General features: G+C 62.5%; 2 protein-coding genes across 2 annotated transcripts; one reads left to right on the top strand and one right to left on the bottom strand.

Annotated features, from left to right (window-relative positions):
- Positions 1-1,778: 1,778 nt before the first annotated feature.
- On the bottom strand, positions 1,779-40,241 carry LOC125687692 (salivary glue protein Sgs-3-like; the record flags this gene model as incomplete). Its single annotated transcript, XM_048932939.1, has 12 exons — positions 1,779-1,837; positions 4,884-4,999; positions 10,454-10,561; positions 11,873-11,951; positions 17,685-17,759; positions 20,175-20,222; positions 23,550-23,756; positions 25,104-25,163; positions 35,973-36,017; positions 38,745-38,795; positions 39,153-39,209; positions 40,155-40,241. Coding segments are annotated over 12 exons (992 nt in total), but the record flags the coding sequence as incomplete, so codon positions are not given.
- A 4,874-nt stretch (positions 40,242-45,115) lies between these two features.
- LOC125687691 (putative keratin-associated protein 4-16) lies at positions 45,116-46,270 on the top strand (the record flags this gene model as incomplete). The annotated part of the gene is made up of 2 exons (XM_048932938.1): positions 45,116-45,166; positions 46,202-46,270. Coding segments are annotated over 2 exons (120 nt in total), but the record flags the coding sequence as incomplete, so codon positions are not given.
- Positions 46,271-54,783: the final 8,513 nt, after the last annotated feature.

The following is a 54,783-nucleotide window of genomic DNA, read 5'->3' as shown; positions in this document are numbered from 1 at the left end:
AACGGGGGGGGGTGTCACGTGAGGGGGGGAGCAGGGGAGGGGGGGAAGGGTCACGTGAGGGGAGGAGCAGGGGAGGGGGGGGAGCGTGGGAGGGGGGAGAGGGGTCACGTGAGGGGGGGGAGAAGGGGCGGGTCACGTGAGGGGGGGAACGGGGGGGGGGTGTCACGTGAGGGGGGGAGCAGGGGAGGGGGGGAGGGGTCACGTGAGGGGGGGAGAAGGGGGGGAGGGGTCACGTGAGGGGGGGAGCAGGGGAGGGGGGGAGAGGGGTCACGTGAGGGGGGAACGGGGGGGGGTGTCACGTGAGGGGAGAAGGGGAGGGGGGGAGGGTCACGTGAGGGGGGGAGAAGGGGAGGGGGGGGTCACGTGAGGGGGGAGCGGGGGGGGGAGGGGTTACGTGAGAGGGGGAGCAGGGTAGGGGGGTCACGTGAGGGGGGAGCAGGGGAGGCGGGGGGGGGAGGGGTCACGTGAGGGGAGGAGTAGGGGAGGGGGGGGAGGGATCACGTGAGGGAGGGAGCAGGGAGGGGGGGAGGGGTCACGTGAGGGGGGAGCAGGGGGGGAGGGGTCACGTGAGGGGGGGAGAAGGGGAGGGGGGGAGGGGTCACGTGAGGGGGGGGAACGGGGGGGGGGGTGTCCCGTGAGGGGAGAAGTGGAGGGGGGGAGGGGTCACGTGAGGGGGGGAGCAGGGAGAGGGGGAGGGGTCACGTGAGGGGGGGAGCAGGGGGGGGTCACGTGAGGGGGAGAAGGGGAGGGGGGGAGGGGTCACGTGAGGGGGGGAGCAGGAGGGGGGTCACGTGAGGGGGAGCAGGGGAGGGGGGGAGAGGGGTCATGTGAGGGGGGGAACGGGGGGGGGGGATGTCACGTGAGGGGAGAAGGGGAGGGGGGTAGGGGTCACGTGAGGGGGGGAGAAGGGGAGGGGGGGCTCACGTGAGGGGGGGAATGGGGGGGTCACTTGAGGGGAGAAGGGAGGTGGGGAGGGGTCACGTGAGGGAGGGAGCAGGGGAGGCGGGGGGGGGGAGGGGTCACGTGAGGGGAGGAGTAGGGGAGGGGGGGGAGGGATCACGTGAGGGGGGGGAGCAGGGAGGGGGGGAGGGGTCACGTGAGGGGGGAGCAGGGGGGGAGGGGTCACGTGAGGGGGGGAGCAGGGTGGGGGGGGCGGGTCACGTGAGGGGGGGAGAAGGGGAGGGGTGGAGGGTCACGTGAGGGGGGGAACGGGGGGGGTGTCACGTGAGGGGAGAAGGGGAGGGGGGAGGGGTCACGTGAGGGGGGGGAACAGGGAGGGGGGGAGGGGTCACGTGAGGGGGGGAGCAGGGGGGGGGTCACGTGAGGGGAGAAGGGGAGGGGGGGAGGGGTCACGTGAGAGGGGGAGCAGGGGAGGGGGGAGCAGGGGAGAGGGGGGTCACGTGAGGGGGGGAGAAGGGGGGGAGGGGTCACGTGAGGGGAGAAGGGGAGGGGGGGTCACGTGAGGGGGGGAGCAGGGAGGGGGGGAGGGGTCACGTGAGGGGGGGAGCAGGAAAGGTGGGAGGGGGGGGGAGTGGTCACGTGAGGAGGGGAAGCAGGGGAGGGGGGGGTCACGTGAGGGGGGGGAGCAGGGGGAGGAGGGGGAGGGGTCACGTGGGGGGGGAGCAGGGAAGGGGGGGGCGGGGACCCCAAAACCTTCACCCTATTGACCATAAATGGGTTTGGGATGGGGGACCCCAATATCTCCTCCAATTTTGGGGGGGTGGGGGTGGGGGTGGGGGGGAGGTTTGGGGACCCCCCCCCCCCCCAGCCCCCCTTACCTCAGCTGTAGGACCTGGATGCCGCGGTAGCCCTCGATGTTCTGATAGACCTCATCCATCTGCAGGAGAAACAGTTTGGGAGACCCCCCTCCCCATTTTGGGGACCCCCTCCCCATTTTTCAGGTCCCCATCCCCATTTTGGGATCCCCTTCCCCATTTTTGGGGTCCCCCCATCCCGATTTTTGGGGGTCCCCTCCCCATTTTGGTGCCCCCCCCATCCCGATTTTTGGTTCCCCATCCCCCCTTCACCCCCTCCCCATTTCGGGACCCCCATTTCCCCCCTTTTTGGGGTCTTCCCCCCCTTTTTTGGCGTCCCCCCATCCCGATTTTTGGGGTCCTCTCCCCATTTTTGGGTCCCACATCCCCCCTCCACCCAGCCTCTTCCTTTTAGGGTCTCCGTTCCCCATTTTTGGGGTCCCCCCTCCCCACTTTGGGGTCCCACATCCCCCCTCCAAAGACCCTTCTTCCTTTTAGGGGTCCCCCATCCCCATTTTTGGGTCCCCTGCCCCATTTTTGGGGTCCCCCATCCCCATTTTTGGGTCCACATCCCCCCTTCACCCCCTCCCCATTTCGGGACCCCCATTGCCCCCATTTTAAAGCACTCTACCCCCATTTTTTGGGGTCCCCTCCCCCATTTTTGGGTGCCCCCCCATCCCGATTTTTGGGGTCCCCTCCCCCTTTTTGGGGTCTCCTTCCCCCATATTTGGGGTCCCCCATCCCGATTTTTGGGTCCCCATCCCCCTTCACCCCCCTCCCCATTTTGGGACCCCCATTTCCCCCCTTTTTTGGGTCCCCCTCCCCCATTTTTGGTGCCCCCCATCCCGATTTTTGGGGGTCCCCTCCAATTTTTTGGTCTCCTTCCCCCCATTTTTGGGGTCCCCTCCCCATTTTTGGGGTCCCCTCCCCCATTTTTGGGGTCCTCTTCCCCCCTTTTTGGGATCCCCCTTCCCCATTTTTAGGCACCCTTCCCCATTTTGGGGTCCCCCATCTCGATTTTTGGGGTCCCCTCCCCCTTTTGGGGTCTCCTTCCCCCCTTTTTGGGGTCCCACATCCCACCTCCACCCAGCCTCTTTCCTTTTAGGGCCCCCTTCCCCATTTTGGGGGTCCCCATCCCGATTTTTTGGGGTCTCCTTCCCATTTTTGGGGTCTCCTTCCCCCCATTTTGGGGTCCCACATCCCACCTTCCACCCAGCCTCTTTCCTTTTAGGGCCCCCTTCCCCATTTTTGGGGTCCCCCATCCCCATTTTTGGGGTCCCCTCCCCATTTTTGGTGCCCCCCCATCCCATTTTTGGGGTCCCCTCCCCACTTTCGGGTCCCCTCCCCTTTTTGGGGTCCCCCATCCCCATTTTTGGGGTCTTCCCCCCCTTTTTGTTGTCCCCCATCCCATTTTTGGGGTCCCCATCCCCCCTTCACCCCCTCCCCATTTCGGGACCCCCCATTTCCCCCATTTTTGGGGTCCCCTTCCCCCCTTTTTGGGGTCTCCTTCCCCCATTTTTGGTGTCCCCCATCCTGATTTTTGGGGTCCCCCTCCCCCTTTTAGGGTCCCCCTTCCCCATTTTTGGGGTCCCCCCTCCCCATTTTTGGGGTCCCCTCCCCATTTTGGGGTCCCCCATCCCGATTTTTGGGGTCCCCATCCCCGACTTTTGGGGTCCCCTCCCCATTTTTTGGTGTCCCCTCCCCATTTTTGGTCCCCCATTCCGATTTTTGGGGTCCCCCACCCCCTTTTTGGGGTCTCCTTCCCCCTTTTTGGGGTCTCCTTCCCCCCATATTTGGGGGTCCCCTATCCCCATTTTTGGGGTCTTCCCCCAATTTTTGGGGTCCCCCATCCCCATTTTTGGTTCCCCATCCCCCCTTCACCCCCTCCCCATTTCGGGACCCCCCCATTGCCCCCATTTTAAAGCACCCTCCCCCCATTTTTGGGGTCCCCTCCCCATTTTTGGTGCCCCCCATCCGATTTTTGGGGTCCCCATCCCCCTTTTTGGGGTCTCCTTCCCCCCTTTTTGGGGTCTCCTTCCCCCCTTTTTGGGATCCCCCTTCCCCATTTTTAGGCATCCTTCCCCATTTTTGGGGTCCCCCTCCCCACTTTCGGGGTCCCCCTCCCCATTTCGGACCCCCATTGCCCCCCTTTTTGGGGTCCCCTCCCCATTTTTGGTGCCCCCCATCCCGATTTTTGGGGTCCCCTCCCCCTTTTTGGGGTCCCCTTCCCCCCCTTTTTAGGGTCCACTTCCCCATTTCAGGCACCCTTCCCCATTTTTGGGGTCCCCCCTCCCCACTTTGGGGTCCCACATCCCCCCCTCCACCGACCCTTCTTCCTTTTATGGTACCCCTTCCCCATTTTGGGGTCCCCTGCCCCATTTTAAGGCTGCCTTCCCCCATTTTGGGGTCTTCCCTCCATTTTTGGGGTCCCCCATCCCCAATTTTGGTTCCCCATCCCCCCTTCACCCCCCTCCCCCATTTCGGGACCCCCATTTCCCCCCTTTTTGGGGTCCCCCTCCCCATTTTTGGTGCCCCCCATCCCGATTTTTGGGGTCCCCTCCCCCTTTTGGGGTCCCCCTTCCCATTTTTAGGGTCCCCCCTTCCCCCCCTTTTTTGGAATCCCCCTCCCATTTTTGGCGCCCCCCATCCCGATTTTTGGGGGTCCCCTCCCCCATTTTGGGGTCCCCTCCCCCTTTTGGTGCCCCCCCCCTCCCCATTTTAGGGTCCCCCATCCCCATTTTTGGTGCCCCCCATCCCGATTTTTGGTGCCCCCCTCCCCCTTTTGGTGCCCCCTCCCCCATTTTTGGTGCCCCCCATCCCGATTTTTGGGGTCCCCTCCCCCTTTTGGGGTCCCCATCCCCATTTTTGGTGCCCCCCCTCCCCCATTTTTGGTGCCCCCCCTCCCCATTTTTGGGGTCCCCTCCCCTTTTGGGGTCTCTTCCCCCCTTTTTAGGGGTCCACTTCCCCATTTTACGGCACCCTTCCCCATTTTGGGGGGGTTCTCCCCCATTTTTTGGTGTCCCCTCCCCATTTTGGTGCCCCCCCCTCCCCATATTTGGTGCCCCCCATCCCCATTTTTGATGCCCCCTCCCCCTTTTGGGGTCCCCTTCACCCTTTTTGGGCTCTCACCCTCTTGCTGAAGTCCAGCACAAATTCTCTGTAGGCCGTGGACGAGTTGTCCAGGAAATCCTCCTCGAAAACCCGATTGGTGACCCTGAGCTCCACCATCACGGAGCCGTTCGTCTCTTCAGTTTTTGGGGTGAAAAAAGGGCAAAAATGGGGAAAAAAAGACCCAAAAAATACAAAGGAGAATAAAATCCTAAAAGACCCCACCCCAAAAAAGGGGAGGAAGGGGAGGAAACCCCAAAAAAGGGGGCCCAAAGGAGACCCTGACCCTAAAAATGCCCCCTGACCCCAAAAGGGACCCTGACCCCAAAAGGGACCCTGACCCCCCAAAAAACCCTGACCCCAAAGAGCCCCTGACCCCAAAAGGGGACCCTGACCCCAAAAGAGCCCCTGATCCTAAAAGAGCACAGACCCCAAAAGGGACCCTGACCCCAAAAGAGCCCCTGACCCTAAAAGGGACCCTGACCCTAAATGAGCCCTTGACCCTAAAAGGGACCCTGACCCCAAAAGAGCCCCTGATCCCAAAAGGGGACCCCTGACCCCAAAAGAGCCCCTGATCCCAAAAGGGGACCCTGACCCCCAAAAGAGCCCCTGATCCTAAAAGAGCACAGACCCCAAAAGGGACCTGACCCCCAAATGAGCCCCTGAACCCAAACAAACCCCCTGACCCTATAAAACCCCCCTGACCCCAAAAGGGACCCTGACCCCAAAAGAGCCCCGGACCCTAAAAAACCCCCCTGACCCCAAAAGAGCCCCGGACCCCCACCCAAAACCCCCCTGACCCCCAAAAGGGACCCTGACCCCAAATGAACCCCTGAACCCAAAAACCCCCAGACCCTAAAAAACCCCCCCTGACCCCAAAAGAGACCCTGACCCTAAAATGCCCCCTGACCCTAAAAAAACCACCTGACCCCAAAAGAGCCCCGGACCCCAAAAGGGACCCTGACCCTAAAAGAGCCCCTGACCCCCCCAAAAAACCCCCTGACCCTAAAAAAAACCCCTGACCCCAAAAGGGACCCTGACCCTAAAAAATGCCCCCTGACCCTAAAAAACCACCTGACCCCAAAAGACCCTTCTGACCCCAAAAGAACCCCTGACCTCAGAAGAGCGCCCTGACCCCAAAAGTGTGTAGACCCCAAAAGACCCCCCCTGACCCCAAAAGGGACTCTGACCCCAAAAGAGTCCCTGACCCCAAAAGAGCCCCGGACCCTAAAAAACCCCGTGACCCCAAAGAGCCACAGACCCCAAATGAGCCCTGACCCCAAAAAAGCCCCTGAGCTTAAAAAACCCCGTGCCCCCAAAGAGCCCCTGACCCCCCCAAAACCCCCCCCTGACCCCAAAAGAGCCCTGGACCCTAAAAAAACCCCGTGACCCCAAAGAGCCCCTGACCCCAAAAAAGAGGACCCTGACCCTAAAAGAGCCCCTGACCCTAAAAGACCCCCCTGACCCCCAAAAGGGACCCTGACCCCAAAAGAGCCCCTGACCCCCCCCCAAAACCCCCTGACCCTAAAAAACCACCTGACCCCAAAAGGGGACCCTGACCCTAAAAGACCCCCCTGACCCCAAAAGGGACCCTGACCCCAAAAGAGTCCTGACACTAAATGAGACCCTGACCCCAAGAGAGTCCCTGAACCCAAAAGGGACCCCCTGACCCTAAAAGAGACCCTGACCCCAAAAGGGACCCTGACCCCAAAAGGGACCCTTGACCCCAAAAGAGTCCTGACCCTAAATGAGCCCCTGACCCTAAAAGGGACCCTGACCCCAAAAGGGACCCTGACCCCAAAAGAGTCCTGACACTAAATGAGCCCTGAACCCAAAAGGGACCCTCTGACCGTAAAGAGCCCCTGACCCCCCAAAAGGGACCCTGACCCAAAAACCCCCCCTGACCCCAAAAGGGGACCCTTGACCCCAAAAGAGTCCTGACACTAAATGAGCCCCTGACCCCAAAAGACACCCTGACCCCCCCCAAAACCCCCTGACCCTAAAAAACCCCCCTGACCCCAAAAGAGACCCTGACCCTAAATGAGCCCCTGACCCTAAAAGGGACCCTTGACCCCAAAAGAGCCCCTGACCCCCCAAAAAAAACCCTGACCCCCAAAACCCCCTGACCCTAAAAGAGCCCCTGACCCCAAAAGAGCCCCTGACCCCAAAAGGACCCTTGACCCCAAATGAGCCCCTGACCCTAAAAGAGCCCCTGACCCCCCCCACAAAAAACCCCCCATACCCCAAAAACCCCCTGACCCCAAAAGAGCCCCTGACCCTAAAAAAAAACCCTGACCTTACAAGAGCCCGTGACCCCAAAAGTGCCCTCTGACCCCAAAAACCCCCTGACCTCCCCCAAAAAACTCCCCCTGACCCCAAAAGAGCCCCTGACCCCCCCCCCAAAACCCCCTGACCCTAAAAAACCACCTGACCCCAAAAGGGACCCTGACCCTAAAAGACCCCCCTGACCCCAAAAGGGACTCTGACCCCAAAAGGGACCCTTGACCCCAAAAGAGTCCTGACACTAAATGAGCCCCTGACCCCAAGAGAGTCCCCTGAACCCAAAAGGGACCCCCTGACCCTAAAAGAGACCCTGACCCCAAAAGGGACCCTGACCTCAGAAGAGCCCCCTGACCCCAAAAGAGCCCCAGACCCCAAAAGACCCCAGACCCCAAAAGAGTGTAGACCCCAAAAGAAACCCCTGATCTCAAAAGAGCCCCTGACCCCCCCAAAACCCCCCCTGACCCCAAAAACCCCCTGACCCTAAAAGAGCCCCTGACCCCAAAAGGGACCCTGTCCCTAAAAATTGCCCCCTGACCCTAAAAAACCCCGTGACCCCAAAAGAGTCCCAGACCCCAAAAGAGCCCCTGACCCAAAAGACCCTCCTGACCCCAAAAGAGCCCCCAGACCCCAGAAGACCCCCGTGGCCCCATAAGAGCCCCCTGACCCCCCAAAAGAGCCCCGACCCCAAAAGAGCCCCTGACACCAAAAGAGCCCTGACCCCAAAAGGGACCCTGACCCCAAAAAGGACCCTGACCCCAAAAGAGCCGCTGACCCCAAAAGGGACCCTGACCCCCCCAAAAACCCCTGACCCCAAAAACCCCTGACCCCAAAGAGCCCCTGACCCCAAAAGGGACCCTGACCCTAAAAGAGCCCCTGACCCCCCCCCAAAACCCCCTGACCCTAAAAAACCCCCCGGACCCCAAAAGCGACCCTGACCCTAAATGAGCCCTTGACCCTAAAAGGGACCCTGACCCCAAAAGGGACCCTGACCCTAAAAGAGCCCCGGATCCTAAAAAACCCCCCTGACCATCTGGGTCCTATGGGGCCAGGCCCACATTGGTGACCCCATAACCCCACATCTGGGTCCTATGGGGCCAGGCCCACATGGGAAACCCTACAACCCCACATCTGGGTCCTATGGGGCTGGATGCACATTGGTGGCCCCATAACCCCACATCTGGGTCCTATAGGGCCAGATGCACATGGGAAACCCTACAACCCCAAATCTGGGGTCCTATGGGGCCAGGCGCACATTGATGACCCCATAACACCAAATCTGGGTCCTATAGGGCCGGGTGCACATGGGAAACCCTACAACCCCACATCTGAGTGCTATAGGGCCAGGCCCACATTGGTGACCCCATAACCCCACATCTGGGTCCTATAGGGCCAGACGCACATGGGAAACCCTACAACCCCACATCTGGGTTCTATAGGGGCCAGTTGCAGTTTAGTGACCCCATAACCCCAAATCTGGGTCCTATAGGGCCAGGCCCACATTGGTGACCCCCATAACCCCAAATGTGGGTCCTATAGGGCCAGGCGCACATGGGAAACCCTACAACCCCAAATCTGGATCCTATAGGGCTGGATGCACATTGGTGACCCCATAACCCCACATCTGGGTCCTATGGGGCCAGACACACATGGGAAACCCTACAACCCCACATCTGGGTCCTATGGGGCCAGTTGCAGTTTAGTGACCCCATAACCCCAAATTTGGGACCTATGGGTCCAGGCCCACATTGGTGACCCCATAACCCCAAATCTGGGTCCTATGGGGCCAGATGCACATGGGAAACCCTACAACCCCACATCTGGGTCCTATGGGGCCAGGCGCTCATTGGTGACCCCATAACCCCACATCTGGGTCCTATGGGGCCAGACGCACATTGGTGACCCCATAACCCCACATCTGGGTCCTATGGGGCCAGGCGCACATTGATGACCCCATAACCCCACATACAGTTCCTATGGGGCCAGGCCCACATTGGTGACCCCATAACCCCACATCTGGGTCCTACAGGGCCAGTTGCAGTTTAGTGACCCCATAACCCCACATCTGGGTCCTATAGGGCCAGACGCACATTGGTGACCCCATAACCCCAAATCTGGGTCCTATAGGGCTGGATGCACATGGGAAACCCTACAACCCCACATCTGGGTCCTATGGGGCCAGGCCCACATTGGTGACCCCATAACCCCACATCTTGGTCCTATGGGTCCAGGCCCACATTGGTGACCCCATAACCCCACATCTTGGTCCTATGGGTCCAGGCCCACATTGGTGACCCCATAACCCCAAATCTGGGTCCTATGGGGCCGGATGCACATTGGTGACCCCATAACCCCAAATCTGGGTCCTATAGGGCTGGATGCACATTGGTGACCCCATAACCCCACATCTGGGTCCTATAGGGCCAGTTTGCACATTGGTGACCCTACAACCCCAAATGTGGGTCCTATAGGGCCAGGCCCACATTGGTGACCCCATAACCCCACATCCGGGTCCTATAGGGCCGGGTGCACATGGGAAACCCTACAACCCCACATCTGGGTCCTATGGGGCCAGGCGCTCATTGGTGACCCCATAACCCCACATCTGGGTCCTATGGGTCCAGGCCCACGTTGGTGACCCCATAACCCCACATCTGGGTCCTATGGGGCCAGTTGCAGTTTAGTGACCCCATAATCCCAAATGTGGGTCCTATAGGGCCACACACACATGGGAAACCCTACAACCCCACATCTGGGTCCTATAGGGCTGGATGCACGTTGGTGACCCCATAACCCCAAATATAGGTCCTATAGGGCCAGTTGCAGTTTAGTGACCCATAACCCCACATCTGGGTCCTATGGGTCCAGGCCCACATTGGTGACCCCATAACCCCAAATCTGGGTCCTATAGGGCTGGGTGCACATGGGAAACCCTACAACCCCACATCTGGGTCCTATGGGGCCAGGCCCACGTTGGTGACCCCATATCCCCAAATCTGGGTCCTATGGGTCCAGGCCCACGTTGGTGACCCCATAACCCCACATCTGGGTCCTATGGGGCCAGTTGCAGTTTAGTGACCCCATAACCCCACATCTGGGTCCTATGGGTCCAGGCCCACATTGGTGACCCCATAACCCCACATCTGGGTCCTATGGGTCCAGGCGCTCATTGGTGACCCCATAACCCCCCAAACAGTTCCTATAGGGCCAGTTGCACATTGGTGCCCCCATATCCCCCCCCCTCCGGCTCCTATGGGGCCCCGTTTCCCTCCCAGCCCCACAGATTTGGGGTGACCCCAATGTTTCCCTACCCGGCGTGGCGTCGATTTGCTCGGCGACGAAGCTGCAGGTTTCACCCGTGAATCCGACATCGCAGACGCAGCGGCCGTCGACCAACGTCCCACCATTCTCACATCGAACTGTGGGGGGAAAGAGGGGGGGGTTCAAGGGGTCAGAAATGGGGGAATATGGGGGGGGTTCATGGGGTCAAAATGGGGGAAATATGGGGGGATTCATGTGGGTGGACAAATGGGGGGAAATATGGGGGGGTTCAAGGGGTCACAAATGGGGAGAAGGGGGGGATTGAAGGGGTGACAAATGGGGGAAATAGGGGGGGGATTCATGGGGTGACAATGGGGGAAATATGGGGGGGGTTCAAGGGGTCATAAATGGGGGAAATAGGGGGGGGATTCAAGGGGTGACAAATGGGGGAAATATGGGGGATTCATGGGGTCAGAAATGGGGAGAAGGGGGGGGATTCATGGGGTCAGAAATGGGGGGAATATGGGGGGATTCATGGGGTCACAAATGGGGGAAATATGGGGGGATTCATGGGGTCAGAAATGGGGAGAAGGGGGGGAAATATGGGGTCACAAATGGGGGAAATATGGGGGGATTCAAGGGGTCAGAAATGGGGAGAAGGGGGGAGAAGGGGGGGGATTCAAGGGGTCAAAATGGGGGAAATATGGGGGGATTCATGGGGTCATAAATGGGGGAAATGTGGGGGGGTTCAAGGGGTCAGAAATGGGGAAATATGGGGGGATTCATGGGGTGACAAATGGGGAGAAGGGGGGGATTCATGGGGTGAGAAATGGGGGAAAAATGGGGGGGTTCAAGGGGGAAATATGGGGGAAATATGGGGGGGTTCATGGGGTCAGAAATGGGGGAAATGTGGGGGGGTTCAAGGGGTCACAAATGGGGAGAAGGGGGGAGAAGGGGGGGATTCATGGGGTCACAAATGGGGAGAAGGGGGGGGAAATATGGGGGGATTCAAGGGGTCACAAATGGGGGAAATATGGGGGGGTTCATGGGGTCAGAAATGGGGAGAAGGGGGGGATTCATGGGGTGACAATGGGGGAAATATGGGGGGGGTTCAAGGGATCAGAAATGGGGGAAATAGGGGGGGGATTCAAGGGGTGACAAATGGGGGAAATATGGGGGGATTCATGGGGTCAGAAATGGGGGAAATATGGGGGGGATTCATGGGGTCAGAAATGGGGGAAATATGGGGGGATTCAAGGGGTCAGAAATGGGGGAAAATATGGGGGGATTCAAGGGGTCAGAAATAGGGAGAAGGGGGAGAAGGGGGGGAAAAGAGTGGGGTAAAATGGGGGAAATATGGGGGGATTCAAGGGGTCAAAATGGGGGAAATATGGGGGGATTCATGGGGTGACAAATGGGGAGAAGGGGGGGGGAAGGGGGGGAAAAGAGTGGGGAGGAATGGGGGGTACCTGATGAGCCGGCTGTTGTGGTTGTGCTGGTGGTTGTGGGGCTGGAGGTGGTTGTGGGGCTGGTGGTTGTGGGGCTGGTGGTGGTTGTGGGGCTGGAGGTGGTTGTGGGGCTGGTGGTTGTGGGGCTGGTTGTGGGGCTGGAGGTTGAGGGGCTACTGGTGGTTGTGGGGCTGGTGGTGGTTGTGGGGCTGGTGGTGGTTGTGGGGCTGGAGGTGGTTGTGGGGCTGGAGGTGGTTGTGGGGCTGCTGGTGGTTGTGGGGCTGCTGGTGGTTGTGGGGCTGGAGGTGGTTGTGGGGCTGGTGGTTGTGGGGCTGGAGGTTGTGGGGCTGGAGGTTGTGGGGCTGGAGGTGGTTGTGGGGCTGGTGGTTGTGGGGCTGGAGGTGGTTGTGGGGCTGGAGGTGGTTGTGGGGCTGGAGGTGGTTGTGGGTTTGAAGGTGGTTGTGGGGCTGGTGGTGGTTGTGGGGCTGGAGGTGGTTGTGGGGCTGGAGGTGGTTGTGGGGCTGGTGGTGGTTGTGGGGCTGGAGGTGGTTGTGGGGCTGGAGGTGGTTGTGGGGCTGGAGGTGGTTGTGGGGCTGGTGCTGGTTGTGGGGCTGGACGTAGTTGTGGGGCTGGAGGTGGTTGTGGGGCTGGTGGTGGTTGTGGGGCTGGAGGTGGTTGTGGGGCTGGAGGTGGTTGTGGGGCTGGTTGTGGGGCTGGAGGTGGTTGTGGGGCTGCTGGTGGTTGTGGGGCTGGTTGTGCGGCTGCTGGTGGTTGTGGGGCTGGAGGTGGTTGTGGGGCTGGAGGTGGTTGTGGGGCTGGTTGTGGGGCTGGAGGTGGTTGTGGGGCTGGAGGTGGTTGTGGGGCTGGTGGTGGTTGTGGGGCTGGAGGTGGTTGTGGGGCTGGAGGTGGTTGTGGGGCTGGAGGTTGTGGGGCTGGAGGTGGTTGTGGGGCTGGAGGTGGTTGTGGGGCTGGTTGTGGGGCTGGAGGTGGTTGTGGGGCTGGAGGTTGTGGGGCTGGAGGTGGTTGTGGGGCTGGTTGTGGTTGTGGGGCTGGAGGTGGTTGTGGGGCTGGTTGTGGGGCTGGTGGTGGTTGTGGGGCTGGAGGTGGTTGTGGGGCTGGAGGTTGTGGGGCTGGAGGTGGTTGTGGGGCTGGAGGTGGTTGTGGGGCTGGTTGTGGGGCTGGAGGTGGTTGTGGGGCTGGAGGTTGTGGGGCTGGAGGTGGTTGTGGGGCTGGTTGTGGTTGTGGGGCTGGAGGTGGTTGTGGGGCTGGTTGTGGGGCTGGTGGTGGTTGTGGGGCTGGAGGTGGTTGTGGGGCTGGAGGTGGTTGTGGGGCTGGAGGTGGTTGTGGGGCTGCTGGTGGTTGTGGGGCTGGAGGTGGTTGTGGGGCTGGAGGTGGTTGTGGGGCTGGTGGTTGTGGGGCTGGAGGTGGTTGTGGGGCTGGAGGTTGTGGGGCTTGAGGTGGTTGTGGGGCTGGAGGTGGTTGTGGGGCTGGTGGTTGTGGGGCTGGAGGTGGTTGTGGGGCTGGAGGTTGTGGGGCTGGAGGTGGTTGTGGGGCTGCTGGTGGTTGTGGGGCTGGTGGTTGTGGGGCTGGAGGTGGTTGTGGGGCTGGTGGTTGTGGGGCTGGAGGTGGTTGTGGGGCTGGTGGTGGTTGTGGGGCTGGTGGTGGTTGTGGGGCTGGAGGTGGTTGTGGGGCTGGTGGTTGTGGGGCTGGAGGTGGTTGTGGGGCTGGAGGTGGTTGTGGGGCTGGAGGTGGTTGTGGGGCTGGTGGTGGTTGTGGGGCTGGAGGTGGTTGTGGGGCTGGTGGTGGTTGTGGGGCTGATGCTGGTTGTGGGGCTGGTTGTGGTTGTGGGGCTGGAGGTGGTTGTGGGGCTGGTGGTGGTTGTGGGGCTGGAGGTGGTTGTGGGGCTGGTGCTGGTTGTGGGGCTACTGGTGGTTGTGGGGCTGGAGGTGGTTGTGGGGCTGGTTGTGGTTGTGGGGCTGGAGGTGGTTGTGGGGCTGGAGGTGGTTGTGGGGCTGGTGGTGGTTGTGGGGCTGGAGGTGGTTGTGGGGCTGGAGGTGGTTGTGGGGCTGGTGGTGGTTGTGGGGCTGGAGGTGGTTGTGGGGCTGGAGGTGGTTGTGGGGCTGATGCTGGTTGTGGGGCTGGAGGTGGTTGTGGGGCTGGTGGTGGTTGTGGGGCTGGAGGTGGTTGTGGGGCTGGTGGTGGTTGTGGGGCTGGATGTGGTTGTGGGGCTGGAGGTTGTGGGGCTGGAGGTGGTTGTGGGGCTGGAGGTGGTTGTGGGGCTGGTAGTTGTGGGGCTGGAGGTGGTTGTGGGGCTGGAGGTGGTTGTGGGGCTGGAGGTGGTTGTGGGGCTGGAGGTGGTTGTGGGGCTGGTGCTGGTTGTGGGGCTGGAGGTGGTTGTGGGGCTGGAGGTGGTTGTGGGGCTGGTGGTGGTTGTAGGGCTGGAGGTGGTTGTGGGGCTGGTAGTTGTGGGGCTGGAGGTGGTTGTGGGGCTGGAGGTGGTTGTGGGGCTGGAGGTGGTTGTGGGGCTGGTAGTTGTGGGGCTGGAGGTGGTTGTGGGGCTGGAGGTGGTTGTGGGGCTGGTAGTTGTGGGGCTGGAGGTGGTTGTGGGGCTGGAGGTGGTTGTGGGGCTGGAGGTGGTTGTGGGGCTGGTTGTGGGGCTGGAGGTGGTTGTGGGGCTGGTGGTTGTGGGGCTGGAGGTGGTTGTGGGGCTGGAGGTGGTTGTGGGGCTGGTGGTTGTGGGGCTGGAGGTGGTTGTGGGGCTGGAGGTGGTTGTGGGGCTGATGCTGGTTGTGGGGCTGGAGGTGGTTGTGGGGCTGGAGGTGGTTGTGGGGCTGGTGGTGGTTGTGGGGCTGGAGGTGGTTGTGGGGCTGATGCTGGTTGTGGGGCTGATGCTGGTTGTGGGGCTGGTGGTGGTTGTGGGGCTGGAGGTGGTTGTGGGGCTGGAGGTGGTTGTGGGGCTGGTGGTGGTTGTGGGGCTGGAGGTGGTTGTGGGGCTGGAGGTGGTTGTGGGGCTGGTGGTTGTGGGGCTGGAGGTGGTTGTGGGGCTGGAGGTGGTTGTGGGGCTGATGCTGGTTGTGGGGCTGATGCTGGTTGTGGGGCTGGAGGTGGTTGTGGGGCTGGAGGTGGTTGTGGGGCTGGTGGTGGTTGTGGGGCTGGAGGTGGTTGTGGGGCTGGTGGTGGTTGTGGGGCTGGAGGTTGTGGGGCTGGAGGTGGTTGTGGGGCTGGTGGTGGTTGTGGGGCTGGAGGTTGTGGGGCTGGAGGTGGTTGTGGGGCTGGAGGTTGTGGGGCTGGAGGTGGTTGTGGGGCTGGTGGTGGTTGTGGGGCTGGAGGTGGTTGTGGGGCTGGTGGTGGTTGTGGGGCTGGAGGTTGTGGGGCTGGAGGTGGTTGTGGGGCTGGTGGTGGTTGTGGGGCTGGAGGTGGTTGTGGGGCTGGAGGTGGTTGTGGGGCTGGAGGTTGTGGGGCTGGAGGTGGTTGTGGGGCTGGTGGTGGTTGTGGGGCTGGAGGTTGTGGGGCTGGAGGTGGTTGTGGGGCTGGAGGTGGTTGTGGGGCTGGAGGTGGTTGTGGGGCTGGTGGTGGTTGTGGGGCTGGTGGTGGTTGTGGGGCTGGAGGTGGTTGTGGGGCTGGTGGTGGTTGTGGGGCTGGAGGTGGTTGTGGGGCTGGTGGTTGTGGGGCTGGAGGTTGTGGGGCTGGAGGTGGTTGTGGGGCTGGAGGTGGTTGTGGGGCTGGAGGTTGTGGGGCTGGTGGTGGTTGTGGGGCTGGAGGTTGTGGGGCTGGAGGTGGTTGTGGGGCTGGAGGTTGTGGGGCTGGAGGTGGTTGTGGGGCTGGAGGTGGTTGTGGGGCTGGTGGTGGTTGTGGGGCTGGTGATGGTTGTGGGGCTGGTGGTGGTTGTGGGGCTGGAGGTGGTTGTGGGGCTGCTGGTTGTGGGGCTGGTTGTGGGGCTGGAGGTGGTTGTGGGGCTGGTGGTTGTGGGGCTGGATGTGGTTGTGGGGCTGGAGGTGGTTGTGGGGCTGGAGGTGGTTGTGGGGCTGGAGGTTGTGGGGCTGGAGGTGGTTGTGGGGCTGGAGGTGGTTGTGGGGCTGGAGGTGGTTGTGGGGCTGGAGGTGGTTGTGGGGCTGGTGGTGGTTGTGGGGCTGGAGGTGGTTGTGGGGCTGGAGGTGGTTGTGGGGCTGGAGGTGGTTGTGGGGCTGGTTGTGGGGCTGGAGGTGGTTGTGGGGCTGGAGGTTGTGGGGCTGGAGGTGGTTGTGGGGCTGGAGGTGGTTGTGGGGCTGGAGGTTGTGGGGCTGGAGGTTGTGGGGCTGGAGGTGGTTGTGGGGCTGGTTGTGGTTGTGGGGCTGGAGGTGGTTGTGGGGCTGGTTGTGGGGCTGGTGGTGGTTGTGGGGCTGGAGGTGGTTGTGGGGCTGGAGGTGGTTGTGGGGCTGGAGGTGGTTGTGGGGCTGGAGGTGGTTGTGGGGCTGCTGGTGGTTGTGGGGCTGGAGGTGGTTGTGGGGCTACTGGTGGTTGTGGGGCTGGAGGTTGTGGGGCTGGAGGTGGTTGTGGGGCTGGTGGTGGTTGTGGGGCTGGAGGTGGTTGTGGGGCTGGAGGTGGTTGTGGGGCTGCTGGTGGTTGTGGGGCTGGAGGTGGTTGTGGGGCTACTGGTGGTTGTGGGGCTGGAGGTGGTTGTGGGGCTGGTAGTTGTGGGGCTGGAGGTGGTTGTGGGGCTGGAGGTGGTTGTGGGGCTGGTGGTGGTTGTGGGGCTGGAGGTGGTTGTGGGGCTACTGGTGGTTGTGGGGCTGGAGGTGGTTGTGGGGCTGGTAGTTGTGGGGCTGGAGGTGGTTGTGGGGCTGGAGGTGGTTGTGGGGCTGGTAGTTGTGGGGCTGGAGGTGGTTGTGGGGCTGGAGGTGGTTGTGGGGCTGGTGGTGGTTGTGGGGCTGGAGGTGGTTGTGGGGCTGGTGGTGGTTGTGGGGCTGGTTGTGGGGCTGGAGGTGGTTGTGGGGCTGGAGGTGGTTGTGGGGCTGGTAGTTGTGGGGCTGGAGGTGGTTGTGGGGCTGGAGGTGGTTGTGGGGCTGGTGGTGGTTGTGGGGCTGGTGGTGGTTGTGGGGCTGGAGGTGGTTGTGGGGCTGGTGGTTGTGGGGCTGGAGGTGGTTGTGGGGCTGGAGGTGGTTGTGGGGCTGGTGGTGGTTGTGGGGCTGGAGGTGGTTGTGGGGCTGGTGGTTGTGGGGCTGGAGGTGGTTGTGGGGCTGGAGGTGGTTGTGGGGCTGGAGGTTGTGGGGCTCGTTGTTGTTGTGGGGCTGGAGGTTGTGGGGCTGGTGGTGGTTGTGGGGCTGGAGGTTGTGGGGCTGGAGGTGGTTGTGGGGCTGGAGGTTGTGGGGCTGGAGGTGGTTGTGGGGCTGGAGGTGGTTGTGGGGCTGGTGGTGGTTGTGGGGCTGGTGATGGTTGTGGGGCTGGTGGTTGTGGGGCTGGAGGTGGTTGTGGGGCTGCTGGTTGTGGGGCTGTTGGTGGTTGTGGGGCTGGAGGTGGTTGTGGGGCTGGAGGTTGTGGGGCTGGAGGTGGTTGTGGGGCTGGTTGTGGGGCTGGAGGTGGTTGTGGGGCTGGTGGTTGTGGGGCTGGATGTGGTTGTGGGGCTGGAGGTGGTTGTGGGGCTGGAGGTGGTTGTGGGGCTGGAGGTTGTGGGGCTGGAGGTTGTGGGGCTGGAGGTGGTTGTGGGGCTGGAGGTGGTTGTGGGGCTGGTTGTGGGGCTGGTGGTGGTTGTGGGGCTGGAGGTGGTTGTGGGGCTGGTGGTGGTTGTGGGGCTGGAGGTGGTTGTGGGGCTGGAGGTGGTTGTGGGGCTGGTGGTGGTTGTGGGGCTGGAGGTGGTTGTGGGGCTGGTTGTGGGGCTGGAGGTGGTTGTGGGGCTGGAGGTTGTGGGGCTGGAGGTGGTTGTGGGGCTGGAGGTGGTTGTGGGGCTGGAGGTTGTGGGGCTGGAGGTGGTTGTGGGGCTGGTTGTGGTTGTGGGGCTGGAGGTGGTTGTGGGGCTGGTTGTGGGGCTGGTGGTGGTTGTGGGGCTGGAGGTGGTTGTGGGGCTGGAGGTGGTTGTGGGGCTGGAGGTGGTTGTGGGGCTGCTGGTGGTTGTGGGGCTGGAGGTGGTTGTGGGGCTGGAGGTGGTTGTGGGGCTGGTAGTTGTGGGGCTGGAGGTGGTTGTGGGGCTGGAGGTGGTTGTGGGGCTGGTGGTGGTTGTGGGGCTGGTGGTGGTTGTGGGGCTGGAGGTGGTTGTGGGGCTGGTGGTTGTGGGGCTGGAGGTGGTTGTGGGGCTGGAGGTGGTTGTGGGGCTGGTGCTGGTTGTGGGGCTGGTTGTGGTTGTGGGGCTGGAGGTGGTTGTGGGGCTGGAGGTGGTTGTGGGGCTGGTGGTGGTTGTGGGGCTGGAGGTGGTTGTGGGGCTGGTGCTGGTTGTGGGGCTACTGGTGGTTGTGGGGCTGGAGGTGGTTGTGGGGCTGGTGGTGGTTGTGGGGCTGGAGGTGGTTGTGGGGCTGGAGGTGGTTGTGGGGCTGCTGGTGGTTGTGGGGCTGGAGGTTGTGGGGCTGGAGGTGGTTGTGGGGCTGGAGGTGGTTGTGGGGCTGGAGGTGGTTGTGGGGCTGGAGGTGGTTGTGGGGCTACTGGTGGTTGTGGGGCTGGAGGTGGTTGTGGGGCTGGTAGTTGTGGGGCTGGAGGTGGTTGTGGGGCTGGAGGTGGTTGTGGGGCTGGTGGTGGTTGTGGGGCTGGTGGTTGTGGGGCTGGAGGTGGTTGTGGGGCTGGAGGTGGTTGTGGGGCTGGAGGTGGTTGTGGGGCTGGAGGTGGTTGTGGGGCTGGTGGTTGTGGGGCTGGAGGTGGTTGTGGGGCTGGTGGTTGTGGGGCTGGAGGTGGTTGTGGGGCTGGAGGTGGTTGTGGGGCTGGTGGTGGTTGTGGGGCTGGAGGTGGTTGTGGGGCTGGTGGTGGTTGTGGGGCTGGTGGTGGTTGTGGGGCTGGAGGTGGTTGTGGGGCTGGAGGTTGTGGGGCTGGAGGTGGTTGTGGGGCTGGTGGTGGTTGTGGGGCTGGAGGTTGTGGGGCTGGAGGTGGTTGTGGGGCTGGAGGTGGTTGTGGGGCTGGTGGTGGTTGTGGGGCTGGATGTGGTTGTGGGGCTGGAGGTGGTTGTGGGGCTGGAGGTGGTTGTGGGGCTGGAGGTTGTGGGGCTGGAGGTGGTTGTGGGGCTGGAGGTGGTTGTGGGGCTGGAGGTGGTTGTGGGGCTGGAGGTGGTTGTGGGGCTGGAGGTTGTGGGGCTCGTTGTTGTTGTGGGGCTGGAGGTGGTTGTGGGGCTGGAGGTGGTTGTGGGGCTGGAGGTTGTGGGGCTGGAGGTGGTTGTGGGGCTGGAGGTTGTGGGGCTGGAGGTGGTTGTGGGGCTGGAGGTGGTTGTGGGGCTGGTGCTGGTTGTGGGGCTGGACGTAGTTGTGGGGCTGGAGGTGGTTGTGGGGCTGGAGGTGGTTGTGGGGCTGGTGGTGGTTGTGGGGCTGGTGGTGGTTGTGGGGCTGGAGGTGGTTGTGGGGCTGGAGGTGGTTGTGGGGCTGCTGGTGGTTGTGGGGCTGGTTGTGCGGCTGCTGGTGGTTGTGGGGCTGGAGGTGGTTGTGGGGCTGGAGGTGGTTGTGGGGCTGGAGGTGGTTGTGGGGCTGGTGGTGGTTGTGGGGCTGGAGGTGGTTGTAGGGCTGGAGGTGGTTGTGGGGCTGGAGGTGGTTGTGGGGCTGGAGGTGGTTGTGGGGCTGGTGGTGGTTGTGGGGCTGGAGGTGGTTGTGGGGCTGGAGGTGGTTGTGGGGCTGGTGGTGGTTGTGGGGCTGGAGGTGGTTGTGGGGCTGGAGGTGGTTGTAGGGCTGGAGGTGGTTGTGGGGCTGGAGGTGGTTGTGGGGCTGGTAGTTGTGGGGCTGGAGGTGGTTGTGGGGCTGGAGGTGGTTGTGGGGCTGGTGGTGGTTGTGGGGCTGGAGGTGGTTGTGGGGCTGGAGGTGGTTGTAGGGCTGGAGGTGGTTGTGGGGCTGGAGGTGGTTGTGGGGCTGGTGGTGGTTGTAGGGCTGGAGGTGGTTGTGGGGCTGGTGGTGGTTGTGGGGCTGGAGGTGGTTGTGGGGCTGGAGGTGGTTGTGGGGCTGCTGGTGGTTGTGGGGCTGGTTGTGCGGCTGCTGGTGGTTGTGGGGCTGGAGGTGGTTGTGGGGCTGGAGGTGGTTGTGGGGCTGGTTGTGGGGCTGGAGGTGGTTGTGGGGCTGGAGGTGGTTGTGGGGCTGGTGGTGGTTGTGGGGCTGGAGGTGGTTGTGGGGCTGGAGGTGGTTGTGGGGCTGGTAGTTGTGGGGCTGGAGGTGGTTGTGGGGCTGGAGGTGGTTGTGGGGCTGGAGGTGGTTGTGGGGCTGGAGGTGGTTGTAGGGCTGGAGGTGGTTGTGGGGCTGGAGGTGGTTGTGGGGCTGGTGGTGGTTGTAGGGCTGGAGGTGGTTGTGGGGCTGGAGGTGGTTGTGGGGCTGGAGGTGGTTGTGGGGCTGGAGGTGGTTGTGGGGCTGGTGGTGGTTGTAGGGCTGGAGGTGGTTGTGGGGCTGGAGGTGGTTGTGGGGCTGGTAGTTGTGGGGCTGGTGGTGGTTGTGGGGCTGGAGGTGGTTGTGGGGCTGGTGGTGGTTGTGGGGCTGGAGGTGGTTGTGGGGCTGGAGGTGGTTGTGGGGCTGGTGGTGGTTGTAGGGCTGGAGGTGGTTGTGGGGCTGGAGGTGGTTGTGGGGCTGGTAGTTGTGGGGCTGGAGGTGGTTGTGGGGCTGGAGGTGGTTGTGGGGCTGGTAGTTGTGGGGCTGGAGGTGGTTGTGGGGCTGGAGGTGGTTGTGGGGCTGGAGGTGGTTGTGGGGCTGGTTGTGGGGCTGGAGGTGGTTGTGGGGCTGGTGGTGGTTGTGGGGCTGGAGGTGGTTGTGGGGCTGGTTGTGGGGCTGGAGGTGGTTGTGGGGCTGGAGGTGGTTGTGGGGCTGGAGGTTGTGGGGCTGGAGGTGGTTGTGGGGCTGGAGGTGGTTGTGGGGCTGGTGGTGGTTGTGGGGCTGGAGGTGGTTGTGGGGCTGGAGGTGGTTGTGGGGCTGGTGGTTGTGGGGCTGGAGGTGGTTGTGGGGCTGGAGGTGGTTGTGGGGCTGATGCTGGTTGTGGGGCTGGAGGTGGTTGTGGGGCTGGAGGTGGTTGTGGGGCTGGTGGTGGTTGTGGGGCTGGAGGTGGTTGTGGGGCTGGTGGTGGTTGTGGGGCTGGAGGTTGTGGGGCTGGAGGTGGTTGTGGGGCTGGTGGTGGTTGTGGGGCTGGAGGTTGTGGGGCTGGAGGTGGTTGTGGGGCTGGAGGTTGTGGGGCTGGTTGTTGTTGTGGGGCTGGAGGTGGTTGTGGGGCTGGAGGTGGTTGTGGGGCTGGAGGTGGTTGTGGGGCTGGAGGTTGTGGGGCTGGAGGTGGTTGTGGGGCTGGAGGTGGTTGTGGGGCTGGTGCTGGTTGTGGGGCTGGAGGTGGTTGTGGGGCTGCTGGTTGTGGGGCTGTTGGTGGTTGTGGGGCTGGAGGTGGTTGTGGGGCTGGAGGTTGTGGGGCTGGAGGTGGTTGTGGGGCTGCTGGTTGTGGGGCTGGTGATGGTTGTGGGGCTGGTGATGGTTGTGGGGCTGGTGGCGGTTGTGGGGCTGGTGGTGGTTGTGGGGCTGGTGGTTGTGGGGCTGGAGGTGGTTGTGGGGCTGGTGGTTGTGGGGCTGGAGGTGGTTGTGGGGCTGGTGGTGGTTGTGGGGCTGGAGCTGGTTGTGGGGCTGGTGGTTGTGGGGCTGGAGGTGGTTGTGGGGCTGGTGGTTGTGGGGCTGGAGGTGGTTGTGGGGCTGGTGGTGGTTGTGGGGCTGGAGGTGGTTGTGGGGCTGGTGGTGGTTGTGGGGCTGGTGGTTGTGGGGCTGGAGGTGGTTGTGGGGCTGGAGGTGGTTGTGGGGCTGGAAGTGGTTGTGGGGCTGGAGGTGGTTGTGGGGCTGATGGTGGTTGTGGGGCTGGTGGTGGTTGTGGGGCTGGATGTGGTTGTGGGGCTGGAGGTTGTGGGGCTGGAGGTGGTTGTGGGGCTGGAGGTGGTTGTGGGGCTGGTGGTTGTGGGGCTGGAGGTGGTTGTGGGGCTGGAGGTGGTTGTGGGGCTGGAGGTGGTTGTGGGGCTGCTGGTGGTTGTGGGGCTGATGCTGGTTGTGGGGCTGGTTGTGGTTGTGGGGCTGGAGGTGGTTGTGGGGCTGGTGCTGGTTGTGGGGCTACTGGTGGTTGTGGGGCTGGAGGTGGTTGTGGGGCTGGTGGTGGTTGTGGGGCTGGAGGTGGTTGTGGGGCTGGTGGTGGTTGTGGGGCTGGAGGTGGTTGTGGGGCTGCTTGTGGGGCTGGTGGTGGTTGTGGGGCTGATGGTGGTTGTGGGGCTGATGCTGGTTGTGGGGCTGGAGGTGGTTGTGGGGCTGGAGGTGGTTGTGGGGCCGGAGGTGGTTGTGGGGCTGGAGGTGGTTGTGGGGCTGGTGGTGGTTGTGGGGCTGGTTGTGGGGCTGGAGGTGGTTGTGGGGCTGGAGGTGGTTGTGGGGCCGGAGGTGGTTGTGGGGCTGGAGGTGGTTGTGGGGCTGGAGGTGGTTGTGGGGCTGGTGGTGGTTGTGGGGCTGGAGGTGGTTGTGGGGCTGGTTGTGGGGCTGGAGGTGGTTGTGGGGCTGGAGGTTGTGGGGCTGGAGGTGGTTGTGGGGCTGGAGGTGGTTGTGGGGCTGGTTGTGGGGCTGGAGGTGGTTGTGGGGCTGGAGGTTGTGGGGCTGGAGGTGGTTGTGGGGCTGGTGCTGGTTGTGGGGCTGGAGGTTGTGGGGCTGGAGGTTGTGGGGCTGCTGGTGGTTGTGGGGCTGGAGGTGGTTGTGGGGCTGGAGGTGGTTGTGGGGCTGGTGGTGGTTGTGGGGCTGGAGGTGGTTGTGGGGCTGGACGTTGTGGGGCTGGAGGTGGTTGTGGGGCTGGAGGTGGTTGTGGGGCTGGTGGTGGTTGTGGGGCTGATGCTGGTTGTGTGGCTGGTGGTTGTGGGGCTGATGGTGGTTGTGGGGCTGGAGGTGGTTGTGGGGCTGCTTGTGGGGCTGGAGGTGGTTGTGGGGCTGGTGGTGGTTGTGGGGCTGGTGGTTGTGGGGCTGGAGGTGGTTGTGGGGCTGATGCTGGTTGTGGGGCTGGTGGTGGTTGTGGGGCTGGAGGTGGTTGTGGGGCTGCTTGTGGGGCTGGTTGTGGGGCTGGAGGTGGTTGTGGGGCTGGTTGTGGTTGTGGGGCTGGAGGTGGTTGTGGGGCTGGAGGTGGTTGTGGGGCTGGAGGTCGTTGTGGGGCTGATGGTGGTTGTGGGGCTGGAGGTGGTTGTGGGGCTGGAGGTGGTTGTGGGGCTGGAGGTGGTTGTGGGGCTGGAGGTGGTTGTGGGGCTGATGCTGGTTGTGGGGCTGGTGGTGGTTGTGGGGCTGGAGGTGGTTGTGGGGCTGGAGGTGGTTGTGGGGCTGCTGGTGGTTGTGGGGCTGGAGGTGGTTGTGGGGCTGATGCTGGTTGTGGGGCTGGTGGTGGTTGTGGGGCTGGAGGTGGTTGTGGGGCTGGAGGTGGTTGTGGGGCTGATGCTGGTTGTGGGGCTGCTGGTGGTTGTGGGGCTGGAGGTGGTTGTGGGGCTGGTGGTGGTTGTGGGGCTGGAGGTGGTTGTGGGGCTGGAGGTGGTTGTGGGGCCGGAGGTGGTTGTGGGGCTGGAGGTGGTTGTGGGGCTGGAGGTGGTTGTGGGGATGGTGGTGGTTGTGGGGCTGGAGGTGGTTGTGGGGCTGCTGGTTGTGGGGCTGTTGGTGGTTGTGGGGCTGGAGGTGGTTGTGGGGCTGGAGGTTGTGGGGCTGGAGGTGGTTGTGGGGCTGCTGGTTGTGGGGCTGGTGATGGTTGTGGGGCTGGTGATGGTTGTGGGGCTGGTGGCGGTTGTGGGGCTGGTGGTGGTTGTGGGGCTGGTGGTTGTGGGGCTGGAGGTGGTTGTGGGGCTGGTGGTTGTGGGGCTGGAGGTGGTTGTGGGGCTGGTGGTGGTTGTGGGGCTGGAGCTGGTTGTGGGGCTGGTGGTTGTGGGGCTGGAGGTGGTTGTGGGGCTGGTGGTTGTGGGGCTGGAGGTGGTTGTGGGGCTGGTGGTGGTTGTGGGGCTGGAGGTGGTTGTGGGGCTGGTGGTGGTTGTGGGGCTGGTGGTTGTGGGGCTGGAGGTGGTTGTGGGGCTGGAGGTGGTTGTGGGGCTGGAAGTGGTTGTGGGGCTGGAGGTGGTTGTGGGGCTGATGGTGGTTGTGGGGCTGGAGGTGGTTGTGGGGCTGGTGGTGGTTGTGGGGCTGGTGGTTGTGGGGCTGGAGGTGGTTGTGGGGCTGGAGGTGGTTGTGGGGCTGGAGGTGGTTGTGGGGCTGCTGGTGGTTGTGGGGCTGATGCTGGTTGTGGGGCTGGTTGTGGTTGTGGGGCTGGAGGTGGTTGTGGGGCTGGTGCTGGTTGTGGGGCTACTGGTGGTTGTGGGGCTGGAGGTGGTTGTGGGGCTGGTGGTGGTTGTGGGGCTGGAGGTGGTTGTGGGGCTGGTGGTGGTTGTGGGGCTGGAGGTGGTTGTGGGGCTGCTTGTGGGGCTGGTGGTGGTTGTGGGGCTGATGGTGGTTGTGGGGCTGATGCTGGTTGTGGGGCTGGAGGTGGTTGTGGGGCTGGAGGTGGTTGTGGGGCCGGAGGTGGTTGTGGGGCTGGAGGTGGTTGTGGGGCTGGTGGTGGTTGTGGGGCTGGTTGTGGGGCTGGAGGTGGTTGTGGGGCTGGAGGTGGTTGTGGGGCCGGAGGTGGTTGTGGGGCTGGAGGTGGTTGTGGGGCTGGAGGTGGTTGTGGGGCTGGTGGTGGTTGTGGGGCTGGAGGTGGTTGTGGGGCTGGAGGTGGTTGTGGGGCTGGAGGTGGTTGTGGGGCTGGAGGTTGTGGGGCTGGAGGTGGTTGTGGGGCTGGAGGTGGTTGTGGGGCTGGTTGTGGGGCTGGAGGTGGTTGTGGGGCTGGAGGTTGTGGGGCTGGAGGTGGTTGTGGGGCTGGTGCTGGTTGTGGGGCTGGAGGTTGTGGGGCTGGAGGTTGTGGGGCTGCTGGTGGTTGTGGGGCTGGAGGTGGTTGTGGGGCTGGAGGTGGTTGTGGGGCTGGTGGTGGTTGTGGGGCTGGAGGTGGTTGTGGGGCTGGAGGTGGTTGTGGGGCTGGACGTTGTGGGGCTGGAGGTGGTTGTGGGGCTGGAGGTGGTTGTGGGGCTGGTGGTGGTTGTGGGGCTGATGCTGGTTGTGTGGCTGGTGGTTGTGGGGCTGATGGTGGTTGTGGGGCTGGAGGTGGTTGTGGGGCTGCTTGTGGGGCTGGAGGTGGTTGTGGGGCTGGTGGTGGTTGTGGGGCTGGTGGTTGTGGGGCTGGAGGTGGTTGTGGGGCTGATGCTGGTTGTGGGGCTGGTGGTGGTTGTGGGGCTGGAGGTGGTTGTGGGGCTGCTTGTGGGGCTGGTTGTGGGGCTGGAGGTGGTTGTGGGGCTGGTTGTGGTTGTGGGGCTGGAGGTGGTTGTGGGGCTGGAGGTCGTTGTGGGGCTGGAGGTCGTTGTGGGGCTGATGGTGGTTGTGGGGCTGGAGGTGGTTGTGGGGCTGGAGGTGGTTGTGGGGCTGGAGGTGGTTGTGGGGCTGATGCTGGTTGTGGGGCTGGTGGTGGTTGTGGGGCTGGAGGTGGTTGTGGGGCTGGAGGTGGTTGTGGGGCTGCTGGTGGTTGTGGGGCTGGAGGTGGTTGTGGGGCTGATGCTGGTTGTGGGGCTGGTGGTGGTTGTGGGGCTGGAGGTGGTTGTGGGGCTGGAGGTGGTTGTGGGGCTGATGCTGGTTGTGGGGCTGCTGGTGGTTGTGGGGCTGGAGGTGGTTGTGGGGCTGGTGGTGGTTGTGGGGCTGGAGGTGGTTGTGGGGCTGGAGGTGGTTGTGGGGCCGGAGGTGGTTGTGGGGCTGGAGGTGGTTGTGGGGCTGGAGGTGGTTGTGGGGATGGTGGTGGTTGTGGGGCTGGAGGTGGTTGTGGGGCTGGTGGTGGTTGTCGGGCTGGAGGTAGTTGTGGGGCTGGAGGTGGTTGTGGGGCTGGAGGTGGTTGTGGGGCTGATGCTGGTTGTGGGGCTGGAGGTGGTTGTGGGGATGGAGGTTGTGGGGCTGGAGGTGGTTGTGGGGCTGGAGGTGGTTGTGGGGCTGCTGGTGGTTGTGGGGCTGGAGGTGGTTGTGGGGCTGATGGTGGTTGTGGGGCTGGAGGTGGTTGTGGGGCTGGAGGTGGTTGTGGGGCTGATGCTGGTTGTGGGGCTGATGCTGGTTGTGGGGCTGGAGGTGGTTGTGGGGCTGGTGGTGGTTGTGGGGCTGGAGGTGGTTGTGGGGCTGGAGGTGGTTGTGGGGCTGGTGGTGGTTGTGGGGCTGATGGTGGTTGTGGGGCTGGTGGTGGTTGTGGGGCTGGAGGTGGTTGTGGGGCTGGAGGTGGTTGTGGGGCTGGTGGTGGTTGTGGGGCTGGAGGTGGTTGTGGGGATGGTTGTGGGGCTGATGCTGGTTGTGTGGCTGGTGGTTGTGGGGCTGGTGGTGGTTGTGGGGCTGATGGTGGTTGTGGGGCTGGAGGTGGTTGTGGGGCTGGAGGTGGTTGTGGGGCTGGAGGTGGTTGTGGGGCTGGAGGTGGTTGTGGGGCTGGAGGTGGTTGTGGGGCTGATGCTGGTTGTGGGGCTGGAGGTGGTTGTGGGGATGGTTGTGGGGCTGGAGGTGGTTGTGGGGCTGGTGGTGGTTGTGGGGCTGGAGGTGGTTGTGGGGCTGGAGGTGGTTGTGGGGCTGGAGGTTGTGGGGCTGGAGGTGGTTGTGGGGCTGGTGGTGGTTGTGGGGCTGGAGGTGGTTGTGGGGCTGGAGGTGGTTGTGGGGCTGGAGGTGGTTGTGGGGCTGATGCTGGTTGTGGGGCTGGAGGTGGTTGTGGGGCTGGAGGTGGTTGTGGGGCTGGAGGTTGTGGGGCTGGAGGTGGTTGTGGGGCTGGAGGTGGTTGTGGGTCTGGAGGTGGTTGTGGGGCTGGAGGTGGTTGTGGGGCTGGTGGTGGTTGTGGGTCTGGAGGTGGTTGTGGGTCTGGAGGTGGTTGTGGGGCTGGAGGTGGTTGTGGGGCTGGAGGTGGTTGTGGGGCTGGAGGTGGTTGTGGGTCTGGAGGTGGTTGTGGGGCTGGAGGTGGTTGTGGGGCTGATGCTGGTTGTGGGGCTGCTGGTGGTTGTGGGGCTGGAGGTGGTTGTGGGGCTGGTGGTGGTTGTGGGGCTGGAGGTGGTTGTGGGGCTGGTGGTTGTGGGGCTGGTGGTGGTTGTGGGGCTGGAGGTGGTTGTGGGGCTGGTGGTTGTGGGGCTGGTTGTGGGGCTGGTTGTGGGGCTGGAGGTTGAGGGGCTACTGGTGGTTGTGGGGCTGGTGGTGGTTGTGGGGCTGGTGGTGGTTGTGGGGCTGGAGGTGGTTGTGGGGCTGGAGGTGGTTGTGGGGCTGCTGGTGGTTGTGGGGCTGCTGGTGGTTGTGGGGCTGGAGGTGGTTGTGGGGCTGGTGGTTGTGGGGCTGGAGGTGGTTGTGGGGCTGGTGGTTGTGGGGCTGGAGGTGGTTGTGGGGCTGGAGGTGGTTGTGGGTTTGAAGGTGGTTGTGGGGCTGGTGGTGGTTGTGGGGCTGGAGGTGGTTGTGGGGCTGGAGGTGGTTGTGGGGCTGGTGGTGGTTGTGGGGCTGGAGGTGGTTGTGGGGCTGGTGGTGGTTGTGGGGCTGGAGGTGGTTGTGGGGCTGGAGGTGGTTGTGGGGCTGGTGGTGGTTGTGGGGCTGGAGGTGGTTGTGGGGCTGGAGGTGGTTGTGGGGCTGGAGGTTGTGGGGCTGGAGGTGGTTGTGGGGCTGGAGGTGGTTGTGGGGCTGGTTGTGGGGCTGGAGGTGGTTGTGGGGCTGGAGGTTGTGGGGCTGGAGGTGGTTGTGGGGCTGGTTGTGGTTGTGGGGCTGGAGGTGGTTGTGGGGCTGGTTGTGGGGCTGGTGGTGGTTGTGGGGCTGGAGGTGGTTGTGGGGCTGGAGGTTGTGGGGCTGGAGGTGGTTGTGGGGCTGGAGGTGGTTGTGGGGCTGGTTGTGGGGCTGGAGGAGGTTGTGGGGCTGGAGGTTGTGGGGCTGGAGGTGGTTGTGGGGCTGGTTGTGGTTGTGGGGCTGGAGGTGGTTGTGGGGCTGGTTGTGGGGCTGGTGGTGGTTGTGGGGCTGGAGGTGGTTGTGGGGCTGGAGGTGGTTGTGGGGCTGGAGGTGGTTGTGGGGCTGCTGGTGGTTGTGGGGCTGGAGGTGGTTGTGGGGCTGGAGGTGGTTGTGGGGCTGGTGGTTGTGGGGCTGGAGGTGGTTGTGGGGCTGGAGGTTGTGGGGCTTGAGGTGGTTGTGGGGCTGGAGGTGGTTGTGGGGCTGGAGGTTGTGGGGCTGGAGGTGGTTGTGGGGCTGCTGGTGGTTGTGGGGCTGGTGGTTGTGGGGCTGGAGGTGGTTGTGGGGCTGGTGGTGGTTGTGGGGCTGGTGGTGGTTGTGGGGCTGGAGGTGGTTGTGGGGCTGGTGGTTGTGGGGCTGGAGGTGGTTGTGGGGCTGGAGGTGGTTGTGGGGCTGGAGGTGGTTGTGGGGCTGGTGGTGGTTGTTGGGCTGGAGGTGGTTGTGGGGCTGGTGGTGGTTGTGGGGCTGATGCTGGTTGTGGGGCTGGTTGTGGTTGTGGGGCTGGAGGTGGTTGTGGGGCTGGTGGTGGTTGTGGGGCTGGAGGTGGTTGTGGGGCTGGTGCTGGTTGTGGGGCTACTGGTGGTTGTGGGGCTGGAGGTGGTTGTGGGGCTGGTTGTGGGGCTGGAGGTGGTTGTGGGGCTGGAGGTGGTTGTGGGGCTGGTGGTGGTTGTGGGGCTGGAGGTGGTTGTGGGGCTGGAGGTGGTTGTGGGGCTGGAGGTTGTGGGGCTGGAGGTGGTTGTGGGGCTGGAGGTGGTTGTGGGGCTGGTGGTTGTGGGGCTGGAGGTGGTTGTGGGGCTGGAGGTGGTTGTGGGGCTGATGCTGGTTGTGGGGCTGGAGGTGGTTGTGGGGCTGGTGGTGGTTGTGGGGCTGGAGGTGGTTGTGGGGCTGGAGGTGGTTGTGGGGCTGGTGGTGGTTGTGGGGCTGGAGGTGGTTGTGGGGCTGGAGGTGGTTGTGGGGCTGGAGGTGGTTGTGGGGCTGGTGGTGGTTGTGGGGCTGGATGTGGTTGTGGGGCTGGAGGTTGTGGGGCTGGAGGTGGTTGTGGGGCTGGTGGTTGTGGGGCTGGAGGTGGTTGTGGGGCTGGAGGTGGTTGTGGGGCTGGAGGTGGTTGTGGGGCTGGTTGTGGGGCTGGAGGTGGTTGTGGGGCTGGTGGTTGTGGGGCTGGAGGTGGTTGTGGGGCTGGAGGTGGTTGTGGGGCTGGTGGTTGTGGGGCTGGAGGTGGTTGTGGGGCTGGAGGTGGTTGTGGGGCTGATGCTGGTTGTGGGGCTGATGCTGGTTGTGGGGCTGGAGGTGGTTGTGGGGCTGGAGGTGGTTGTGGGGCTGATGCTGGTTGTGGGGCTGATGCTGGTTGTGGGGCTGGTGGTGGTTGTGGGGCTGGAGGTGGTTGTGGGGCTGGAGGTGGTTGTGGGGCTGGTGGTGGTTGTGGGGCTGGAGGTGGTTGTGGGGCTGGAGGTGGTTGTGGGGCTGGTGGTTGTGGGGCTGGAGGTGGTTGTGGGGCTGGAGGTGGTTGTGGGGCTGATGCTGGTTGTGGGGCTGATGCTGGTTGTGGGGCTGGAGGTGGTTGTGGGGCTGGTGGTGGTTGTGGGGCTGGAGGTGGTTGTGGGGCTGGTGGTGGTTGTGGGGCTGGAGGTTGTGGGGCTGGAGGTGGTTGTGGGGCTGGTGGTGGTTGTGGGGCTGGTGGTGGTTGTGGGGCTGGAGGTGGTTGTGGGGCTGGAGGTGGTTGTGGGGCTGGAGGTTGTGGGGCTGGAGGTGGTTGTGGGGCTGGTGGTTGTGGGGCTGGAGGTGGTTGTGGGGCTGGAGGTGGTTGTGGGGCTGGAGGTGGTTGTGGGGCTGGTGGTGGTTGTGGGGCTGGAGGTGGTTGTGGGGCTGGAGGTTGTGGGGCTGGAGGTGGTTGTGGGGCTGGTGGTTGTGGGGCTGGAGGTGGTTGTGGGGCTGGAGGTGGTTGTGGGGCTGGTGGTGGTTGTGGGGCTGGAGGTGGTTGTGGGGCTGGTGGTGGTTGTGGGGCTGGTGCTGGTTGTGGGGCTGGAGGTGGTTGTGGGGCTGGTGGTTGTGGGGCTGGAGGTTGTGGGGCTGGAGGTGGTTGTGGGGCTGGAGGTGGTTGTGGGGCTGGAGGTTGTGGGGCTCGTTGTTGTTGTGGGGCTGGAGGTGGTTGTGGGGCTGGAGGTTGTGGGGCTGGTGCTGGTTGTGGGGCTGGAGGTTGTGGGGCTGGAGGTGGTTGTGGGGCTGGAGGTTGTGGGGCTGGAGGTGGTTGTGGGGCTGGAGGTGGTTGTGGGGCTGGTGGTGGTTGTGGGGCTGGTGATGGTTGTGGGGCTGGTGGTGGTTGTGGGGCTGGAGGTGGTTGTGGGGCTGCTGGTTGTGGGGCTGTTGGTGGTTGTGGGGCTGGAGGTGGTTGTGGGGCTGGAGGTTGTGGGGCTGGAGGTGGTTGTGGGGCTGGTTGTGGGGCTGGAGGTGGTTGTGGGGCTGGAGGTGGTTGTGGGGCTGGATGTGGTTGTGGGGCTGGAGGTGGTTGTGGGGCTGGAGGTGGTTGTGGGGCTGGAGGTTGTGGGGCTGGAGGTTGTGGGGCTGGAGGTGGTTGTGGGGCTGGAGGTGGTTGTGGGGCTGGTTGTGGGGCTGGAGGTGGTTGTGGGGCTGGAGGTGGTTGTGGGGCTGGTGGTGGTTGTGGGGCTGGAGGTGGTTGTGGGGCTGGTGGTGGTTGTGGGGCTGGAGGTGGTTGTGGGGCTGGAGGTGGTTGTGGGGCCGGAGGTGGTTGTGGGGCTGGAGGTGGTTGTGGGGCTGGAGGTGGTTGTGGGGATGGAGGTTGTGGGGCTGGAGGTTGTGGGGCTGGAGGTGGTTGTGGGGCTGGTTGTGGTTGTGGGGCTGGAGGTGGTTGTGGGGCTGGTTGTGGGGCTGGTGGTGGTTGTGGGGCTGGAGGTGGTTGTGGGGCTGGAGGTGGTTGTGGGGCTGGAGGTGGTTGTGGGGCTGCTGGTGGTTGTGGGGCTGGAGGTGGTTGTGGGGCTACTGGTGGTTGTGGGGCTGGAGGTTGTGGGGCTGGAGGTGGTTGTGGGGCTGGTGGTGGTTGTAGGGCTGGAGGTGGTTGTGGGGCTGGTGGTGGTTGTGGGGCTGGAGGTGGTTGTGGGGCTGGAGGTGGTTGTGGGGCTGCTGGTGGTTGTGGGGCTGGAGGTGGTTGTGGGGCTGGAGGTGGTTGTGGGGCTGGTGGTGGTTGTGGGGCTGGTAGTTGTGGGGCTGGAGGTGGTTGTGGGGCTGGAGGTGGTTGTGGGGCTGCTGGTGGTTGTGGGGCTGGAGGTGGTTGTGGGGCTGCTGGTGGTTGTGGGGCTGGAGGTGGTTGTGGGGCTGGTAGTTGTGGGGCTGGAGGTGGTTGTGGGGCTGGAGGTGGTTGTGGGGCTGGTAGTTGTGGGGCTGGAGGTGGTTGTGGGGCTGGAGGTGGTTGTGGGGCTGGTGGTGGTTGTGGGGCTGGTGGTTGTGGGGCTGGAGGTGGTTGTGGGGCTGGAGGTGGTTGTGGGGCTGGAGGTTGTGGGGCTGGAGGTGGTTGTGGGGCTGGAGGTGGTTGTGGGGCTGGAGGTGGTTGTGGGGCTGGTGGTTGTGGGGCTGGAGGTGGTTGTGGGGCTGGAGGTGGTTGTGGGGCTGGTGGTGGTTGTGGGGCTGGTGGTGGTTGTGGGGCTGGAGGTGGTTGTGGGGCTGGTGGTTGTGGGGCTGGAGGTGGTTGTGGGGCTGGAGGTGGTTGTGGGGCTGGTGCTGGTTGTGGGGCTGGTTGTGGTTGTGGGGCTGGAGGTGGTTGTGGGGCTGGTGGTGGTTGTGGGGCTGGAGGTGGTTGTGGGGCTGGTGCTGGTTGTGGGGCTACTGGTGGTTGTGGGGCTGGAGGTGGTTGTGGGGCTGGTGGTGGTTGTGGGGCTGGAGGTGGTTGTGGGGCTGGAGGTGGTTGTGGGGCTGGAGGTGGTTGTGGGGCTGGAGGTGGTTGTGGGGCTGGTGGTGGTTGTGGGGCTGCTGGTGGTTGTGGGGCTGGAGGTGGTTGTGGGGCTGGTAGTTGTGGGGCTGGAGGTGGTTGTGGGGCTGGAGGTGGTTGTGGGGCTGGAGGTGGTTGTGGGGCTGGTGGTGGTTGTGGGGCTGGTGGTTGTGGGGCTGGAGGTGGTTGTGGGGCTGGAGGTGGTTGTGGGGCTGGAGGTGGTTGTGGGGCTGGAGGTTGTGGGGCTGGAGGTGGTTGTGGGTCTGGAGGTGGTTGTGGGGCTGGAGGTGGTTGTGGGGCTGGAGGTGGTTGTGGGGCTGGTGGTGGTTGTGGGGCTGATGCTGGTTGTGGGGCTGGAGGTGGTTGTGGGGCTGGTGGTTGTGGGGCTGGAGGTGGTTGTGGGGCTGGAGGTGGTTGTGGGGCTGGTGGTTGTGGGGCTGGAGGTGGTTGTGGGGCTGGTGGTTGTGGGGCTGGAGGTGGTTGTGGGGCTGGAGGTGGTTGTGGGGCTGGTGGTGGTTGTGGGGCTGGAGGTGGTTGTGGGGCTGGTGGTGGTTGTGGGGCTGGAGGTGGTTGTGGGGCTGGTGGTGGTTGTGGGGCTGGTGGTGGTTGTGGGGCTGGAGGTGGTTGTGGGGCTGGAGGTTGTGGGGCTGGAGGTGGTTGTGGGGCTGGTGGTGGTTGTGGGGCTGGAGGTTGTGGGGCTGGAGGTGGTTGTGGGGCTGGTGGTGGTTGTGGGGCTGGATGTGGTTGTGGGGCTGGAGGTGGTTGTGGGGCTGGTGGTGGTTGTGGGGCTGGAGGTGGTTGTGGGGCTGGAGGTTGTGGGGCTGGAGGTGGTTGTGGGGCTGGAGGTGGTTGTGGGGCTGGAGGTGGTTGTGGGGCTGGTGGTGGTTGTGGGGCTGGAGGTGGTTGTGGGGCTGGTGGTGGTTGTGGGGCTGGAGGTGGTTGTGGGGCTGGAGGTTGTGGGGCTCGTTGTTGTTGTGGGGCTGGAGGTGGTTGTGGGGCTGGAGGTGGTTGTGGGGCTGGTTGTGGGGCTGGAGGTGGTTGTGGGGCTGGAGGTGGTTGTGGGGCTGGTGCTGGTTGTGGGGCTGGACGTAGTTGTGGGGCTGGAGGTGGTTGTGGGGCTGGTGGTGGTTGTGGGGCTGGAGGTGGTTGTGGGGCTGGAGGTGGTTGTGGGGCTGGTTGTGGGGCTGGAGGTGGTTGTGGGGCTGGAGGTGGTTGTGGGGCTGGAGGTGGTTGTGGGGCTGATGCTGGTTGTGGGGCTGGAGGTGGTTGTGGGGCTGGAGGTGGTTGTGGGGCTGGTGGTGGTTGTGGGGCTGGAGGTGGTTGTGGGGCTGGTGGTGGTTGTGGGGCTGGAGGTTGTGGGGCTGGAGGTGGTTGTGGGGCTGGTGGTGGTTGTGGGGCTGGAGGTTGTGGGGCTGGAGGTGGTTGTGGGGCTGGAGGTTGTGGGGCTGGTTGTTGTTGTGGGGCTGGAGGTGGTTGTGGGGCTGGAGGTGGTTGTGGGGCTGGAGGTGGTTGTGGGGCTGGAGGTTGTGGGGCTGGAGGTGGTTGTGGGGCTGGAGGTGGTTGTGGGGCTGGTGCTGGTTGTGGGGCTGGAGGTGGTTGTGGGGCTGCTGGTTGTGGGGCTGTTGGTGGTTGTGGGGCTGGAGGTGGTTGTGGGGCTGGAGGTTGTGGGGCTGGAGGTGGTTGTGGGGCTGGTGGTTGTGGGGCTGGTGATGGTTGTGGGGCTGGTGATGGTTGTGGGGCTGGTGGTGGTTGTGGGGCTGGTGGTGGTTGTGGGGCTGGTGGTTGTGGGGCTGGAGGTGGTTGTGGGGCTGGAGGTGGTTGTGGGGCTGGTGGTTGTGGGGCTGGAGGTGGTTGTGGGGCTGGTGGTTGTGGGGCTGGAGGTGGTTGTGGGGCTGGTGGTGGTTGTGGGGCTGGAGGTGGTTGTGGGGCTGGTGGTGGTTGTGGGGCTGGTGGTTGTGGGGCTGGAGGTGGTTGTGGGGCTGGAGGTGGTTGTGGGGCTGGAAGTGGTTGTGGGGCTGGAGGTGGTTGTGGGGCTGGTGCTGGTTGTGGGGCTACTGGTGGTTGTGGGGCTGGAGGTGGTTGTGGGGCTGGTGGTGGTTGTGGGGCTGGAGGTGGTTGTGGGGCTGGTGGTGGTTGTGGGGCTGGAGGTGGTTGTGGGGCTGCTTGTGGGGCTGGTGGTGGTTGTGGGGCTGATGGTGGTTGTGGGGCTGATGCTGGTTGTGGGGCTGGAGGTGGTTGTGGGGCTGGAGGTGGTTGTGGGGCCGGAGGTGGTTGTGGGGCTGGAGGTGGTTGTGGGGCTGGAGGTGGTTGTGGGGCTGGTGGTTGTGGGGCTGGTTGTGGGGCTGGAGGTGGTTGTGGGGCTGGAGGTGGTTGTGGGGCCGGAGGTGGTTGTGGGGCTGGAGGTGGTTGTGGGGCTGGAGGTGGTTGTGGGGCTGGTGGTGGTTGTGGGGCTGGAGGTGGTTGTGGGGCTGGAGGTGGTTGTGGGGCTGGTGGTGGTTGTGGGGCTGGAGGTGGTTGTGGGGCTGGTTGTGGGGCTGGAGGTGGTTGTGGGGCTGGAGGTTGTGGGGCTGGAGGTGGTTGTGGGGCTGGAGGTGGTTGTGGGGCTGGTTGTGGGGCTGGAGGTGGTTGTGGGGCTGGAGGTTGTGGGGCTGGAGGTGGTTGTGGGGCTGGTGCTGGTTGTGGGGCTGGAGGTTGTGGGGCTGGAGGTTGTGGGGCTGCTGGTGGTTGTGGGGCTGGAGGTGGTTGTGGGGCTGGAGGTGGTTGTGGGGCTGGTGGTGGTTGTGGGGCTGGAGGTGGTTGTGGGGCTGGACGTTGTGGGGCTGGAGGTGGTTGTGGGGCTGGAGGTGGTTGTGGGGCTGGTGGTGGTTGTGGGGCTGGAGGTGGTTGTGGGGCTGGAGGTGGTTGTGGGGCTGATGCTGGTTGTGTGGCTGGTGGTTGTGGGGCTGCTGGTGGTTGTGGGGCTGGAGGTGGTTGTGGGGATGGAGGTTGTGGGGCTGGAGGTTGTGGGGCTGCTGGTGGTTGTGGGGCTGGAGGTGGTTGTGGGGCTGGAGGTGGTTGTGGGGCTGGAGGTTGTGGGGCTGGAGGTGGTTGTGGGGCTGGAGGTGGTTGTGGGGCTGGTGGTGGTTGTGGGGCTGGAGGTGGTTGTGGGGCTGGACGTTGTGGGGCTGGAGGTTGTGGGGCTGGAGGTGGTTGTGGGGCTGGTGGTGGTTGTGGGGCTGGAGGTGGTTGTGGGGCTGGAGGTGGTTGTGGGGCTGGAGGTGGTTGTGGGGCTGGTGGTGGTTGTGGGGCTGGTGGTTGTGGGGCTGGAGGTGGTTGTGGGGCTGGTGGTGGTTGTGGGGCTGGAGGTGGTTGTGGGGCTGGTGGTGGTTGTGGGGCTGGAGGTGGTTGTGGGGCTGATGCTGGTTGTGGGGCTGGTGGTTGTGGGGCTGGAGGTGGTTGTGGGGCTGGAGGTGGTTGTGGGGCTGGTGGTGGTTGTGGGGCTGGAGGTGGTTGTGGGGCTGGAGGTGGTTGTGGGGCTGGAGGTGGTTGTGGGGATGGAGGTTGTTGTGGGGCTGGAGGTGGTTGTGGGGCTGGAGGTGGTTGTAGGGCTGGAGGTGGTTGTGGGGCTACTGGTGGTTGTGGGGCTGGAGGTGGTTGTGGGGCTGGAGGTGGTTGTGGGGCTGGAGGTGGTTGTGGGGCTGGTGGTGGTTGTGGGGCTGGAGGTGGTTGTGGGGCTGGAGGTGGTTGTAGGGCTGGAGGTGGTTGTGGGGCTACTGGTGGTTGTGGGGCTGGAGGTGGTTGTGGGGCTGGTAGTTGTGGGGCTGGAGGTGGTTGTGGGGCTGGAGGTGGTTGTGGGGCTGGAGGTGGTTGTGGGGCTGGTGGTTGTGGGGCTGGTGGTGGTTGTGGGGCTGGAGGTGGTTGTGGGGCTGATGCTGGTTGTGGGGCTGGTGGTGGTTGTGGGGCTGGAGGTGGTTGTGGGGCTGGAGGTGGTTGTGGGGCTGATGCTGGTTGTGGGGCTGCTGGTGGTTGTGGGGCTGGAGGTGGTTGTGGGGCTGGAGGTGGTTGTGGGGCTGGAGGTGGTTGTGGGGCTGGTGGTGGTTGTGGGGCTGGAGGTGGTTGTGGGGCTGGAGGTGGTTGTGGGGCCGGAGGTGGTTGTGGGGCTGGAGGTGGTTGTGGGGCTGGTGGTGGTTGTGGGGCTGGAGGTGGTTGTGGGGCTGGAGGTGGTTGTGGGGCCGGAGGTGGTTGTGGGGCTGGAGGTGGTTGTGGGGCTGGTGGTGGTTGTGGGGCTGATGGTGGTTGTGGGGCTGGAGGTGGTTGTGGGGCTGGAGGTGGTTGTGGGGCTGGAGGTGGTTGTGGGGCTGGAGGTAGTTGTGGGGCTGGAGGTGGTTGTGGGGCTGATGGTGGTTGTGGGGCTGGAGGTGGTTGTGGGGCTGGAGGTGGTTGTGGGGCTGGAGGTGGTTGTGGGGCTGCTGGTGGTTGTGGGGCTGGAGGTGGTTGTGGGGCTGATGGTGGTTGTGGGGCTGGAGGTGGTTGTGGGGCTGGAGGTGGTTGTGGGGCTGATGCTGGTTGTGGGGCTGATGCTGGTTGTGGGGCTGGAGGTGGTTGTGGGGCTGGTGGTGGTTGTGGGGCTGGAGGTGGTTGTGGGGCTGGTGGTGGTTGTGGGGCTGGTGGTGGTTGTGGGGCTGATGGTGGTTGTGGGGCTGGTGGTGGTTGTGGGGCTGGAGGTGGTTGTGGGGCTGGAGGTGGTTGTGGGGCTGGAGGTGGTTGTGGGGCTGGTGGTGGTTGTGGGGCTGATGGTGGTTGTGGGGCTGGAGGTGGTTGTGGGGCTGCTTGTGGGGCTGGAGGTGGTTGTGGGGCTGGTGGTGGTTGTGGGGCTGGTGGTTGTGGGGCTGGAGGTGGTTGTGGGGCTGATGCTGGTTGTGGGGCTGGTGGTGGTTGTGGGGCTGGAGGTGGTTGTGGGGCTGCTTGTGGGGCTGGTTGTGGGGCTGGAGGTGGTTGTGGGGCTGGTTGTGGTTGTGGGGCTGGAGGTGGTTGTGGGGTTGGAGGTGGTTGTGGGGCTGGTGGTTGTGGGGCTGGAGGTCGTTGTGGGGCTGATGGTGGTTGTGGGGCTGGAGGTGGTTGTGGGGCTGGAGGTGGTTGTGGGGCTGGTGGTTGTGGGGCTGATGCTGGTTGTGGGGCTGGAGGTGGTTGTGGGGCTGGAGGTGGTTGTGGGGCTGGAGGTGGTTGTGGGGCTTATGCTGGTTGTGGGGCTGGAGGTGGTTGTGGGGATGGTTGTGGGGCTGGAGGTGGTTGTGGGGCTGGTGGTTGTGGGGCTGGAGGTGGTTGTGGGGCTGGTGGTGGTTGTGGGGCTGGAGGTGGTTGTGGGTCTGGAGGTGGTTGTGGGGCTGGAGGTGGTTGTGGGTCTGGAGGTGGTTGTGGGGCTGGAGGTGGTTGTGGGGCTGGAGGTGGTTGTGGGTCTGGAGGTGGTTGTGGGGCTGGAGGTGGTTGTGGGGCTGGTTGTGGGGCTGGAGGTGGTTGTGGGGCTGGAGGTTGTGGGGCTGGAGGTGGTTGTGGGGCTGGAGGTGGTTGTGGGGCTGGAGGTGGTTGTGGGGCTGCTGGTGGTTGTGGGGCTGGAGGTGGTTGTGGGGCTGGAGGTGGTTGTGGGGCTGATGCTGGTTGTGTGGCTGGTGGTTGTGGGGCTGGAGGTGGTTGTGGGGCTGGTGGTGGTTGTGGGGCTGGAGGTGGTTGTGGGGATGGAGGTTGTGGGGCTGGAGGTGGTTGTGGGGCTGGAGGTGGTTGTGGGGCTGGTGGTGGTTGTGGGGCTGGTTGTGGGGCTGGAGGTGGTTGTGGGGCTGATGGTGGTTGTGGGGATGGAGGTTGTGGGGCTGGAGGTGGTTGTGGGGCTGGTGGTGGTTGTGGGGCTGCTGGTGGTTGTGGGGCTGGAGGTGGTTGTGGGGCTGGAGGTGGTTGTGGGGCTGGAGGTGGTTGTGGGGCTGGTGGTGGTTGTGGGGCTGGAGGTGGTTGTGGGGCTGGAGGTGGTTGTGGGTCTGGAGGTGGTTGTGGGGCTGGAGGTGGTTGTGGGGCTGGTTGTGGGGCTGGAGGTGGTTGTGGGGCTGGAGGTTGTGGGGCTGGAGGTGGTTGTGGGGCTGGTGCTGGTTGTGGGGCTGGAGGTTGTGGGGCTGGAGGTTGTGGGGCTGCTGGTGGTTGTGGGGCTGGAGGTGGTTGTGGGGCTGGAGGTGGTTGTGGGGCTGGAGGTGGTTGTGGGGCTGGTGGTGGTTGTGGGGCTGGAGGTGGTTGTGGGGCTGGAGGTGGTTGTGGGGCTGGTAGTTGTGGGGCTGGAGGTGGTTGTGGGGCTGGAGGTGGTTGTGGGGCTGGTGGTGGTTGTGGGGCTGGAGGTGGTTGTGGGGCTGGAGGTGGTTGTGGGGCTGGTAGTTGTGGGGCTGGAGGTGGTTGTGGGGCTGGAGGTGGTTGTGGGGCTGGAGGTGGTTGTGGGGCTGATGGTGGTTGTGGGGATGGAGGTTGTGGGGCTGGAGGTGGTTGTGGGGCTGGTGGTGGTTGTGGGGATGGAGGTTGTGGGGCTGGAGGTGGTTGTGGGGCTGGTGGTGGTTGTGGGGCTGGAGGTGGTTGTGGGGCTGATGCTGGTTGTGGGGCTGCTGGTGGTTGTGGGGCTGGAGGTGGTTGTGGGGCTGGTGGTGGTTGTGGGGCTGGAGGTGGTTGTGGGGCTGATGCTGGTTGTGGGGCTGCTGGTGGTTGTGGGGCTGGAGGTGGTTGTGGGGCTGGTGGTTGTGGGGCTGGTGGTGGTTGTGGGGCTGGAGGTTGTGGGGCTGGAGGTGGTTGTGGGGCTGGAGGTGGTTGTGGGGCTGGTGGTGGTTGTGGGGCTGGAGGTGGTTGTGGGGCTGGACGTTGTGGGGCTGGAGGTGGTTGTGGGGCTGGAGGTGGTTGTGGGGCTGGAGGTGGTTGTGGGGCTGGTGGTGGTTGTGGGGCTGGAGGTGGTTGTGGGGCTGATGCTGGTTGTGGGGCTGGAGGTGGGGATGATGGTGGTTGTGGGGCCGGAGGTGGTTGTGGGGCTGGTGGTGGTTGTGGGGCTGGTGGTTGTGGGGCTGGAGGTGGTTGTGGGGCTGGTGGTGGTTGTGGGGCTGGAGGTGGTTGTGGGGCTGGAGGTGGTTGTGGGGCTGGAGGTGGTTGTGGGGCTGGTGGTGGTTGTGGGGCTGGAGGTGGTTGTGGGGCTGGAGGTGGTTGTGGGGCTGATGCTGGTTGTGTGGCTGGTGGTTGTGGGGCTGCTGGTGGTTGTGGGGCTGGAGGTGGTTGTGGGGATGGAGGTTGTGGGGCTGGAGGTGGTTGTGGGGCTGGAGGTGGTTGTGGGGCTGGTGGTGGTTGTGGGGCTGGAGGTGGTTGTGGGGCTGGAGGTGGTTGTGGGGCTGGTAGTTGTGGGGCTGGAGGTGGTTGTGGGGCTGGAGGTGGTTGTGGGGCTGGTGGTGGTTGTGGGGCTGGAGGTGGTTGTGGGGCTGGAGGTGGTTGTGGGGCTGGTAGTTGTGGGGCTGGAGGTGGTTGTGGGGCTGGAGGTGGTTGTGGGGCTGGAGGTGGTTGTGGGGCTGGAGGTGGTTGTGGGGCTGCTGGTGGTTGTGGGGATGGAGGTTGTGGGGCTGGAGGTGGTTGTGGGGCTGGTGGTGGTTGTGGGGCTGGAGGTGGTTGTGGGGCTGATGCTGGTTGTGGGGCTGCTGGTGGTTGTGGGGCTGGAGGTGGTTGTGGGGCTGGTGGTGGTTGTGGGGCTGGAGGTGGTTGTGGGGCTGATGCTGGTTGTGGGGCTGCTGGTGGTTGTGGGGCTGGAGGTGGTTGTGGGGCTGGTGGTTGTGGGGCTGGTGGTGGTTGTGGGGCTGGAGGTGGTTGTGGGGCTGGAGGTGGTTGTGGGGCCGGAGGTGGTTGTGGGGCTGGAGGTGGTTGTGGGGCTGGAGGTGGTTGTGGGGATGGTGGTGGTTGTGGGGCTGGAGGTGGTTGTGGGGCTGGTGGTGGTTGTGGGGCTGGAGGTAGTTGTGGGGCTGGAGGTGGTTGTGGGGCTGATGGTGGTTGTGGGGATGGAGGTTGTGGGGCTGGAGGTGGTTGTGGGGCTGGTGGTGGTTGTGGGGCTGGAGGTGGTTGTGGGGCTGGAGGTGGTTGTGGGGCTGATGCTGGTTGTGGGGCTGGAGGTGGTTGTGGGGCTGGTGGTGGTTGTGGGGCTGGAGGTGGTTGTGGGGCTGGAGGTGGTTGTGGGGCTGGTGGTGGTTGTGGGGCTGGTGGTGGTTGTGGGGCTGGAGGTGGTTGTGGGGCTGATGGTGGTTGTGGGGCTGGTGGTTGTGGGGCTGGAGGTGGTTGTGGGGCTGGAGGTGGTTGTGGGGCTGGAGGTGGTTGTGGGGCTGATGCTGGTTGTGTGGCTGGTGGTTGTGGGGCTGGAGGTGGTTGTGGGGCTGATGGTGGTTGTGGGGCTGCTGGTGGTTGTGGGGCTGGAGGTGGTTGTGGGGCTGCTTGTGGGGCTGGAGGTGGTTGTGGGGCTGGTGGTGGTTGTGGGGCTGGTGGTTGTGGGGCTGGAGGTGGTTGTGGGGCTGGTGGTGGTTGTGGGGCTGGTGGTGGTTGTGGGGCTGGAGGTGGTTGTGGGGCTGCTTGTGGGGCTGGTTGTGGGGCTGGAGGTGGTTGTGGGGCTGGTGGTGGTTGTGGGGCTGATGCTGGTTGTGGGGCTGGTGGTGGTTGTGGGGCTGGAGGTGGTTGTGGGGCTGCTTGTGGGGCTGGTTGTGGGGCTGGAGGTGGTTGTGGGGCTGGTTGTGGTTGTGGGGCTGGAGGTGGTTGTGGGGTTGGAGGTGGTTGTGGGGCTGGTGGTTGTGGGGCTGGAGGTCGTTGTGGGGCTGATGGTGGTTGTGGGGCTGGAGGTGGTTGTGGGGCTGGAGGTGGTTGTGGGGCTGGTGGTTGTGGGGCTGATGCTGGTTGTGGGGCTGGAGGTGGTTGTGGGGCTGGAGGTGGTTGTGGGGCCGGAGGTGGTTGTGGGGCTGGTGGTGGTTGTGGGGCTGGAGGTGGTTGTGGGGCTGGAGGTGGTTGTGGGGCTGATGCTGGTTGTGGGGCTGGAGGTGGTTGTGGGGATGGTTGTGGGGCTGGAGGTGGTTGTGGGGCTGGTGGTTGTGGGGCTGGAGGTGGTTGTGGGGCTGGTGGTGGTTGTGGGGCTGGAGGTGGTTGTGGGGCTGATGCTGGTTGTGGGGCTGGAGGTGGTTGTGGGGCTGGAGGTGGTTGTGGGGCTGGAGGTGGTTGTGGGGCTGGTGGTGGTTGTGGGGCCGGAGGTGGTTGTGGGGCTGGTGGTGGTTGTGGGGCTGGAGGTGGTTGTGGGGCTGGAGGTGGTTGTGGGGCTGGAGGTGGTTGTGGGGCTGATGCTGGTTGTGGGGCTGGAGGTGGTTGTGGGGATGGTTGTGGGGCTGGAGGTGGTTGTGGGGCTGGTGGTTGTGGGGCTGGAGGTGGTTGTGGGGCTGGTGGTGGTTGTGGGGCTGGAGGTGGTTGTGGGGCTGATGCTGGTTGTGGGGCTGGAGGTGGTTGTGGGGCTGGAGGTGGTTGTGGGGCTGGAGGTGGTTGTGGGGCTGGTGGTTGTGGGGCTGATGCTGGTTGTGGGGCTGGAGGTGGTTGTGGGGCTGGAGGTGGTTGTGGGGCTGGAGGTGGTTGTGGGGCCGGAGGTGGTTGTGGGGCTGGTGGTGGTTGTGGGGCTGGAGGTGGTTGTGGGGCTGGAGGTGGTTGTGGGGCTGGAGGTGGTTGTGGGGCTGGAGGTGGTTGTGGGGCTGGAGGTGGTTGTGGGGCTGATGCTGGTTGTGTGGCTGGTGGTTGTGGGGCTGCTGGTGGTTGTGGGGCTGGAGGTGGTTGTGGGGCTGGAGGTGGTTGTGGGGCTGGAGGTGGTTGTGGGGCTGGAGGTGGTTGTGGGGCTGGAGGTGGTTGTGGGGCTGATGCTGGTTGTGGGGCTGGTGGTGGTTGTGGGGCTGGTGGTGGTTGTGGGGCTGCTGGTGGTTGTGGGGCTGGAGGTGGTTGTGGGGCTGGAGGTGGTTGTGGGGCTGATGCTGGTTGTGGGGCTGGAGGTGGTTGTGGGGATGGTTGTGGGGCTGGAGGTGGTTGTGGGGCTGGTGGTTGTGGGGCTGGAGGTGGTTGTGGGGCTGGTGGTGGTTGTGGGGCTGGAGGTGGTTGTGGGGCTGATGCTGGTTGTGGGGCTGGAGGTGGTTGTGGGGCTGGAGGTGGTTGTGGGGCTGGTGGTGGTTGTGGGGCTGGAGGTGGTTGTGGGGCTGGAGGTGGTTGTGGGGCTGGAGGTGGTTGTGGGTCTGGAGGTGGTTGTGGGGCTGGAGGTGGTTGTGGGGCTGGAGGTGGTTGTGATGGGAGTTGTGGGGCTGCTGGTGGTTGGGGTTGGGGAGGTTGTGGGTCTACTGGTTGGGGTGTCAGCAGTTGTGGGGCTGGTGGTTGGGGTGTCGGTGGTTGTGGGGCTGGAAGTGGGGGTTGTGGGGCTGGTGGGTATCGTGGTTGCGGTTGTGGGGCTGTTGGTTGAGGTGGGTGATGCTGTGGGGCTGGTGGTGGTTGTGGGGCTGGTGAGGGTTGTTGTTGGGGTTGTGGGGTGGGTGGTTGGAGTGGGGCTGGTTGTGGGGCTGGTAGTGGGGGTTGTGGAGCTGGAGGTGGTCATACTTGCAGTTGTGGGGCTGGTGGTTGGGGTTGTGGGTTGGGTTGTTGTGGTTGGGGTGGTTGTGGGGCTGGAAGCAGCACTTGTGGGGTTTGTGGTGCTTGGAGTGGGGGTTGTGAGGCTGGAGGTGGGGGTTGTGGCGGTTGTGGGGCTTGGGTTGAAGGTTGTGGGGCTGGTGGTGGCTGTGGTTGGGGTTGTGGGGCTGGTGGTTGGGGTGTCTGGGGTTGTGGGGCTGGTGGGGCTTGTGGTGGGGGTGGTTGTGGGGCTGGAGGTGGCTGTGGTTGGGGTTGTGGGGCTGGAGGTGGTTGGGGTGTCAGTGGTTGTGGGGCTGGTGGTTGTTGCAGTGGAGGTTGTGGGGCTGGAGGTGGGGGTTGTGGGGCTGGTGGTTGAGGTGGGTGATGTTGTCGGGCTGGAGGTGGTTGCGGTGTGAGCGGCTGTGGGGCTGCTGGTTGGGGTGGGGGTGGTTGTGGGGCTTGTGGTCATTGTGGTGGAGGTTGTGGGGCTGGTGCTTGGAGTGGGGGTTGTGGGGCTGGAGGTGGTTGGGGTGGGGGTGGTTGTGGGGCTGGAGGTGGTTGTGGGGCTGGTGGTGGGGCTGGTGGTCGTTGTGGGGCTGGTGGTGGTTGTGGGGCTGGAGCTGGTTGTGGGGCTGGTTGTGGGGCTGGTGGTGGTTGTGGGGCTGGTGCTGGTTGTGGGGCTGGTGCTGGTTGTGGGGCTGGAGGTGGTGGTTGTGAGGCTGGTGGTTGTGGGGCTGGTGGTGGTTGTGGGGCTGGTGGTTGTGGGGCTGGAGGTGGTTGTGGGGCTGCTGGTGGTTGTGGGGCTGGAGCTGGTTGTGGGGCTGGTGGTGGTTATGGTGGTGGTGGTTGTGGGGCTGGTGGTGGTTGTGGGGCTGGAGCTGGTTGTGGGGCTGGTTGTGGGGCTGGTGGTGGTTATGGGGCTGGAGGTGGTTGTGGGCCTGGTGGTGGTTGTGGGGCTGGAGGTGGTTGTGGGGCTGGTGGTGGTTGTGGGCCTGGTGGTGGTTGTGGGGCTGGAGGTGGTTGTGGGGCTGGTGGTGGTTGTGGGGCTGGTGGTGGTTGTGGGGCTGGAGCTGGTTGTGGGGCTGGTTGTGGGGCTGGTGGTGGTTGTGGGGCTGTTGGTGGTTGTGGGGCTGGTGGTGGTTGTGGGGCTGGTGGTGGTTGTGGGGCTGGTGGTGGTTGTGGGGCTGGAGCTGGTTGTGGGGCTGGTTGTGGGGCTGGAGCTGTTTGTGGGGCTGGTTGTGGGGCTGGTTGTGGGGCTGGTGCTGTTTGTGGGGCTGGTTGTGGGGCTGGTGCTGTTTGTGGGCCTGGTTGTGGGGCTGGTGCTGTTTGTGGGCCTGGTTGTGGGGCTGGTGCTGTTTGTGGGGCTGGTGCTGGTTGTGGTCAGAGTTGTGGGGCTGGTGGTCGGACTGACTGTTGTCGCGTTGTTTCCTGTCGTCGCGTTGTTTCCTGTCGTCGTGTTGTTTCCTGTCGTCGTGTTGTTTCCTGTTGTCGTGTTGTTGCCTGTTGTCGTGTTGTTTCCTGTTGTCGCATTGTTTCCTGTTGTCGTGTTGTTTCCTGTCGTCGTGTTGTTTCCTGTCGCCGTGTTGTTTCCTGTCGTGTTGTTTCCTGTCGTCGTGTTGTTTCCTGTTGTCGTGTTGTTTCCTGTCGTCGCGTTGTTTCCTGTCGTCGTGTTGTTTCCTGTTGTCGTGTTGTTTCCTGTCGTCGTGTTGTTTCCTGTCGTCGTGTTGTTGCCTGTCGTCGTGTTGTTTCCTGTCGTCGCGTTGTTTCCTGTCGTCGTGTTGTTTCCTGTTGTGGAGTTGTTTCCTGTCGTCGTGTTGTTTCCTGTCGTCGCGTTGTTTCCTGTCGTCGTGTTGTTTCCTGTCGTGTTGTTTCCTGTCGTCGTGTTGTTTCCTGTCGTCGTGTTGTTTCCTGTCGTCGTGTTGTTTCCTGTCGTCGCGTTGTTTCCTGTCGTCGTGTTGTTTCCTGTTGTGGAGTTGTTTCCTGTCGTCGTGTTGTTTCCCGTCGTCGTGTTGTTTCCTGTTGTCGCATTGTTTCCTGTTGTCGTGTTGTTTCCTGTCATCGTGTTGTTTCCTGTTGTCGCATTGTTTCCTGTTGTCGTGTTGTTTCCTGTTGTCGTGTTGTTTCCTGTTGTCGTGTTGTTTCCTGTTGTCGTGTTGTTTCCTGTTGTCGTGTTGTTTCTTGTTGTCGCATTGTTTCCTGTTGTCGTGTTGTTTCCTGTCGTCGCGTTGTTTCCTGTCGTCGTGTTGTTTCCTGTCGTCGTGTTGTTTCCTGTCGTCGTGTTGTTGCCTGTCGTCGTGTTGTTTCCTGTTGTCGTGTTGTTTCCTGTCGTCGTGTTGTTTCCTGTCGTCGTGTTGTTTCCTGTCGTGTTGTTTCCTGTTGTCGTGTTGTTTCCTGTCGTGTTGTTTCCTGTCGCGTTGTTTCCTGTTGTCGTGTTGTTTCCTGTCGTCGTGTTGTTGCCTGTTGTCGTGTTGTTGCCTGTTGTCGTGTTGTTTCCTGTCGTGTTGTTTCCTGTTGTCGTGTTGTTTCCTGTTGTCGTGTTGTTTCCTGTCGTCGTGTTGTTTCCTGTCGTCGTGTTGTTTCCTGTCGTCGTGTTGTTTCCTGTCGTGTTGTTTCCTGTCGTCGTGTTGTTTCCTGTCGTCGTGTTGTTTCCTGTCGTCGTGTTGTTTCCTGTCGTCGTGTTGTTTCCTGTCGTCGTGTTGTTTCCTGTCGTCGTGTTGTTTCCTGTCGTCGTGTTGTTTCCTGTCGTCGTGTTGTTTCCTGTTGTCGTGTTGTTTCCTGTCGTCGCGTTGTTTCCTGTTGTCGTGTTGTTTCCTGTTGTCGTGTTGTTTCCTGTCGTCGTGTTGTTTCCTGTCGTCGCGTTGTTTCCTGTTGTCGCATTGTTTCCTGTTGTCGCATTGTTTCCTGTTGTCGTGTTGTTTCCTGTCGTGTTGTTTCCTGTCGTCGCGTTGTTTCCTGTCGTCGTGTTGTTTCCTGTTGTCGTGTTGTTTCCTGTCGTCGTGTTGTTTCCTGTCGTCGTGTTGTTGCCTGTTGTCGTGTTGTTTCCTGTCGTCGTGTTGTTTCCTGTCGTCGTGTTGTTTCCTGTCGTCGTGTTGTTTCCTGTCGTCGTGTTGTTTCCTGTCGTCGTGTTGTTTCCTGTCGTCGCGTTGTTTCCTGTCGTCGTGTTGTTTCCTGTCGTCGTGTTGTTTCCTGTCGTCGTGTTGTTTCCTGTCGTCGCGTTGTTTCCTGTCGTCGCGTTGTTTCCTGTCGTCGTGTTGTTTCCTGTCGTGTTGTTTCCTGTCGTCGTGTTGTTTCCTGTCGTCGTGTTGTTTCCTGTCGTCGTGTTGTTTCCTGTCGTCGTGTTGTTTCCTGTCGTCGTGTTGTTTCCTGTCGTCGCGTTGTTTCCTGTCGTCGTGTTGTTTCCTGTCGTCGTGTTGTTTCCTGTCGTGTTGTTTCCTGTCGTCGTGTTGTTTCCTGTCGTCGTGTTGTTTCCTGTCGTCGTGTTGTTTCCTGTCGTCGTGTTGTTTCCTGTCGTCGTGTTGTTTCCTGTCGTCGCGTTGTTTCCTGTCGTCGCATTGTTTCCTGTCGTCGCGTTGTTGCCTGTCGTCGTGTTGTTTCCTGTTGTCGTGTTGTTTCCTGTCGTCGTGTTGTTTCCTGTCGTCGTGTTGTTTCCTGTCGTCGTGTTGTTTCCTGTCGTCGTGTTGTTTCCTGTCGTCGTGTTGTTTCCTGTCGTCGTGTTGTTTCCTGTCGTCGTGTTGTTGCCTGTTGTCGTGTTGTTGCCTGTTGTCGTGTTGTTTCCTGTCGTGTTGTTTCCTGTTGTCGTGTTGTTTCCTGTTGTCGTGTTGTTTCCTGTCGTCGTGTTGTTTCCTGTCGTCGTGTTGTTTCCTGTTGTCGTGTTGTTGCCTGTTGTCGTGTTGTTTCCTGTCGTGTTGTTTCCTGTTGTCGTGTTGTTTCCTGTTGTCGTGTTGTTTCCTGTTGTCGCATTGTTTCCTGTCGTCGTTTTGTTTCCTGTCGTCGTGTTGTTTCCTGTCGTCGTGTTGTTTCCTGTCGTCGTGTTGTTTCCTGTTGTCGTGTTGTTTCCTGTCGTCGTGTTGTTTCCTGTTGTGGTGTTGTTTCCTGTCGTCGTGTTGTTTCCTGTCGTCGTGTTGTTTCCTGTCGTCGTGTTGTTTCCTGTCGTCGTGTTGTTTCCTGTCGTCGCGTTGTTTCCTGTCGTCGCATTGTTTCCTGTCGTCGCGTTGTTTCCTGTCGTCGTGTTGTTTCCTGTCGTCGTGTTGTTTCCTGTCGTCGCGTTGTTTCCTGTTGTCATGTTGTTTCCTGTTGTGGTGTTGTTTCCTGTCGTCGTGTTGTTTCCTGTCGTCGTGTTGTTTCCTGTCGTCGTGTTGTTTCCTGTCGTCGTGTTGTTTCCTGTCGTCGTGTTGTTTCCTGTCGTCGTGTTGTTGCCTGTCGTCGTGTTTCCTGTCGTCGTGTTGTTGCCTGTCGTTGTGTTGTTGCCTGTCGTCGTGTTGCCTGTTGTCGTGTTGTTGCCTGTTGTGGTGTTGTTTCCTGTTGTTGCATTGTTTCCTGTTGTCATATTGTTGCCTGTTGTGGTCACATTGTTGCCTGTTGTGGTCACGCTGTTCCCTGTTGTGGTCACGTTGTTCCCTGTTGTGGTCACATTGTTCCCTGTTGTGGTCACGTTGTTCCCTGTTGTGGTCACGTTGCTCCCTGTTGTGGTCACGTTGTTCCCTGTTGTGGTCACGTTGTTCCCTGTTGTGGTCACGTTGCTCCCTGTTGTGGTCACATTGTTGCCTGTTGTGGTCACGCTGTTCCCTGTTGTGGTCACGTTGTTCCCTGTTGTGGTCACGTTGTTCCCTGTTGTGGTCACGTTGTTCCCTGTTGTGGTCACGTTGTTCCCTGTTGTGGTCACGTTGCTCCCTGTTGTGGTCACATTGTTCCCTGTTGTGGTCACATTGCTGCCTGTTGTGGTCACGTTGTTCCCTGTTGTGGTCACATTGTTCCCTGTTGTGGTCACATTGCTGCCTGTTGTGGTCACGTTGTTCCCTGTTGTGGTCACGTTGTTCCCTGTTGTGGTCACATTGCTGCCTGTTGTGGTCACATTGTTCCCTGTTGTGGTCACATTGCTGCCTGTTGTGGTCACATTGTTCCCTGTTGTGGTCACATTGTTCCCTGTTGTGGTCACATTGCTGCCTGTTGTGGTCACGTTGTTCCCTGTTGTGGTCACGTTGTTCCCTGTTGTGGTCACATTGTTCCCTGTTGTGGCCATTTTGCTGCCTGTTGTGGTCACGTTGTTCCCTGTTGTGGTCACGTTGTTCCCTGTTGTGGTCACGTTGCTCCCTGTTGTGGTCACATTGTTCCCTGTTGTGGTCACGTTGTTCCCTGTTGTGGTCACATTGCTGCCTGTTGTGGTCACGTTGTTCCCTGTTGTGGTCATGTTGTTCCCTGTTGTGGTCACATTGTTCCCTGTTGTGGTCACGTTGTTCCCTGTTGTGGTCACGTTGTTCCCTGTTGTGGTCACGTTGTTCCCTGTTGTGGTCACATTGCTGCCTATTGTGGCCGTGCCGCCTGCTGTGGCCGTGCCGCTGGTGCCTGCCGTGCCGCTGCTCTGCCTGCTGTCCTCGCTGCCCGTCCTGGCGCCGCTCTTGCTGAGGTTCTGCCTGTTGTCCCGGCCTGCTGTCCTCCCTGCTCCTGCCGTCCCTGCCGTGGGGTGACATTGGAGACATGCGGTGACAACTGGGGACACGCAGTGAGAGCGGGGGCAGCTGGTGGCATGGGGGACATCGCACGCGAGGTGACACAGCTGATGGCGCTATGGGGACACACTTGGTGGCACTGGGACACACAGGAGGTGACACGCATGGTGACAGACACACGGTGGCACTGTGGGGACACACGGGAGGTGACAGACAGAGTGACATTGGGACACGTGGCAGGTGACACAGGTGGTGGCACTATGGGGACACACAAAGTGACACTGGGGACACAGGGGAGGTGACACACTTGGTGACACTGGGACACGTGAGACACACGTGGTGACCCTTGGTGGCACTATGGGGACACACTTGGTGGCACTATGGGGACACACAGGAGGTGACACAAAGGTGGTGGCACTATAGGGACATGTGAGACACGCGTGGTGACACTTGGTGGCACTATGGGGACCCACGTGGTGGCACTATGGGGACACAGGTGGTGGCACTATGGGGACACACGGGAGGTGACACACGCATGGTGACACTGGGACACGTGCGACACGTATGGTGACACTTGGTGGCACTATGGGGACACACAGGAGGTGACACACAGGTGGTGACAGACAGAGTGACACTGGGACACGTGGGAGGTGACACGCATGGTGACAGACACACGGTGGCACTGTGGGGACACACAGAGTGACATTGGGACACACGGGAGGTGACACAGGTGGTGGCACTATGGAGACACAGGGGAGGTGACATACATGTGGTGACAGACAGAGTGACATTGGGACACATGGAAGGTGACACGCATGGTGACAGACGTGGTGACACTATGGGAACACATCCAGTGACATTGGGACACACGGGAGGTGACATGCATGGTGACAGGCACACAGTGGCACTATGGGGACACACAGAGTGACACTGGGGACACACGGGAGGTGACACACAGGTGGTGACACATGGAGTGACATTGGGACACACGGGAGGTGACACAGGTGGAGACACAGGTGGTGGCACTGCAGGGACACACGGATGACACGGGGGACACACAGGGGGAGACACAGACATGGTGACACTATGGGGACACAGGTGGTGGCACTATGGGGGCACACAGAGTGACATTGGGGACACAGGGAAGGTGACACACGCGTGGTGACAGACAGAGTGACACTGGGACACGTGTGAGGTGACACAGGTGGTGACACTATAGGGACACACGGATGACACGGGGGACACAAGGGGGGTGACACACATGTGGTGACACACAGAGTGACATTGGGACACATGGGAGGTGACACGCATGGTGACACTATAGAGACACAGGTGGTGGCACTATGGGGACACAGGGGAGGTGACACACACGTGGTGACAGACAGAGTGACATTGGGACACATAGAAGGTGACACGCATGGTGACACACGTGGTGACGCGATGGGGACACATCCAGTGACATTGGGACACACGGGAGGTGACACGCGTGGTGACAGACACACGGTGGCACTGTGGGGACACACAGAGTGACAGTGGGGACACAGGGGAGGTGACACAGGTGGTGACACTAAAGGGACACAGGTGGTGGCACTATGGGGACACACGGGGGTGACACATGCGTGGTGACAGACAGAGTGACATTGGGACACGTGTGAGGTGACACAGGTGGTGGCACTACGGGGACACACGGCTGACACGGGGGACACAAAGGGGGTGACACAGACATGGTGACACTATAGGGACACAGGTGGTGGCACTATGGGGACACACAGAGTGACATTGGGGACACACGTGTGAGGTGACACACGCATGGTGACACTTGGTGGCACTATGGGGACACACGGGAGGTGACACAGGCGTGGTGACACTATAGGGACACGTGAGACACGCGTGGTGACACTTGGTGGCACTATGGGGACCCACGTGGTGGCACTATGGGGACACACAGGAGGTGACAGACAGAGTGACATTGGGACACGTGTGAGGTGACACAGGTGGTGGCGCTATGGGGACACAGGTGGTGGCACTATGGGGACACACGTGGTGGCGATATGGGGACACACAGAGTGACATTGGGGACACACGGGAGGTGACAGACGCGTGGTGACACTGGGACACGTGAGACACGCGAGGTGACACTTGGTGGCACTATGGGGACCCAGCTGGTGGCACTTGGGGAACCACAGGAGGTGACACACAGGTGGTGACAGACAGAGTGACACTGGGACACGTGTGAGGTGACACAGGTGGTGACACTGGGGACACACAGGGGGTGACACACACGTGGTGACACACGGAGTGACACTGGGACACACGGGAGGTGACACAGGTGGTGACACTGCAGGGACACACGGATGACACGGGGGACACAAGGGGGGTGACACACACATGGTGACACACACAGTGACACTGGGACACACGGGAGGTGACACACAGGTGGTGACACTGGGGACACACAGGGGGTGACACACGTGGTGACACATGGAGTGACATTGGGACACACAAAGGGACACCTGTGGTGACACTATGGGGACACACAGAGTGACAGTGGGGACACAGGGGAGGTGACAGACAGAGTGACACTGGGACACAGGGGAGGTGACACAGGTGGTGGCACTACGGGGACACAGCAGATGGCACTGGGGACACACAGGGGGTGACACAGATGTGGTGACACACAGAGTGACATTGGGACACACACAAAGGGACACCTGTGGTGACACTATGGGGACACAGGTGGTGGCACTATGGGGACACAGGTGGTGGCACTATGGGGACACAGGTGAGGTGACACAGGCGTGGTGACACTGGGACACGTGCGACACGCATGGTGACCCTTGGTGGCACTATGGGGACACAGGTGGTGGCACTATGGAGACACACAGAGTGACACAGGGGACACAGGGGAGGTGACACAAAGGTGGTGGCACTATAGGGACACGTGAGACATGCGTGGTGACACTTGGTGGCACTATGGGGACCCACATGGTGGCACTATGGGGACACAGCTGGTGGCACTATGGGGACACACAGAGTGACACTGGGACACGTGCGACACGAGTGGTGACACTTGGTGGCACTATGGGGACCCACGTGGAGGCGCTATGGGGACACAGCTGGTGGCACTATGGGGACCCACGTGGTGGCACTATGGGGACACACACAGTGACACTGGGACACAGGGGAGGTGACAGACGTGGTGACAGACAGAGTGACACTGGGACACGTGTGAGGTGACACAGGTGGTGACACAGGTGGTGGCGCTATGGGGACACAGGGGAGGTGACACACTTGGTGACACTGGGACACGTGTGACACACGTGGTGACCCTTGGTGGCACTATGGGGACACAGGTGGTGGCACTATGGGGACATACGTGGTGACACAGGCGTGGTGACACTGGGGCACGTGAGACACGAATGGTGACACTTGGTGGCACTATGGGGACCACGTGGTGGCACTATGGGGACACACAGAGTGACACTGGGACACGTGCCACACGCGTGGTGACACTTGGTGGCGCTATGGGGACCCACTTGGTGACACTATGGGGACCCACTTGGTGGCTCTATGGGGACCCACATGGTGGCTCTATGGGGACCCACATGGTGGCACTATGGGGACCCACATGGTGGCTCTATGGGGACCCACATGGTGGCGCTATGGGGTCACAGCTGGTGGCTCTATGGGGACCCACGTGGTGGCACTATGGGGACACCGGTGGTGGCTCTATGGGGACCCACATGGTGGCACTATGGGGACCCACATGGTGGCACTATGGGGTCACAGCTGGTGGCACTTTGGGGACCCACGGGAGGTGACGTCACAGGCGGTGTCACTTTGGGGTCACACGTTTGGTGACACGGGAGGTGTCCCCACGGCTGCCGCTCCGGGGTCAGAGGTCACGGCCGTGGCATCGTCCCCTAATGAGGGCGGTGGCGGCTCCACCCCACCACTAAAAGCTTTTATGGGGATTTATGGGGCTCTATGGGGTTTTATGGGGTTTTATGGGGCTCTATGGGGCTCTATGGGGTTTTATGGGGTTTTATGGGGCTCTATGGGGCTCTATGGGGCTCTGTGGAGCTCTATGGGGACATATGGGGTTCTATGGGGTTCTATGGGGCTCTGTGGAGTTCTATGGGGACATATGGGGCTCTATGGGGCTCTATGAGGCTCTGTGGGGCTCTATGGGGACATATGGGGCTCTATGGGGCTCTGTGGGGGCTCTATGGGGACATATGGGGTTCTATGGGGTTCTATGGGGCTCTGTGGGGGCTCTGTGGGGACGTATGGGGTTCTATGGGGCTCTATGAGGCTCTGTGGGGGCTCTATGGGGACATATGGGGTTCTATGGGGCTCTATGGGGCTCTATGGAGCTCTATGGGGACATATGGGGTTCTATGGGGACATATGGGGCTCTGTGGGGCTCTATGGGGCTCTGTGGGGACATATGGGGTTCTATGGGGTTCTGTGGGGCTCTATGGGGCTCTGTGGGGACATATAGGGTTCTATGGGGTTCTATGGGGCTCTGTGGAGTTCTATGGGGACATATGGGGCTCTATGGGGCTCTATGAGGCTCTGTGGGGCTCTATGGGGACATATGGGGTTCTATGGGGTTCTATGGGGCTCTGTGGAGTTCTATGGGGACATATGGAGCTCTATGGGGGCACATGGGGTTCTATGGGGACATATGGGGCTCTGTGGGGTTCTATATGGTTCTATGGGGCTCTGTGGGGCTCTGTGGGGACATATGGGGTTCTACGGGGCTCTATGGGGCTCTGTGGAGCTCTATGGGGACATATGGGGCTCTATGGGGACATATGGGGCTCTGTGGGGTTCTGTGGGGCTCTATGGGGCTCTGTGGGGCTCTGTGGGGACATATGGGGTTGTATGGGGTTCTGTGGGGCTCTATGGGGCTCTGTGGGGACATATGGGGTTTTATGGGGTTCTATGGGGCTCTGTGGGGGCTCTGTGGGGACATATGGAGTTCTATGGGGCATTGTGTGGCTCTGTGGTGTTCTATGGGGCTCTGTGGGGCTCTATGGGGACATATGGGGCTCTATGGGCTCTATGGGGACATATGGGGTTCTATGGGGTTCTATGGGGCTCTGTGGAGCTCTATGGGGACATATGGGGCTCTATGGGGCCCTATGAGGCTCTGTGGGGGCTCTATGGGGACATATGGGGCTCTATGGGGCTCTATGAGGCTCTGTGGGGGCTCTATGGGGACATATGGGGTTCTATGGGGTTCTGTGGGGCTCTTTGGGGTTCTATGACGTTCTATGGGGCTCTATGGGGCTCTATGGGGCTCTATGGGGCTCTGTGGGGTTCTATGGGGACATATGGGGACATACGGGATTCCATAGGGTTCTATGGAAACATATGGGGACATATGGGGGCACTATGGGGTTCTATGGGGCTCTGTGGGGCTCTGTGGGGACATATGGGGTTCTATGGGGTTGTATGGGGCTCTGTGGGTCTCTGTGGGGACATATGGAGTTCTATGGGGCATTGTGTGGCTCTGTGGTGTTCTATGGGGCTCTGTGGGGCTCTATGGGGACATATGGGGTTCTATGGGGCTCTATGGGGCACTGTGTGGCTCTGTGGTGTTCTATGGGGCTCTATGGGGCTCTGTGGGGCTCTGTGGGGACATATGGGGACATATGGGGTTCTATAGGGCTCTATGGGGCTCTATGGGGCTCTGTGGAGCTCTATGGGGACATATGGGATTGTATGGGGCTCTATGGGGCTCTGTGGGGACATACGGGGTTCTATGGGGCTCTATGGGGCTCTATGGGGCTCTGTGGAGCTCTATGGGGACATATGGGGTTCTATGGGGACATATGGGGCTCTGTGGGGTTCTGTGGGGCTCTATGGGGCTCTGTGGGGCTCTGTGGGGACATATGGGGTTCTATGGGGCTCTGTGGGGGCTCTGTGGGGACATATGGGGTTGTATGGGGTTCTGTGGGGCACTATGGGGCTCTGTGGGGACATATAGGGTTCTATGGGGTTCTATGGGGCTCTGTGGAGTTCTATGGGGACATATGGGGCTCTATGGGGCTCTATGGAGCTCTATGGGGACATATGGGGTTCTATGGGGCTCTGTGGGGACATATGGGGTTCTATGGCGTTCTATGGGGCTCTATGGGGCTCTGTGGGCACATGGGGTTTTATGGGGCTCTATGGGGACATATGGGGTTCTATGGGGTTCTATGGGGTTGTATGGGGCTCTGTGGGTCTCTGTGGGGTTCTATGGGGCTCTATGGGGACATATGGGGTTCTGTGGGGCTCTATGGGTCCAATGCTGACCCTATGGGGGCACAAAGTTCCTCCTCCCCGAAACAACAACCCCTATGGGGCAGAACAACCCCGACGCGACCGCCCTCTGCCCCACATTTTCCCCCTCTTTGCCCCCCACTTCCCCCCCATTTCCCCCCCATTTCCCCCCACTTCCCCCCCATTTCCCCCATTTCCCCCCCAATTTCCCCCCATTTCCCCCCCCATCCCCCCTCATTTCCCCCCATTTCCCCCCCATTTGTT

The sequence above is a fragment of the Lagopus muta genome, unplaced genomic scaffold (genome assembly GCF_023343835.1).
Source record: "Lagopus muta isolate bLagMut1 unplaced genomic scaffold, bLagMut1 primary scaffold_153, whole genome shotgun sequence".
NCBI classification, from domain to species: Eukaryota; Metazoa; Chordata; class Aves; order Galliformes; family Phasianidae; genus Lagopus; species Lagopus muta.
The sequence above is the reverse complement of the archived record's forward strand: the minus strand, read 5'-3'. Positions and strand labels throughout refer to the sequence as shown.